Consider the following 71,790-nt stretch of genomic DNA (forward strand, 5'->3'; position numbering starts at 1 on the left):
CATTTCATGCATTCATGCAGACAGCTTACCTTCTCTTTTGGGGCGGTAGGTTGACATTTGTAATGTCGCATTGGTAGTTTTGATAATTCAGATGGCTTTGCAACACATTCTCTTTTGGACTTCCATTCTGCAGCATTAATTAGTATACGCCCACCAAGATACAGAAGTTTTGTGTACTATGGCACCGGTTTGAACACCATGCCCATGAATAAGACTCCGGCTGGGTGTCAGGGACAGAATTGCTAAGTTACTGACTCTGCACAGTGGGTGACCACAGTGTAAATAACCTTTATTTATCGAGCAGTCACTCGGGAATCTTTGCACTTGGGATGCAGAAAAAATTTGTACACAAAAAAATTTCTCCCACAGGTAGCAGACGTGAAAAATAATGCAAATTTCTTGATGAAACCGATACAGATGAAATGTGCCACATAACAAATTTTGAAAGCTTTCATGAACACTTACACTTCGCTGTCTGAAAAAAAAAAAAAAATGCCCATGTGCAAATTTCTACTTGAACATTTCTAAAGTTCGAGGAGCATCGGGTGTCGCAGACCAGGTAAGCAAGTTTTGTACAACAGACTGTTGGTTGCATGCTTCACGAGCTTACATTAGTAGCATGCATTCATCTAAGCTTTCTGCAAGAGCTGGCCATAACAACCAATGAAATTGCCAGTAAAAGTGGTCATTTTTTTAATCACCTATGTCTTCCTCCCTGGGTAGCTTTGAGCAGAGATACCAGTTCCCAAGTTCTATTGTAGCTGTCATAGTTCAGCTGACTCGCAAAACTGCACGGTTATCAGCATACAAGAACTTGAAAGCACTATTCTCAAGATTTGCAAGAGCTCGCTGCTTCGCGCTTGCAGACATAATACAGCAACTGTGTAGCCAGTTTGAAAGTACGAAGGTTTAGTCACTACTGATCTTTTCAGTACTTTAATGCTAAAGCATGCATAGCAATTAGAATAGGTGCTCTCTGTGAAAACTTGTTTGAAAAGTGCAGCTGACATGACACGACCTAAGTAATCATAGGCAAGACCATTTGCATGATGGTATGCTGCTGCCACTCCCACATGTGAGCAATCTTGAGACTTTGGTCCCTCATTATCCGGCACTAGCTGCTGCCTCTGCAATGCTTCCCTTTCTCGAGGAGTGCTATGCAGGTGGCTGAACGACAGGCTAGGCGCAGTGCACCTGCAACAATGTCGGGAATTAAACTGGGGTACTGTCAATACCAAACTAAGCATAAAATACATGCTGCTCACACATGCACACAGTTTTGGTGTTTACAGGTTATGTATGCCACAAACCAGACCAGTAAAGCATTTGATTGCCTTAAAGAGAGTAAGAACAAAGCAAAGTTTGCCTGTACGGATTGTTCACCACACTCTAAAGACAAAGCTGTTTTGACAAATAAAAGTTTCATAAGCTTGAGGCCAGAAAATAAAATGCTGGCATAGCCACCATGGGCTGTTTTCGTAAGCAAACTACGATGTCAAAATCTTTTAACTGTGGATCTCGGAAGCCACAGTGCACTACCACCTGCTTCCTGTCAGCCATCACGGAGTCTGAAAAGCTCTCAATTTCATTAACATTGCAAGTTGAGTGGCAGAAAAAAAGCATCCCATTTTTAACTAAAAATAAGGTCATACTACTTGTTGCTGAACAAACATCAGCAGAGTCACAAAAACCAAAAAAAATTAATTTTGCTAAGAACGAAAAGCAGAGCTTTCCTTGGACCTTTTAGAGGTCTAGTTTGAAGTAACCATTACAACCATGCATGCAAACTACACAAATCCCAGCCTATCTGCTGCCATGCAGCAGGCAATAGTTAACAAAACCATAAATGCTAAAATTTAACTGCATCCAGACTTGGCAGTACAAAGAGAAGTTTTTAGAGCAAGAACTCTGCACACTAAACTGAGTAATACACATAGCCTTACAGGAGCATTAATGACTGAAGCAGAGCAAGTACTGAGCGTCAACACTGCCCTAATTGTCTTGCTTTAGGAACTATTACAGTCATGCTCTGTGAGTGCTAAGAAAACTAAAAAAGCTCAGTCAATCTGAAGATTCCCCACACACACACACACACACAAAAAAAGAAAAAACTTTGGAGATTCAAAACTTATTTCTAGTGGCATCACTTTTTCGAGGTGGGTGAAACAACAACTAGTCCTTCCAAAAAAGGGCTTCTGCTCTTTACAGTGGTCAAGAATTTCGAAAATTTTGCAGAGCTTGTTGAATTCGTGCCTTTCCTTCCCTACACCGGAGTCTGTGTTTTTGGTCACTGGACATTAAATGAAACAAAGGCAAGTGCGCGCAAACTACTCTGATGCACCATTTCTCTCGGTCGGCAACATAATCTCCAGACTTGCATGACTCGAGCATTGTGGTTTTTTCCACAAACATTCAGAAGCCATGATTCCATGAGCGATGTGAAATACAAGTGGAATTGGGAGAAAAGAGAATCATGGAAAAATGCAACACCAAAAACCACTGTTTCCAGTGTATAGTTGCACATATCACAAGGCAAGCCACAACCACAGCTTTGATGTTAAAACTCTGAGCAGTAATGGTTAGCTTCACTTTCAGCTGGGCCATGCTAAGTACCAAAGATAAACCCGTAAAGCATGCAGAAGCCATTACTATGTCATGACAGCATCCATCGGCGTAACTTGCCAACACTGGTGATGACACAACCAAGCGAACAACAAATGTGGATAACCACATGGAAGGCGAAAGAGGAAAACCAAGTGGCAAGCTTTCCAATCAGTACTACGTTCTCAGTTTTTCCTCACAGTCTTTTGCAATTACTCATTCTACATTTAGCTGAGCTATAGTTTATTTTTCTCCCAACGTCGTTGCGAGTCTGCCAGGTAACGGCTGCTTTCTAACCATCGGAGTTCACGTCCAAGTATAAAGACACACTCCATAAGCAAGAATTAGTACGAGGTGCAACTCTACTCTGGCATAAAGTGACGGTATCGCAAACACAAATGGCTCGCAGCTATATTGTATACCGGCGACATACGGTGGCAAGAATGACAACTGCCTGCTGGCAACTGCAGTGTCTTGTATCACTCTGACATTTAATACAAAGCGCTGAATTAGTTTTCGAAACGTGTGAATGCCTAGAAAAAACATGCCTAGTGCTAAGCCTTGCCGCCAGTCGCAGAGCGGGAAATGTGTATATTATATACAAGGTGGCAATACTGCATAATGTACCTCCACCAGCGGGCCTCATATTATGCATCATCTGCTCATTCTAGCAGAGTTTCTCTTCTTACGTTGTCACTTCGCGCCACTGGCACACATTTCAGTAAATCTCTAAATTCCCGTGAGAGAGTATTTCGATTACAGGGACAGTTTGCCACATCACAGTCATGTTCTCACCGCGTGCAGCCTGGCTTGCTATGCAAGCACAGCTGCAGCAAGAAGCCCACGGGAACAAATTCGTTGTTTAAATAGACCCTGCACTAGATCAGTACGACGCAAACGTTGCTACGGATCAGAGAACTCTATCAAAGGAACATCGTCGTCGTCTTCTGGAGTCTCGACAAGAATCTCGCCTCCGTTCTTGCGTGAAGCTTCAACAAGAGTGCGGAAGTGGCCCTTCCCGGCGCGAAGGAGCTCTTCTGGGGTTCCGGACTCGACAACTTTGCCGTGAGCCATGACTAGCACTTGATCGCAGTCTAGAACAGTTTCAACCCTGCGGAAAAAACAGAAACGAACATGACAGAAGAAAGAAATGAAAATCAATAATTTCGCAAGGGAGCCGAGAATGACAAAAAAAAAAAACTTCCAATGTAAGGCGAATCTCAGTGACTGCTTTCGGCTGTGTCTCTAAAGTGGGACTGCCTATTAGAAACCATCTCTGAAATTCAAGCTGCACTGTGGCTTTTTCTTACCAAACAATACACCATCACTGGTGCAGCTGCTTCCTCTTTACACTTAAATACAAAGCACTTTGCACATGCAAAAGATAAGGCAGCTGATTTATAGTTAATTACAGTTAATTACCACTTAACTACAAAGCGCTTCATGCATACAAAAAAATGGGAGCAACCTTTTCAAGTGGACTCCCCATATCACAAATATGGGGAGCCTTATCCCTCAAAGGAAGCACCAAGTTTATTTACTTCTAACACTGCTCTTAAACACTGTTCTTGAGATTTTTGTACTGAAGTGGAATTCAGACAGATAATGACATAGCAATGTATGTCTACTACATAGGTACATGAGAAGCTTAACAATGCCAAGAGTGTAACCTGTAAAGTAGAGGCCAGGGGATCGTTCTCTAGCACCGTCACAAGTTCATTTTGAATCCAGGAAATACCGACAAGCACTCGTAATGCAGTGCTCTTGTTAATTCAAACTTTCCTAATTCGAACCGCCGATTTAATCAAACCAACTCTTTCGTACTGTTAGCATCAAGTGCATTAAAAATGGCTCCCGTTTATTCAACCTCCTACTAATTTGAAAAAAATTTTCCATCCTCTCAGAGTTTGAATTATCGAATGTCAGCCATTCCAATAGAGCCAAATGAGATAAACTGAAAAACAAGAAAAAAGTGATGTTTTATCCTTGCCTGTGAGCTATAACCAGGATTGTGGTTCCTTGGAATGTCCTCCGAATCGTCTCTTGTATGGCACGATCAGTCTCTGCATCTACTCCCGCAGTTGCCTCATCAAGGCAGAGAACCTACAAAAAACAAGAGGCTTATTACATGATCAACAATCTTTCCTCAAGGTAAGCAGACTTGACTCCAGCAGGCAATGTGGCATCACCACCAGCAAAGATTGCACAAAAGAAGGACCATATGTAGGAACTTCTGGCAACGCGTCCAGTCTTGATTTTCTATCCCGTACATATTCACGGTGGGCTCATCCAGTTGTATGTCTCACGGGCATCATCATTTTTTCCTTGTAGCAACTCGGGGAATCTTTCCATGTCTTCTAAAGTGAACAGACCAATCTAACTCATTTGAGCGTGCGCTTCTGATGGTGGTTTCAAGTTTAGAGACCAAATGGAGTGCACCAGTTTAGAGGCAAAATCTGGTTCAGTTCCAGGTGAGACTAATGGCGCATAGCACATTTTTCATTCTTTCTTATTACCCGTCGACTAATGACAAACTGCTGTAGAGTGCAAGGTCCTTCAAGATGCCGTGAACTCTCCGAGAACTCAGAGCTGCAATGTGCCTGATTCTGCCCGCAAGAACTCCATTCACAAAACGCTGGTGCATTTCATCATGCGTAGGTACCAAATGTCTCCTGTAGCAAGCAGCACTGTACTGACTAGCTTCCCGTCGACAAATTAGCCTATTCCCCCCAATCTGCAGTGACCTACCATCAACCAAGAGCGTGCTTTCTCCTGCAGCTCTTATCTGCAGGTAAGTCAACCAAAAGTTCAGGTTGCCCCCTGACTGGAGGCTCCGCTGCAGTCACTCTCTATTCTTTAACAGAAAAAAATCTTAATATGGCATCTCCTCCGAGATGAGCACCCAAATCTTGGTGCTAGCCTTCTGGAGGCACATTAGAAACTCGCAATGACCTAAAGATGACAGGTGGCAGATTTAGGGGGCAGTCGGAGGAGTTAATTTGCCTGGTCCTGCTCTACCATTGTACCGGGGACCTACTGTGATCACAGTTGTAGGCTGACCTCATCTCGTCTTACTCACCCTCAAGCCTTGGGACACTTCTGAGAAAAAAAAAAATTTGCCCACAGTAAACCTACAAAATGATGGGTGCAACTGCTGTAAAAATGCATTCCTACCGATCGCACGTGCAGTTGCAGGTGACATTTGAATGCACCTTTCTTGTGTTCCTCTTCTTATGGAAGCTCCTACAGAAGACCACGTATTCTAACTCAGGCCTTTTTCTTGTCTGCCTGCTATACTTCTTCCTGTTCTATATATTAGTGGCTGCCGTGGGGGTTTTGGTTTGGTTTTATAGTGTTTAACAAACCAAAGCAACCTTAGCTATGAGGGACGGCGTAGCAGAGGACTCCGGGCGAATTCAACCACCTGGGGTTCTTTAAAGTGCACTGACATCGCACAGAACACGGGCTTCTAGCATTTCACCTACACTGAAATGTGACCACTGGAAGCCGTTGCAGTGGCTCGGTGGTTATGCTCCTTGGCTGCTAACCCAAAAGACTCAGGCTCGATCCTGGCCGCGGCAGACGCATTTCGATGGAGGTGAGATGCTAGAAGCCCATGTACTATGCGATGTCAGTGCGCATTAGAGAACCCCAGGCGGTTGACAAGAACCGCACAAGAACAGCAAGACAAGAACCAGGTGCAGTGAGACAGCGCCACTACCCACCCGTGCCTTGTAGAGAAGCGCCCTGGCCAGGGCAAGCAGCTGACGCTGCCCCGCACTCAGCAGAGAACCACGCGGCCCCAGGCTCGCCTCAAGGGCCGAGCCCGCATTATTCCCTCTGCCGAGCGACCGGACAGTGCGCCCCAGCTGGCACCGGTCCAACGCTTGCCAGATCTGGGCATCCGAGTGCAATTCCCGCGGGTCCACATTGTCGCGGACCGAGCCAGAGAACACAAACGGGTCCTGCGGGATGGCTGCCAGCCGAGACCTGCAGTGATCGCAAAAGACGCAGAGAAGGGAGTTGGAGAGATGCACACATGAGCGTGGTGCTAGCAGCAGCTTTATCTGAGCCAATGGCCCTCAACCACGGATTTACTGGGGATCAGCTAAGCACTAGTGATTGCGACCGAGGAGCCACAAGGAACGAGAGTAGAAGTCACCAGATGACAAAAGTCTTACGATCATGGATCATGAAAAGGTAACACACTGTTTTTCACCATATCCTTGAACCACCAACCAGCCCAGGCACATGCTTCAGTTTTGCAAGTAGTATATGCAAAACGGCAATTTAACAAATTAATTTTGCTAGTTTGTTTATGTGTAGTGTTCTTCAATTGCAGCACTGCATGCGCTTTTGAAGAACTGCCTATCACGCAGACAAGTTCATGAGGCAAAACTGAATTCACACTATGTACCCAATTTGCTGGTGTGAACAGGCTCATGAGCCCCATGTCCATGGTTATTATTGAATATCAAAGAAATGCTGGAGGCTCCACTACAAAGCAAGTGCTTCACAAACACCAAAAGACATGCGAAGTGCCAATCAAGAAGGGATGTTGCTTTTAAATCTGCAAAATGGCCAAAAAAATTGATTTTTTCATAGCTGTTGTATTGTTGTTGTGATTGTTGTAATGTGTAATGGTCGTTGAAATGTGAGAAATGGTCAAAATATAGATATTGACTAGACGCTCACCTTGTGAAACAGGTTTCTTCATGACTATTTAATCTTTTTTTTGACCCCGTTTGTTTCGCGTTCCTTGGGCCATACTGCAGGTCAAGACATTTTTTGTTTTTCAAATTAGTGAATTTTAAATGTCTTGTATGAAATTTTCCTATCACTAGATCTAGATATGTGAACGGACACTGAATCACAAAAATTCAAAAGAAAAATTTGTACTTTGCAAAAAAAAAAATTCCAAGAATGTTTTGACCTGTAGTATGCCAAGTAGGAAAGCAATGAATATTGAACCAGTCTTCTGCCACATTTTCTTAACACTGCAGCCTTTTTACAAGATTCAGAGGAAAAATATGTAGTAGAAACAAATTTTCTGGAGATATATAACAGGAAAATTTTGTGAGAGTAGTCATAATATTATTTCTAATTTTCCGACAAAATTTCTTGTAAATATATCTACAAATAAAATTTTTGGTGAAAGCCACGTCTCCACTGTTCCAAGCCACTCTACACTACTGCACCAGGATGCATGGTACACCTCACCACTTTCTCATTCCTGAGAAGAAGGCTGAGGCTTTTTATATGATCACTTCGTAGACTTAGGATCCTTGCCCAGCCAAGGATAGCCGCTGAGGCTACCTTACCTTCTCTGCTGCTTTTACCATTAGCTATTTCCAGATTTCTTCTCTGTTTTTTTACCAGGCAGTTCAAAATTTTTAGGCTAGCTACACCATCGACGATTTTTCATATTCCTAAACATTCTACAGAAAGCCATTTATATACCTTGAGCTTGGCGCATGATGGCCTTAGCTGCCTATGCGCCATAAAACACAACACAACACAACTACTGCACCAGGGTGAAATTCAAATGAGTACCACACCTCACTTCCTTGGGATGCATGCGGAGCACATCAACGCCATCGATGAAGATGTGCCCACTCTCGACGGGGGTGAGCCGGAACAGGGCCTGGAGGAGGGTGGACTTGCCGGCACCCGTGCGGCCAACAATGCCCACCTTGGAGCCCTTGGCCGCCTCAAAGCTGACATCCTTCAGTGCCGCGGGCAGCCCAGGGCGGTAGCGAAGCGTCACCCCGCTGAACTTGATGGAGCCACAAAACGGCCAGCCAAACGGAGGCTGCGAAACGAGCAGGAAAAGAAAATGCACGGCACTGCGAAACAATGTGTGGCATCATGCTAGTCTTGACAGTCGACACCAATGTCCGGTTGTTCTGAGCCCGTGCTTTTTTTCCCACTTTTGTTTGCACTGCTTGTTTATGCTGTTGTACAATGTGCACATGGGCTGCCTTAATGGTCAGTACTAATACCTGAGCTATTAATATCTGCACTGTTTCTTTACACCTCTTGTTTATGCTGTTGGGAGATGCATATATATATAACAAGATAAAGACTCTGCAAATAATCCCAAGGGCACTCAAGCATCACAAAAGGTGCTATGATACCAGCCTCCATTCAGAAAAAAAATCCGCTTTATTCTAGTACCCTTAAGGTATAGTCTGCGAGACATCTTCCCCCTCATCTAGATGAAGTGCCTGAATAGGGTTGGCTCAGTTGCTTGACATCAAACTGTGAGACAGGCCGAAGAACCGTTCAGTGCTAAATTTGATGCCAACTAAAAATGATTCCATCTCTCAAGACTACCTAGAGGGAAAAGAGGCATAGCAGTTCCTCCGCCACTGCAGGAAGGCTGGGAAGTGTGACTTTTATATTTGGCTTGACTAATAATAGCCTAAACCTTAATATCAGTTGTAAAAGCATTAGACAAAACTCTGTAATGAAAAAGCACGAATTTTAGGCAGCGCATTTAAAACGCTGACGTGCTATATTCTGCACAATGGGAGAGAAATTGCGGGCCAAACATGTGGAAGAGTGCAAAAATTATTAAATTAACGAAGAATATAAGCAAAAAATGTGATAAAACACAGTCCTGGAAATTGGATACAGACATTTCAAGTGCTGATCTGAGAGCGTTCAAAGCTTTTCTGAGAGGCTAATGTCTTGGAGATGCTAATTGCTAGACGGTTTGCTAATTTCTGTGTGCACCTATTAATGCTATTATCAAACATTTACTCGCAATAAATTTATTTCAGTACTGGGAATGAGCTTTATTCTGTGCACAGTGGGGAGCGTCATGATGCAACTAATGTTTTACACGCCAAGACCATGTTTTCGGCCAGAGAATGGCCGAGCCAAGTATGTACAAAGCCTATACTTTCCGGCATTTCCCTGGAAAATGAAGTGCTCTTTAAAAAACTAGCATAGACAGTGGCGTTTCCTTTAACTGTATCAGCAGTTAACAGCACAGTTGAACGGTTCTGCGGTGTCTGTCTGCAGAGTAACGCAATGGAGTGCGAGAAGGAATGAGAGGAGAAAATGGCACTGGGCTGATTGACACAACCTAGGACTTGCGCCGTTCATCACGGCGTGGATTTGATTACTGCTCTTTGCGCACAGCATCGCAAACTAATACGTGCACGGTTTGTACAAGGCGCAGGCCAAGTGGTTGCGCTTATGGTCCGACCACAATCGACATAATGCAATCGTCTACAGCCAATAAAGTAAAATAAAACCGGCCGACAGTGGCACTTATGTCAGTTCTGCTCTTGCTGTACGACATAGAAGCCCAGAAATTGCATGCTGTTGCAAAATGTTGCGCTACACACCATGGTAGCCGTCAGTGAGCTTTTTTTCTGAGGATAATTTTGAGACTTTCTATAAGCTGGCAAAGCCAGCCACAACTTACCAGGATGCCGCCGTCCAGATGCTCTTCCTCGAGTCCCTTAATGTACTGGTCAGCTCGCTCCACACTGACCATTTCTTTCTCTGTGTCCGTGAACGACGTCACCAGGCTGCTGAGCAGCGATGTCACCGAAAGTGCGTAAGACAATGCCAGGCCCACAAAACCTGCAGTTGAGCAGATATCGGAGAACAGCTCCACTGACATAAATGAACAAAGATTACACCGACTGTACAGCACTCAACAAATGTACCGAATGCAGTCCATGGTGACACGAACCAGCACAGCGCTTGCAAACGCCTCAAGCACTCACAGCCTACCAAATTGCTCCTGCTTGCAAATTTTCCGAGAGATGCAACTGCAAAACGTTAACTGCAAATGCAGTAAAAATGCATTCTCACTGGTGCGCTTGTGCCTGGTAATGGATTACCACACCTTTCCTCAGCTCTTATGGGGAATAGAGAATAAGGAGATAGGGATCTTCCATACAAGCTCGTGTATTCTGTTGAGGGTATATACCGTCTTGGCAGACAACAAAATGAGCTAGAGAAATGAAAATGATCGGGGTAACGTTAACAAAGCAGAGTTCATCAGGGAACAAGCACGAGTTGATATCCTAATTCACGAGTTTTCAATCCTTTTAGTTTTCGAAAGATGCTGAGGAAGCTCGCATGTCTTCGCTTCCATCCCTTCCTGCCTTATATTCATGCAAAAAGGAGCATGCACACATATGGCTCCTCAAGAAATGCACCAGTTCAATTAATAACGAATGGGTCTATACAGCAACAGTCTGCAATGAACAATTGCAGTTTGGGTTCATTTTATGGGGGTTTAACGTCGCAAAGCGACTCACGCTATGAGGGATGTTCTAGTGGAGAGCTCCTGATAATTTCAACCTCCTAGGCCCCTGGGATTCATCGCAGAGTACACAGGCCTCTAGCATTTTTCCCCCATTGAAATGCGAATGCTGGGGTCAGGATCGAACCTGCGCTTTTCAGATCAGCAGCCGAGCACCATAACCACTCAGCCACCATGGCGGCTTAAGAACTGCAGTGTGATCAGTCCGAAAATAAAGTGGACAATGGAAAGGTGGTGGCTAGGATACGCATGTATTTATGAGCTCAGGGAACCCCCAAAAGCATTCCACAGAACCCCAGGGTTCTGCCGAACCCAGTTTGAGAACCCGTGTTTTAGCTGAGATTAAGAAGAACAAATGGATATGGGCAGGGCATGTAATAAGAAGAATGGATCACAGATATGGTCACTTAGGGTATTGGAGTGCAATCCAAGAACAGGTAAGCATAATGGGGGACATCGAGAGTCAGGTGTGCATATGAGATTAGGAAGCTTGCAGGGATAAGGTGGCTGCAGCTGGCACAGGGCTAGGACTGCTTGGATACCAATGGGAGAGGCAGTAATTGTTAACCCTAAAATAAACAGGAAATTAAGTGTGCAGTGTTATACAGGTGATCATCAAAAAAAAGTGCAACAACTTTAATTATTCAATCACACTGGTATTTCTCAACTCTTACCAGCACTGACCCCCCGGACTTGATGCTGCACAACGGCCAGGAAGGCGACGCCCGAGGTAAGCAGCACACCCATGAGCTGCAGCCGCAGGTTGAGCCACTGGGCGGCCGCCTGCGAGGCAAACACTGCCTGTTGGTTGACGGCCAGCTTGTGCAGGTTCTCCTGGCAGAACCTGCGATGACAAACGCAAGGCACCTGCACTCAACATGCAGTGTTACACCCAAGTGAACCAGGCCACACAGGAAAAATATACAAGCTTTTTGCTTTCTGCTGTCTGAAGTAGTGGGCTTGTGCTTATGTGACGCAGACAGGGGACAGGGCACAAACAAAAGGACAGGTGCGCTATTGTCCTTTCATTCATGCCTCTGTCATCGTCACATGACTACGAGCCTATTTCAGTCATGAACCAGCTAGTCCACCAAAAAGCGCTTGACCCTGCAGCACAGTAGTATCACTGAAAACCAAGAACTACCTGCATAAGCTTGTTTTTAAATATTTTCGGTGATATGTTCTATCAGCATGCAAAATTTTTCTAGTTTTTTGACGTCAGCTGGTGAGAGTGCAAGCTTGTTAACGCAGTTCTAACAAGAAACCTCGACAAATTAGGTTTGAGTTACAGCGCTCGTAAACTTTATAAAAAACGGACACATCGGCGCTGGCTAAACGCTGGCTCACACTGGATGTGCACCAGCCCGCAGTCTTAGTCCCAGACTAACGACCAAACTGCATGCCCAGAACAACTTCCTCAGCGCACACCTTACCTTGAAACTGCCTTGAAGCTGTGAATGACCGAAAGGCCAGTGACGGTCTCCGTGAAGTGGGAGTAGACCGGCGAGAGCGTGATGCTCCCCAGACGTCTGAGTTCCCGTGATGTCCACCGATAGTATTGCTGTAAAGTAGGAAGAAAAGAATAATGACGAAAACTTGAAAGCCGCCTTAACTACAGGCCCAGTATGGCAACTTTAGTGGCAATGTGTGCGTGCATGCTTGCATGTGTGTGTGTCACGTGTGCACAGGTTGCCTAACAGCTAAGCTTCTAATTAAAGCCACAGTGACCAACAAAAAATCCACAAATAAACCAACTAATCACATCTGCTCTGCCCACTGCCTTATTACAAGGTAAATACAAACACTACAACACAAATGAACATTTCTCATAACCAGCCATATTAACGCCGACATACTAATGACCGCATTCAGAACAGCTTGGCCCAATTTGCCAGTCCTAGGCAGAGCAATGTATTAAGTTCATATGTAAAAATCGGTTGTAACGGCGCTGTTCAACAGGAAAAGACATGATTATCATTGAGGAAGTCGAATTTAAAATGGAACATTTTTTCTTCCCCACCACTCAACGTATATTCGTGATACCAATGACAAAGAGAACTGCGGAAGCAACTGTTCTGACGTCACTGCGATTTGCCTTTAAAAGGCTGATTGATTTATTGATCAATCAATAAATAAATCAACCAATCAATGAAAACAAAAACAATCAATCAATCAACATTAGTATCCAATCATAAACAATTGATCAATCAAAATCAATTGATAGAGGCCAACATCACTTTGTTTTCAGTGTCTCTTTGATGAACAGAGCAGAGAGGCAATGAACTACGTAGATTAAAATCTATCAAGAAGTCTCACCTGAAGTGAGTTGTAGGCGAATCCCAGGGGAATGAGCAAGAGAAGTACCCAGGGTAGACCGTACGATGTGACTACAAGAGTGCCCATCAGGGCTACCCCTTGGGCCAGCACTATGTTGAGCATGAATGGCAACGTGTCGTCGATCGACCAGATGTCGGTCGAGAAGCGGTTCAGCACCCTGCCCACTGGAGTTGCCTCAAGGAAGGACAGCGGAGCCTGTGCGGTGGAAAAAGCACTCCTGTAGAGCTGAAAACTGTGTTTGGACACCCAGAGCAGAAATAAAAAGCAATAAAATGTCTCAGCCTGTACCGTGAAATATAACGGGCTACTCCTGTGGAACAAATGCTATGGTAAGGCCCCAAGAATAAAAACAATAGCACCTCAGCCCAAACCACTACTCTTGTGGAACAACCACTACATTGGAACCTTATGACAGGAGAAATGAAAATGTGATATGCACTTTTTTTTTAAACGGATCAAAATCTAATGTCTCAAACTACAGGCTAATTTCGCTTACTCCAGACTGTTGCAAAATCCTTGAACTGATATTATTTTCAGAACTTCTTTATTCTATTTACCACAATCAAAAGGGAATCTCATCGTTTTCACATCTTCATCTGCCACATTATCTGTCTTCTCGAAAAGGTCACAGCTTGCAAAAGGCATCTTTATGCCTCCTACACAAATCTTTTCAAAAACTTTTTTTGTTCAAACCACTGTAGACTGGAATACATAGTTTAACTGTGGATGTGAGTGTCGCAACTCTGTGGATGGTTTTTACGAAACTGTTTGCCCTCCCGCACTCATGTCCCTGGTGCTGCGGGTTATTTTTGCATAAAGAGGCTTTCTAAAATAGCATAAAATTTCAGTAACACACAAATGCATAAATAATTTCAAATCAACAATCAATGGAAATTTGTTGCAAAAGAAACATCCATATGCAAGCACCTGCCAAAAAAACACCTAAGTATATCCAGAATTAAAGGACATTGCAGATGACAATACGAGATAACTTTGTGTTTAATGCCTGTGTTTTGAGAAAACTATAAAGATAAGATCGTGATTTCAATTCTGTTCAACAGGTACTATTGGCACAAAAGGCTAATCAGTCAGCATTAACGACTGCAAGCTGCATGCACCCACCTTGAGCACCTTGTCAAGGAGCAAGTCGTGCACCTTGACTGCAGCCACGATGCCACCGTAGGCGAACAGGAACGCTCGGGCCAAGGTCAAAACACCATTGGCCACTGCTAGGCCTCCGTAGATGGGCAGGAAGACGTTCACAACATCACTGTTTGAGTCCCTGAAATTTTCATTTTTGTCCTTATTGCTGTGGTCCTTTCTATTTTACATATGAAGCATACAAATAGACAATTAAAAGTAGTAATCTGGGCTTTCTTCACATGTGCGTGTGAAGAAAGCCAACAGCGCTACTCATTATATGTATATAATGAGGGGCTCGTTTGATGCACATGTGAAGAAAGCCAACAGCCACCGAAACCAAGGTGCACCACAGGGGGGGGACTGTTTCTACTTTTTTAAATTTGTGAAGTTGATCAATGGGAGACTAATATACTTCGATTAATCTGTCGCTTGGGGAAAAAACAACCATGCCGCCGGTGGGATCCGTACTCACAACCACTGAATTGGAATATACATACATATATATTCCAAGTGAAATATTAGATGATCAAAATCTCTTTAAATGGGGGCTGACCTGATGAGACGACGGTGCAGCATGTTGTCGGTAGTATTGGCCCACGACACCCACACAGCAAGCCACCAGTCAGTGGATGTACGAGACACTGCAGCAAAGGGCCAGTTACAGGGAGCATTCCGATGTATGGACACTTACCAAAAGGTTCAGGAGCAATTTGTTCACAGTCAAAGGAAACAAGAAAAAAAAATTTTGAAGCACCACATTTATTACCTGCAAAAATCCAGTTGTGTCCTCACTTTCAGTAAGCTCTCCATAGTATCTGTTAATGATAATCAGTTAATGACAGGCTAGAAGGAAAACGGAAAACTGACTTGAGGAGGACGTGTAACATGAAAAACACTTGATCGACTGTCTGTCAGTGTAAGAGAATGAATTCGAAAGAAAGAAAAATGTAGCTGATGGCGTCGGAGAGTCAGTCGGATCAAAATGACCAGAAAATTTGCAGAATTAGGGTGGCTATATTTAGCACAACACACTCGGAGAGGTCCTCGTCTCGAGTGCTTGTGAACGGTCCACCACTGCAACCAAAGCCACTGATGATGACACTAGTTATGTGGTGCTCTGTCACAAATGGACGACTGCTGGACAAGAGGCTTCATAATTCAGTCACAATCAGCTGGGATGCCCATTGTGTAATGGCTGTTACTGTTCGGAAGGCCAAAGATACGACACCCACCTTGCATGAGGACCACAGACAGGAGAACTGCAGTGGAGAGCCAAGTGCCGACTGCATCCCAGTAAGAGCGCACCGTGCTCAAGCGCACAGCGCCATATTCACGCTCCTCGTCTTCCACGAGCATCCTACTCGGTTCTTCGAGTGTCGCCGATACTGCATCATGGCTGGTCCTTGACTTGGATGACGACGCAGTCTGTGATGAGGACTGCTCTTCAGCCGCTGGCTTTGGCAGTGCCTCGATGACCGACGATTTCAGTACCGTTGACGGAGGACCTGGGCAGCAGTGGGATCAATTTGCACCGTTCAGCACTACAGTGTACTAGTAATTTCACACTGTACCAGACTGCACTGCAATTCATTGTGTAGCATGGTATCATATTATATGTATCATATTGCATTAGAATTGTATTAGATTCTTGTTGCTGCATTGACCACATTACATTGTACCCCTTCAATTATCAAGGAATATAATGCAACAAATCACATGATAATCCATCAAGCCAATGTCGTGCTACGCTTTCTGCAAGCAGGGAATTTATTCCCAAGAAACACTTTTGAGAAAACTGACACTGAAATTGCATATGCAGCCACTTTTTTGCTACCTACTGGGGAGAAAATTTTTTAGGATGTGATTAAAAGGTCCTTATAGATACCAAACCTCATGCTTTCCATAACTTTGTTTTTTTCTTTTCAAGATTTTTGCGATTTGAAAGCTGCACCTCCCCACCAGGGGTAAGCTACATTGTGATGATGATGATGACAACAATTAGATGAAAACTCCAGATGAGAATGAACAGAGGACTATAGAGGGATTTCACTGCACTGTGGACTACATGTTAGCCCCTGAAAAATATTTAACCGCCTTCTCTCAGTCTTGCACAACCAGTGATTTTAATGACCCGAGTTGTCACCATGCCACACACCTACTCTCATCAGAGACATCTGCTCTCTTTAGAAACCTAAAAACACGTGACAAATCAACAAGTGCATCTTCACCTAAAAGCAACACTGGTTGTAAAGGAATGTGTTCATTGTAAAATGGAGCAAAATATCTTCTTCCTTCGTGCTTCAAGTTTTGTGCACGAGAATGAGTGTGGTTTTTTTCTGAGAGTTCATCTCCATATTTTTGCCTTCTATCTATAAAGCAGGAACTGCGCCTACGTGTAATAGTCGCCAATTAATACTTTCAATGATCAGAATATGTACCTTCCTTTCATAAAGCAATGCCCTTCCTGTAGTTTCCCTTGTAGGTGCAGCTCCGGTATGCACTATAAATGCTGAGCTTTCGGAACGCCTTTGGGGCAGGATAAAGTGACAGCCAGTTTCTTTGTGCACAGAGTCGATCACACTTGTCTAGAGCGCTCGAGAGACACCGTCCGGGGGAAATAAGGCGAAATTCTAAAGTAAGTATTGACTTTCACTGATAATGCTTGCGCTGGAGAGCAGCAGAATAGACACGTGAACCGCACAGGCATCAGCGCCTTAACGCTAGCAAAGCAGCTGCGAAAAGATTTCACTTCATTTGCTCCGCAGCACACCTCTCAAGCGCTCTAGACAAGTGTGATCGACTTTGTACATGCATAAAACAAGGTCCGTTAATAGCGACCATTGAGTACATAACGTATCCTTCGTCGCCACACAGATTGGTTCCCCTCTTCCCCAGGGCCCCGTAATCACCAATGCTGAAGTGCAGCTGGACACATCGCCGTCTGAAAATTACACAGTAAGAGCAACATGCAGAGAGCTGCCAACCTGCCGCTATAACCTTGCCGTCACGCAACACGATCACGTGGTCTGCCTGTGCCAGGAAGCCCACTTGATGCGTGCAGAGCAGGCGTGCCTTCCCCTTCATGGCTCCCATGATGCAGCGCTCAAAGACGTGCTGAGCCACATGAGCATCCAGCGCTGATAGCGGGTCATCCAGCAGGTACACATCGCTGTCCTGGCAGAAGCAACGTGCAGTGGGAGAAGGGAAAAGAAAGGAAATGTGGAAAGTTCTTTCTTCAAATCAAATATAGTACATGTTCAGAACATGCCCCGAATAAGCCGCAGAATAAGATCTAAAAAGAACGGCTTCAAAGTGCCTGCGGCTTTTACACAGCCACAAGAAGAATGAACAAGAAAAAAATTTGCAGCCTTTCTTTTCTTTCCTCCTTTCATTCCTTCGTGTTACGCCGCCAACGCCGCAGAGCCGAGACACGTGCTCTTAACAGCCGCCGCAGTAAAAAAAAAAATAGATGGCACAGATGTAGCATGTGCACAAGCATGCAGTTTAAGCAAACAGTGTCAAACAATGGGTGGCAAATATAATAATGAGAATAGTATCAGAACGATGCACACACGACGAGATATGGGAGAAACTAAGAAACGTTCACGAAACATAGTTTGAAATCGCATGAAATGTAGAGCAAACCTCCATTCCTCATTTAACCCTCAGTGCGTGCTAACCTGCTGGCACCACAACAGTGCTCAAGGCTGGGTCTCAAACAAGTGTACACAATCAGGAACGTTGGAGCCATGTGCTGCACGTTAAACTATACTGCCCAACAGATTGAGAGTTAAGGCATGCACATGCAAACACACAAAGCTAACTTCCAGCAATGTTTCAGTGCAGGGGACTAGCTGCCCCACTGCAGCATATTGTTACTATGCAATGGAACAATGCATGCAAACACACATATAGGTGTGAAGCCAAGAATGATTTTAATTTACAGGGGGTGGCGTTATTCCCCCCTCACCAGTGAAAGCATCTAACTCTCTAAGTGAAAGCATCTAAGTGAATCTAAGTGAAAGCAGGTAACTTATGTACAAGGAAAGAAAACAAAACAAAAAGTGAAAAAATGGATAAGCTGGACTGTGCAAGTTCATGCTAGTTGGGAAGCAGAGAAAATCAGGGTCACATGTGCGATGAGGCAATTACAGGTCAAAAAGCAATGTGATGACCACATCACAATGTGTCTAGGCTTAGGCGACCACCGCGCTCGGTCGCGATAACGCCAAAGCGGATGCAGGCGTGTGAGAATTGCTCGGGCTGGACTCGGCTCTGTAATTAAAAGCCATTCTTGGCTTCACAACTCTGTGTCTGCCAACATGGTTCGGTTGGACTGTGACAATAACTACAGCTGCGCAGCAGAGTTGAATGCATTAGGAAGCAATAGCGCCAGATGACATGTGAAATATCATTGACGCAATAAGGTTTGGTTTGGTTTTTATGGGGTTTAACGTCCCATACCAACTCCGGCTATGAGGCATGCCATAGGAACTCTCTTTTTTATATATTATACGTTGCTGAAAGTAAATACAATGTGCCCTTGCATGCATGCTAGTATTAACCTTTAGTGCACATCTGTTTTGCGCTACGATTTTATGTTAACTATGGTGACACTGAATCTTTACAAGTCACTTGAGTCATAAAAACCCAGGAGTCATAAGCCAGAGCATGACTCCTGGAATCGTCTGGCCTAAGCTTAGCTGTGGACGCACTGCACTACTCCTGTAGTTCTCAGGCAGCACAATCAAGCAGTTAGGTAACACTTAACACGGCTTCCTTGATACCTAAACGTCCAGCACGTGGGGTACTCTTTCTGCGTGCAAGTTTCCCCATGTAACTCAAGCCAGGCATTCCAACATATTTTAGTTAGCAAATATCAAACTACAGCATAGTGTTCTTGACTTCTGCCTTGCAATATAATTACTTGCTTCTTCAAATTAAAAAAAAAAATTTTAACCTTTTTACAAAAAGATTTAACTAAAACACTACACTTCAAACAGATTGGGCTGGCATACAACACTGCCACCACTAGCTGCTCTTTGATCCATGTGGCTGTAAGCAGCCTCTATGGATTCCTCATGTGAAACATACTGCTCTGCAGAAGAACCGACAACTGAGCTAGTTGGTGCATCTTTAAGCCGTGGTAAATAAATACTGCTCTGCATGTTTATACAATGGCTAATTCACTAATGCCCTGGCAGTCTAAGGCACAAATGAACTAGTTATATACAATGAACCAATAAATAAATGAGCCTACACACTAATAAACCAATGCTGTATTGGACAAACATCATTTAATAAACTACCAGCATACTAATTTTTTTATGTTCGAATTATCTCTAGGTTGCTGAGTAAACAAGAGTGTTAATAATCATTGACAGTCAACCAAAAGCAAGAACCGAACCTGGTACAAGGCACGAGCCAGAGCCACACGCCGCTTCTGGCCGCCGCTGAGCGTCTGGCCTTCCTCACCAACTTCCGTCAAATCACCGGCGGGCAATGACTGCAAAAATAATAAAGAGAGGACAAAAATGTTTCCGTTGCATAATGGTAGAATGTATCCAAAGGTTACCTTCAAATTATACACACATATTTCTTTCCTCACATATCCCCTTTCAGGCGTAAATTATTATCCCAACAGAGGAAAATGTTAAAATTTTCAGATTTTATTGAGCAGCATGCCAAGCTTGCACAGAAAATGTTTCCATCACCACTGATTTGCTCAGTAAAATGGCCAAAGTTGCCCATAAATAACAGCTTAGCACAAGTAATCAAAGACAGCCAAATCAGTTTCCCTCAAATTCAAGCAGCACCTATTACGTTTTGTTAAAGATGAGAGCTAATGCCTGTCTTTAAAATATTATCACGCATCACTTCTATAATGCCCCTCACGAAGGCTTCAGGCAAACATCACAGAACGCCACTCCCTTTTCGCACACATGCTGGTGGTGGTAGTGGTGGTAAAACTTTAATTATGAAAATCAGAGGAATGTTTCTTGAGGCTTGTGGGTGGGGTCCTCATTCCAGGACTCCGCTGCCTTGAGCTGTCAGACAGACCTGTTTTATGAGGGCTCATTGGTCCTCGATATGATCGCTGCTCAGCATTGCCTCCCACCGCTCAAATGACGCGCACTGCATCTGCAAGGGGTTCGGTTTCGCCCCACATCCCCACAAAATGTGAAAGAGTGTTGGGCGGGCCTGGCAACATGGGCATGTGTCAGGGTACAGTGTTGGGTGTATGAATTGAAGTTTGTGGAGACGAGGGAAAGTGTTCGTTTGGATCTGAAGCCAGGAGATAGCGTCCTGGGTGTCTAATTTTTTTGTGAGGAGGAGGGTATTTTCGGCACTGGAGACACATGCTGCCTCACAGCCACTGCCATCAAACGTTCTGTTGGCGCAAACGTTATGCACCTTGAGATCGTCCAGGAGGGCGCAGCACTCGAGCACTGCCTGGTAGCGCCCCGCATCGAAGGGCCGTCCGAAGAGCACGTTGGCACGCAGTGTGCCCCGCTGGAGCCAGGGCTGCTGGGGAACAAGACCCAGGGCCAAGTCCAGCCGCTGGAGCACCACCGAGCCCTGGGCACAGCGGGTCTCACCCAAGATGGCCGCCAGCAGCGTGCTCTTGCCGCTCCCTACTCTACCCACCACACCAATTAGCTGACCCTGCATGGGAAGACGAACAATTAATATGAAGAGACACTCCAAAAGGCTGCAGTCCTCACTTGCTCCTAGTTGCACTCGATACTTTAAATGCTATTGCATGTAATAAGTACTACTAGCATCAAGTGAAACACAAACAAGGCAACAGAAATTCAAAGAGCAAGACAAGAGGAGTTGGTTTAAATGTATACTGAACACCAGCACACTTCAATAGGTCTTCACTTCACTTCAAGGACATAAAGAGTGCACTTGGGAAGTGTTAACGGACTCCACCTGCATTTCTTCTAATGTGCGGTTTTGTTTTTGCATCCGCGTTTCAGTTGTCCAGTTTGCGTTTCATTTGATGCTGGTGGTTGTGCATACAACACGAATGCTTGCAGGTGCATACAATGCAAACAAATATCAACGTTGCGAATATCAACAAATTATGGGCTAGTTCAGGAGTTCCCAATCTAGGTTCTGCAGAAACCCTTCGAGTGCTTTTCATGTTCCTCGTCTCACTCTTGATTTACCCACTCCATTTTGGGACTGACCATACTATAGGCAGGCTGTTTCACCATACAGTCAGTTATTATTAACTGAATTGGAGCATTTTTCTGAGAATCCATGCATCTTAAGCATGTTAGGAAGGAAAAACGGAAGCGAAGACACGCTGTGTTCCTCAGTACTTTCTGAAGGACATTAGGGATCCCCTAATGCTAAAACGATTGAGGACCCCTTGGTACCCACTCTCATGCTAGCACTTACTTCACTACCACTTCACATTCTCACAGCTGCATGGCGCCACTGCTAGTTTTTGGTCACTGCTACACTGTTTCAGGTTAGCTTACCCATGACTGTACACACAACAGATATGACAATTCCAACAACAATAAAACTAGGCTTGAGTGAATATTCGATAATTCTGAATATTCAGTGCAACAGTAAAGTATATGATATTCGATTTGATCTGAATGTTTGGTATTCGGAATTTTGAAGCATTCGTCTCAAGCAAATAATGTTTTTGAAATGCTTAATCTATGCGGCTTTGGTTCAACGTACTTCTTGCGGAAGAGCATTGTGACGCATGCACAGCTGCTAGCAACAGCCGCATGATACAGTGGAAGTTGAGACCAGCAGTTGGAGGCATGTGGTGATCGAAGGAGATAAAACGGCACAACTTCCAAGCTGTCTCGGAACTAAACTGCCGACGATGCTGTAGTTTTGGATCTTGGTATGTCACACGCTCTGGTGGTTACCAAAAGTTTGCTCCCTCACTACCTACCACCACTATGGGAAATTACCGCCAACGCGAATAAGCCAGGTGTATGGTGTGCAGTTTGGACTTTCACTAGTGAAACCAATATGTACATAAATTGGTGATTTATTTATTTTATTTTTACTCATGGAGCTCGAAAAATCGGGGTGAGAATGAGCACAAGGTGCGTAGTACCCGTGGCTCGCCAAACCCACCTTAGATCTCACACATAATTAGGTCAGCTCAGCATGTAGGTAGACTCCCTAAATATAAAATGACATTTCTTGCAAAAGGTCGATGCAACTTCAAAGCACTGTATTTTTAATTTTTTATGCAATGGCCTCGTGCGTTAGAAAGGCTTTTTGAAAGCACTTTATTGTGCCATTCATCAACCTCTTTTATGTGCCAAAAGTATTAGAAATATTTGCTTCAAATTTGCTTTGAACAAGCCGAACCAAAACCTATTTAAACACATCCCCTTTGCATTTTGTCCAACAATACAAACCTTGCGCAAGGATAAGTTGACAGGTCCCAGCACGAAGCCTGGGCCCCTCGGTCCGGTGATGGCTGCTGGGAGGGTCACGTCACCTGTCATGCTGCCCCAGTGGAAAACACCACTGCTGACCCGCACCAGCTCATCCACTGCACAGGGGATGCGCACACTTCAAATCACACTCCCGAACAACAGGGTGCGCCAAAGAATCAGCATCCGCTAGACTAGAAGTCAGCCCAGTGGCTTTGCAGCTATTCGACACTCAACGACAACTTTTCTTGGAAATGAAAAAAAAAAACTGCAGAGGTCCATGACTGTGTCATTCCCCCAAATAGTATGGCTGCTGAATAGTGCACCTGGCAGCATGGTGCGTTAATTGCCATGCGGTCGCTTCACTTTGTTGCTGGTGCAGGTGGCGCCATCTACAGAAGCTTCTTGTAAATGGACGTACCCCAAGAGGTCCCCTGTAAACAAAGAAACCGTTCTTGCTACTGCTATCTAACATTTCAAATTTGCAGTTATGTTAGAAATATTATGCTTTAAATCACGAGTACTACCAATATACTACGTCTTAAGAGGAAACTATAAACAGTAGTCGAGGGCTATATTCTGCTGCACAGGGACAGAAAGGCAGTGTTTCAGCTCTGTAGTTTTTGCTCCACTGCCAAGAAAAGTTGTTGCAGAGTGCAACTGCCTGCACAGCACAGCCAAGAAGGATCCACACATGACAAGAACAGCATTTGGGCAAGTGTATATTTTCGAAATCCCGAAGAATATATAAAGCGAAGAACGGATCAAGAATGCTCTGCAAGGAAAGAGTGGAAACCGAAGGAATTAGAGAGGCAAATGCAACAGAGGGAGATGGAGTGTGATCAGGTCAGGAAAAGAGATTAGCAAAGTTCCAGGTGCTGAGCGGTCACAACTGGCACAGGATAGAATGAAACGGAGGTCGATGGGAGAGGCCTATGCCCTGCAGAAGATGTAAGCAGGCTGCTAATGATGATGATAAGGTTTTAAATAAAAAAAATGCTGGAATTTCGTTGTTTTTTTTTTGCCAGTATCAAATGCTATGCAGTCAGTGCCTAGGAGTCTTGACCTATGTGAAGAAACACATCTGTTTTAGCTAACATCACAAGCGTATCTCCTATAGTCGGATACAACTTAAGTCTGCAGTGAAGCTCCGCCCACATTCACGACCGCCGCACAGATTTCCTCCGCGACAAAAAAGTAGACCATTGTTAGAACTTTTCTTGTTACCTGAGTAAAAAACTAATCACAAGAAAAAATTTACAGGGACTAGAATTTTGATTCCTGGCTTGTTTATTATAGTCAAAGATTAAAAAGTTGATTTCGTTTACTATTACGGTGGGCCAGCGGAGTAATACAATACGCCGCGGACCATGGCCCAGTGTTAGCAACTGCTGTTTTTTTAAGTTGTATCCTACTATAGTAGAGCATGCACAAACCTTCTATTCTTTCGCTCCATCTAACATGCCAATTTAAGCTGCCTGATCAGGGAGAAAAAAAAAATCAGAAATGTAGGAAGTTAGAAAATAAAACTGTACCTGAAAGCACAAACATCTCAATCAGTTCGCAAATGGCTCCAAATGACTTTCTAGCACATCCAGTGGTTCCTAATATTTTTTTACTAGATTTTACTGAATTTTGCAATCATTCCTTGGTGCAACCACGATGGCACCATTGACGGGGCTGACCTTGAGTTTCTCTGAGAACTGAACATCTTAAAAGGACCATATACATCTGATCTTAGTTGCCTGTTTCTTCTTTCATTAGGATTCACCACACAGTGCCTATGGAGACTAAATAATTTAGTTAAATTTCTTCTTGGTGCAGGTTCGATCTCTGTCTCATCAACTGAACAATGGTCGTGACTTGTGAAGATTGTTTAGGTCACGTGAGGCACGAAAAAATAAACTGGGATATAATTGCTGATACGTAGTTTTAACTTGTTTCAAGAGTAGAAATCATAACAATTGATGTATCAGCGGTTATATTTTCATTCCTGACGTAACCTAAACACGCCATCATTTTGTTGATGAAGCATCAAGAAGGAATTAAATAATATATTAGTATTTAGCGGCCACACGCAAATACCACATGACGAACCATGTATTCTAGTGTCAAATACATCATTTGAAAGAAGAAAACAGGCAACTAAAATTAAAACTCTCAGGTCCTTACAACATCTTTATAACAGTTTTAAAACATCTGCAGCCCAAAATGTGTGGAATGCTGCCACAGAGTTTTGCAAGCATTGCAGACCGTGAGCAACCACAAAATCGGGTTGATGTTGTGATGAACTGTGCTCTGCCAAGCCAACTGTCAAAGTGGGCAAGCTACATCTCTTTCTCAACATGCCCTTAATATGAGTCCCACTTGAAGAACTTGAGATTGCATGGTATTAGCACATGCCGAAGTAAAACGGGCAATGAAACTCCTCACCCTCGGTCGAGGTAGTGTAGTAACTAGCAGGAGCAAAGTTTTGGAGGTCGAGGAAACACTGGGTGCGTTTCAACGACACCCATGCCTCCATGCAGCCATTGATCACCCAGGGAAAGGCATTGAGAGGCACTTTGAGCAGGTTGAACAGAGCAAGGCATGTGAAGACCTGCGCAGGAAGACAAAGAAATCAAATTCGTGCTATGTCTTCCATTTTAACCTTTCCTCATTCAGAAGTACTAAAAATAATGTAACAGAATCACCTTTGATAGAACGTTTAACGGAACTTGGGTAATGTTTGTGTTGCCGGAAATTATTTTATGAAAGAGCACAAATCGAGAAGTGAACAAGTTAAAAAAAATTGCAACTGTTCGCTTCCAGCTCATTTTACGCTGAATTTAGCCCTGCATACACGCACAAAGTTACCAGGTCACCTCGCTGTTCACGACAGAAAAAAAAATTTCGGCCTGTCTCAGTGGTATATGCACTAGGGGTTCGGTTTGATAATTTCGAATATTTTACTGAATGATAAAGTATTCGATATTTGATTCGATCCTAATGTTTGGTATCTGAAATCTCGAAGTATCCGACTCGAGTGAACAACATTTTGGTTTGAGGTTTTGGTTCGTGTCTACCTCCTCCAATATGGCACCGCAGCGCGTGTGCAACCAAACGCTGACTCTAGGACGCCTGCCCTGCGGAGTATGCGCCGCATGCCTGTGCGCCCATGAGTATGCAGGGCCAGCCTGTACATGTGTGTGTCAGCAGATGCGAGAAGGCACAAGCGCAGCACCCAGGCAAGCAGCTGCCAGGTGTCTGCTTCCGCATTACCCGGGGTGTGCATGCACTGGAACTACAACAGCGGCGTGCATCGACTGGAGGGTGCACACCTCCCTTGACTTCCGCGGGACAAGTCTGAGCTGACTGCAGCTGCTGCAGCCGCTCTTCTTCATGTGAAATTCACTAATCAAGTGTGATGGCGTGAGCACAAAGAGGAGTCAGCACGTGACACATGAAGATAGGTGCTTCTCTACAATGCACATAAATAACACCGTGACATACGGGGCAATAAGGAAGAGACACAAACACGAGCACTGAATAGCAAATGAAAGAAATTTTACTGCAGCGAAGCAATTTATACCCCAGGGTATAAACCCCAAATAACCCGGCTAATTCCAATCTTGGTTCCTCTAGAACACCTGAAACGGGGTGGCGCCGGGTGCGTTATGTCTAGCAGCTGTCCATGGAGTCACAGCTTAAAAACAACAGTTTCACAACGAAGCAATCGCACTTAAGAGCAGCAGTCGGAGGTTCCACAAATAAGTCTCACACCCCACAAATAAGTCGGCATCGCATGTAAGTTGAGCCCCCCAATCTCCGATAGCCATTTTAGCAAAAAGGTCGACACAGCTCCAATGAGTTTGACGGAGCTTCAATGCACTGTTTCTTTTTCATGCAATGATCTTGTGCATTAGGAAAATATGTAAACTTTGAAAATGCTTATTGCTTTCAACCTTTTTTTTTTTGTGTGTGCCATAAGTATCCTAAACATTCACTTCGAAACTATTCGAGGAAATTAATATTAGCTTCGAACCAAAAAAACACTATTTGCACACCCCTAGTTTGCATCCTTTTCAGAAGCCACACAAAACGACATAGCCACAGCAAATGTTTCCTGTTGCCCCGTAGCCCACCAGACAAAAAAAAAAAAAAATTTCTTCAGAGCCTGTGAAAGCCACACTGCAGCTCTCTTCCTCTGTGTGCTTTCAGATATAAAAAAAAAATCAAGTGTAAGCTGTCTTATTTACATACGAGTGTGTGTAGTAGATTTCAGAAACAGCAATGGCTATAAATAAACATTAATTGCTCAACAATCTGGAACAAAAGAAGGGGAGGCTGTTTCCTGGTCCAACAATTCCCAAAGCGTAAAGCAGTGAGGTTTATTCATAACAGATAAAAAAAAACGCACTCAATAACACAACCAGCCGTAATCTCCGGGCTCGAAACACTATCAACAAGGGCAAAGCACACGCGACTAAAATTCTTTTATCAGCTTCTTAATAAGATCGATTCATCAAAGTACATTTCACTGTCACAAAAACGTGCATTAAGAAACCAGCACGCGTACACGCTAACCGAATATCCTTATCACAGTGGCACTTAACAAAGATTCTTTTTTCCTGCTAGTAACAAAAGAATGGAACCGTCTAGATGCATCCATAACTAACGCTGATTCATTTTCAAATTTTTGTGCCGAACTAGAAGATGCGCTTTAAAACTAGAGTAGTGGTTAGAAAGCTTTTTCTTCATTTTTGTCTATTTCAAGGAGTACACGATGTGTTGTGCCCATGCTAATGTTTTTGAACTAGCATGCTTTTTTTTTCAATTACTTGTGCAAATCTGTCAACTTCTTTTCAGTTTTCTGTGCTATGAATTGTCTAGTTCATAGTTGTCTTTTGCAGAGCCGCTTTTAGAAATGTTATCCTTTACTATGATACATGTAATGCCCACCTGCTAAGGTCTCAACCAGAGACTGGCAGTATTCCAAATAAAATAAAATTATAACAAATAAAAGCTCTTCATCCCCATACCTCTCCTTTTTTGGTTCTCAATATTTCTTTCACAATTCATGCTTTCAAAATGGCCTTCAAGACTAGTGAATATTTTACGTGCTTGAAAAACTTTGAAGAGCCTCTGTAAACGCAGCTCAAAGACGAATAAAAATTACATTTGTGCCCTACATGTCTCCCTCACTTGCCTCGCAACTGCGTCAGCAAGACATAAACATTGCCCAAAGAAAAATGCCCAGCTGTACCAGAGCAAAAAAAAAAAAAAATGAGGCCACTGGAGGGTATGCTAATTTAGTGCACATGAATAAGCCTTGAAACCGGTATTGCAGACTGAGTTTTGAAGCAGAGCTTGAATGATGATGGCGCTAATGACTCCTGAGAGAGTTTGAAACTCAAAAGCACAACAGTTGTATGTACCTTCGCAGCGGTGAGTCGGTTCCCGAGCAGCACATAGGTGATGAACGACAGCACAGACATGAGCACGGGTGTGACAACCCAGAAGAAGACGCACAGGGCATCCAGGTACTTGCGCTGCCGCAGGTGGGCTACCTCCTTTTTACGAATGTCCGTGACACGGGCCTGAAACAGGGACTCCCAGGCGTGCATCTTGATCATCCGCATGCCCCACAGGACCTCGGACATGAGCTGCAACCAGAACCCACGTTCAGCCATGAAAGATGCATGTGGATGAGGTGAGGAAACTGATCACAATGAAGAGAAACCAATTTGGCACACTGTGTAAGGCACTGGCTATGCCAGTGCTAGGCCCATGCTTGTTCCGTGGTCGGCCTGTGATCAATGCAATGTGTGACCCAAATTACATTAGCGCCATCCCCCAACGTCACCAGCTGAATTATGCTGCTAAGCAACAAAGGCTTTCCACTGTGGTCTCCAATTTCCCACCATGAGCTAACAGCGCCAGCTATGTAGCGAATTTCCCAGCCTAATCATTTCTTCTGGCCCTTTGCTCATGACTGTGTCATATTCTACTTTGTAATAAGGGAGTAATTACTCGTTAGCACCCACCCAAGCATAGCCATGCAGCAACAAGGGAAAGCTTTACAGTTTTTACAAAAACTTCAATATTAAAAGAAAAATTCCTCCTGGTGCGGGGTGCTTCATAAGTGAACACCTGGTTGGAGTAACCAGTGGTCTATTAGGACAACAAAGTGGTCACTACTTCCCAAATGAACTTCCCATCAAGACATCAGTTTTAAACGTGACATAGCCATGGAGTTTTTAGAACACAACCTTTGTGAGCATAATACAGACTGCAGGAGATGTCATCATAATTATATCACGGCACTTAACAATGCAAAAACAGTCCCTGACTTAACAAGGAAATTCTTGAGAAAGGCATTCCATTTTCTAGGTCAAGGCCCCATTAAAAAGAAATACATTTACTCCAACCTTATGAAAAAACAAAAGTCAACTTCACTTGTTTCAGCTGCTGTAACTAAGTTTGAGCTGAATCTCGGGGAACAAATTACAAACAAACAAGTTCTCACGAGGCCGAATACAAGGACAATCTCCCATGGACATGAACAACAGTAGAATAAAGCCAGTTTGCCGTTCAGCCATGTCTTTCATTGTAAGAAAAATGCCGTAAACCACCCGCTGAAGTAATTAACAACCACGCACTTAATCACAAGGCTGTCCCTCCGTTACACATAAATAAACGTACTGTACAGGTGCTAGGCCTTGTTAGCAACTCGTTCTGAAACTGAACACGGCGAAAAGAAGTAGAAACATGAAAGAAACAGCCTGTAGTGCAAACTAGTTTGCAGGATGGAGTAATAAGTACAAATATTCTAAAAACAACCGAAAAAATTAAAACGTGTGGCTCATCAGTTGCATCCCTTCAGAATTAAGGCAAAAAATATAAACAATGAGGCAGCGTTCTTAAATTCTTTTGGAAGCCAAAGAACACAGGCCATTCCATACTGAATGAGCAGCAACTCCTTTTTTTTTCCCCTCCAAAAGATTACTGCACTGTCCCAGAAAAAAAAAAAAAAATACTGCACGCTGCACACCATAACTGCATTGTGGCAATGCTCTCTGAACCACGTCTTTTTTTTTTTTTTTGTCTTCCCAGTACACAGACGCCTTGTCTTCTATGGAACAGTACCTTGATTCGCTCGTCCTTGAACGCCATCATCCCGGCGGTCAGCCGTCCGATGCTGAGTGTGATAGACCGATTGACCGGGATCAGCAAGACAGCTAGCACGAGACCAGCCAAGAAAGCAGCGCCCACTTGCTGCCACAGCAAGAACATGGCCACAGCTAACTGCGCCAGGAATTTCGGAAGGCAGGAAGGAAGGATCAGAACAGCACCACACAAGCTCGTGAGGGGTCTCTAACTGCACACCGATTAAAATAATACAGCAACAGTTGGCACATGTTGGAAGGCAAGAACAGAAGTTGTTCTTTTTAGAGCGTGCAAATTGCAACTAACCTAGCCTTTGAAAGTTTACACAGAAATATTGTAATAACTATGCTCTTCCCCATCAACTTCCCGATTTCTAGCTTCGGAGCATTGCATTTTTCAACTTACCACCTTGATCACTTAGCATTATAATCTTGTAGCAAGACCTTGTGTGCATGCATGCATAAGTGAACATGTTAAACTTGCCCTCAGAGTTCCAATTGTTGGAAGATTCTATTGAAATGCACTCATTTAAGAAGGTTATCATTTCAGCAAGTAGTAACGCTGAGCGAGTACAAGCACTGCATAGTGTCAGTCTTTTGGACAGGCAGATAACACCGTGCACCGTTACAAGTTTATTCACGGTTTTGCACATATGCATTCAGCTAACATCGAACACAACATACTTTCAGTGTCAAATGAAATGCAACAGGAAAACAAGGTCTTCATTGAGGTAGTTGACTTTATAGTGCAGCATGATTTCCAATCTGATAGTATGAAGACCATTCTTTGAAAGCGCTAATGGGCCCTGGAGGTAAATTTTCTTTCCGTGCTTAATTTTGTTTTTTGATCATTTTTGTGTTTTCAGTTGTCCTGTTGGCATTCCACTTGACTCTAAGCTTGACAATATTGGCACCAATCTGGCTAGTCCCTACCCACCATTCCACACATGTTCAAGGCTGAAAGCGTGTGGAACGGTGGGTAGGGAGTGGCAGAATAGGCGCCATTAGTGTCAAGTGGAATGCCAGCACGACAACTGAAACAAGAAAACGAGCAACCCCATGCATCGAAATTATAATGTTCTCAGTCTTGTGTGCTTGTATACTTAGGTGTATTAAAACAGTCTCAGGTATGTCATAACTAGCCTGTTGATTGCACCTTTACTAGTTCTTCCTTACATTGCACTGTACACTACCCACAACACCCCATCACCATCCCCAAGTAATACCCTCAAAAAAGGGCCTTCAGGGGTATCTTGAATAAATAAATAGGCTGCTCAGAGACATTCACCTGAAGGGGCAAGCTCCATGCCTCGTGTAAGCTGGGGCAAAGATTGACAATGCGATCCGTGTCAGTTGTCACCAAGTTGAGGGCCTCCGAAGAACTCCTACGCAGCTCTGTGGGGTCGGCACGAAGCGTCTTCTGGTAGACGAGTGCCACGACAATTGCCCTCACCTTGAGGCCCACACGTGACACCAGGTAGCTGTAGTGAGTCGACAAGAACGCACCAAGAAGGCAGGCCAGCGCAAGTCCCGATGCATATGCGTACCCGGACCACGTCGGACTCCGGCCCGGTCCTTCTTCAAGGAACATGACAAGCCTGTTCAGCAGGACGGGACTCGCAAACGACAGGACATCAGCGATGAACTTCAGAAGTCCGACAGAGTAGTATTGGCGGCCAACGCACCTATGGAACAGCACGAGAAGACTCGGAAGCAATCCACTGGCGTCAATCTTCCGGTAAAGTCCACGGACGACTTCTTCTGGTCTCAGGCTGATTGGCAGGTCATGCAGGTCATCAGGTTCGTGAATGTGACCCCTGTAGCCACGGCGCATCAATCGTCCAACCCACCAGAATGTGACCAGCGAGATAAAGTTCGTGTCCTCCGCTGTTCCAAGCTGCCGGCTGTCATCATCCGCTTCAAGAAGACGAACATAGCTCTGCACGGATGCCGGTGACTCTTGACCTGGGGTTCGAGGTGGTGTCTCGCCAGCTGTGCTAGAACAGTGTACCGCGGCCGTGAGGTAGAAGGCACAGGCAATTGCACTCGCAATGTTTGAGTACAGGTCAGCATTGAATGAGAGCTTGGAGCCCCGATCTGACTCATTTAACGACAGCAGCGCAGAAACCCGAAAGGTCGCACACAACCCAGCAGCAGTCACGGCAAATATCGTGGGTATCTCACCGACTGACCGCCGGTGGCGCGGCAATGGATTTGTAAGGGTCTGCAGGTAGAAGAAGTGTACTGTCCAAGTGAAGATGACGACGCCAACGCAGAGGATCGTTGATGGCACCATGACTTCGCTGAGTATGAGTTGAGACATGACAAGGTGAATGACAGGACGAAGCAGGAGAAGAGAGCAGCACAGCTTGCGCAGGTGAGTCCGCCATGTCGCCGGAAGCAAGTGCACCAGTTGGTGGTCGCGGCGAAGAGTGACCTGGCGGATGCCGGCGTAGTAGACACTAATGATGGCAACGAGGGCATGCACACCGCTGGCGAGGAGATCCAGGAAGCAGTCGCTGAGGTGGTTCTCCTCCCAGACAACCAGTGTTCCATCCTTCGTTGCACATATGGTGTCCCAAAGGTTCATTGCTTCATTTGGTCACAACTTCCTTGCTTCTGCAAGCAAAAGAACATTTAGATAAGCTTGTGAAGATATCTGCAAGTTTGTGGGCTTCGAAAAGTTATACTCCTCGTCAAGTCGCACACTGCAGACACATGGAAATCTGTATGTGCATATTCAAAAAAAAAAAGAAACTATGTGCACTCTTGACCCTTTTGGAAAAAGTTTCTTAGGACAAAACCCACATCAAAATGCATAAGTGTTGTTGTTCTGCCAGGCTATTTATGTTATGGGCATAAGGTCACCAAATAGAATTGTCATGTAATCGGCGGTGCCTGTGTAAGAAATTTAAGATGTTGTGGCTGAAATATATACACCTGGTGTACGGGCAGAAACATGAACTGTCACATGAAGAAAGCGATAGCTTGTTAATGAGTAATGGTATTTAAACAAGTAATCTTCAAAGGGACTTTGAAAGTTAAAAACTGCGTCAAGCTACATATTGACTCCACAGATACCACCAAGCAAGCGCCTCTGTTTCTGCATCTGATATGATAGTGGGTTGGGTTCAAAGAGTGCAAAGCATCTGGTTGAGGAGACAAAGCAGCTGGTAAAAATAACACCAAAGCTAACGGCTATCGTGAGAATTGTGGCAACTACAGAAGTGTATGTCGAGTTGAAATGCATATGTAAAAAAAAAAAGGAACAGAGCTCACTGCATTAGCATCAGTTGAAGAGCAAGACGAATGAGAAATATAGCAAATGTCCTAAAACACAAGAATATGTGTTCAGTATTCAGGCCACACAAGCCTCAATGCCAAAAAATGCATAATGTGAGGATGACAGAGCAGTCGTCAAATTACAACCAACCGCAAAAATACGCTTGATCAATTATAAGTAGGCGCAATCGGCCAAGTAAACCTCGGCAGCTTGCATGCACATACAGGTTGTTCAGACTGTTCTCCCTGCAATTAATTAAGAACCGAAACCGGAGAACCGGAAAGCGGTCGACTACACGAAAGTGAATGATATCCTGCGCGGTGGAAAGCGCGCGCCTCACGTGACTTGCACACCCCTTGACGTAACATTCATGAAACCACCGCACCCTCAATCCCACGTGAGCGTGGCGGACGCAGGTCCTCAACTGTGCGCAAACAGGCAGAGCTCAGACAAGAAAAGCGCGCTATTCATAGGCTTGCGCGCACTATGCGTCGTGACACAAGTCGCGACATTACGTCGTGCGTAGAACAACGTGTGCATAACTTACCACACAATCTCTGTAAACAACCCCGCGCTTTTCAGCTCATGTCGCCTTCGGAGCAGGTCACGTCTGCGTTTTCGTGAGCTCCATTGTCCCCTTTGAAGCAGCTCGTAAAATCGAAAAACTGGATGCGAATTTGGTACTACGACCTAATGAGGTTGAAATACACGCTACAGGGCACAGCGTCTGCTGTCGCTCAATCATCTGGGTTTCGGACACACCACGTTTGCAGGGCAGGAAGTTTAAAGCTAGCGTTGCTTTCGTATGTAAACAATATTTTCAAAACCTAAAGTGTATCAAAAAGTGCACTTATATTAAAATTTAGAATTTGTGGCATTGTTAAGCAAAATTGGTTATATTTTATTTTTATATGGGTTGTATAATACGGTAGTGCGTCTTTTCTTAATCGACATATTCAGCTCATGGCGGCTGTGTTGCGGCTTTTAAACGAGCGTGGCATTATCGTGGCGTAGTTATTTCTTTCCTAATTAAAGGCCGGGAATCATGCCACCCTCTGTTGAGCACGTTGATAAATGGGACGCTGTCTTCGACCTGATATTGTTCCGGCAGCTCAAAGAAGACGTGGATGATACGCTAGTTCAGAAACTCGTCAGCTTTCTCGATGCAAGCGTGCAGAACAATGCAGGTACGATTTCGTTCTGCGAGCATTGTCACCTTTCTTTACGTTCTCAACTCAGTGCAGGCTGCTCAAGTGGCGTGAGCTATGTGCCCTGTGATTGTTTGATTAGTCTTAGTAGAAAGGATTAACCCACCGCGAATGGCATTCTGTTGCTGATCACGAGTAGGTGGTTTCGATTCCAGTAGTGACAACGGCGTTTCAGTGGAGGCGAAGTGCCTCATAACTATTCAGTCGCTTTGACACGCTAAAAGTTCGTTAGTTATAGCAGAAATAGTAATCGCTTCATTTTCAGTTATTTCATGCATGTGCACGGTCTGTTAGTGGAATGGGTGAGCGCGTATTTGCCATCACTCTGCCGTGTTCTTCTTAACATGCCAGGTCCTGAGTGTTAAAATTGAGTAGCAGGTTAAATTATCGGTGTTTAGCGCATATTAAATGAGCAAATTATATGCTTCGATGACCCTGCAGATATTCAACGCCTACTTCAGTTCAAATGAAACAAAAGTCGCAGATCGCTCACGCGAATTCTTTTGAGTCCGCTTCGCGAATCGACTTTTGATCCCTACGACTTTTATTTTTGTTGTATCGTAGTAATGATAATTAGCAATGAAACAGTACACGTAGCATACGGTCGAGCCGATCTGTATTCCCGTAGTAATGATAATTAGCAATGAAACAGTACACGTAGCATACGGTCGAGCCGATCTGTATTCTCCTACTTCGTCGTCTTCTCCCCCCATGCGCGCGAGTGCGTGCAGCGCACTTGCCACACTTCATCTTTATCACAATTTTCTGCCTTTTTTTTTCTACGTACGACCGCCTAATGGGGATGATACACTGTTTATGCTGTTTCCTGCCTGCTCTCTGTCCCTTTGAAATGTCTTAACTGGGAGTCTAATTGAAAATTTGCAGATTTCGGCACGCAACTGTGGAAGGCCTGTAGCATCCTGCCCAAGCTGGAGAAAGCAGTGGCAGTGCCAAGAACGTCCGAGTCTCTCTGCTTTGCCCTTCACCTCATTGCAGCCTTTGGAAAGCTCGAACCGCTGTTTGTATCTTTACGCGACGACTCGCGTGTGCTGAAGGCCCTGAACAGGCTCATCAACAATGCGAATGCCAGCGAACGAGCTGCCTATCTGGGTGCTGTGATCTCGTTCCTCCGTCACCGTTCTGGGCGTAGCTGGTGTGTGAAAAATGGTCAGTCTTTTTTTTTTTTTACATTATAGCCTATGTGCAATAGTTATGCAGTACACAATCTTGGCAAAAATTCGAATAGCATAACAACTCAACAAAGTGGCGTTTCTCCGTCAAAGGACCCCTGTCCAGCCAATGGCATTGGCAGATCCCTATGAACCTGCTAGCAAGACAATGCGGGGAGGGGACTATCTCCTTCTATCTGCCACTCCCTGCATTGTTACGCTAGCAGGCTCATGAGAATTGGCCGACGCCACTGGCTGGAAGGGGGTCCTTTGACGGGGAAAAGCCACTGCGTTCTTGAGTTGTGTCCAACTATAGTTTGTGTCTGTAAGGGGTTCGGAGTGGTTCACAAGTGGTTGCGCTAGTGATTTGCCTTAAGTGGTGTGGCAGTTAAATTGTTTTGTGGAGGCATGGATCCAGGACCTTCTACCATGCATACCAGATGCAAAGCAACAGCCAAAGAAAGCATAGAGAAGCAAAGGGGCGATAATGCTAACGCATTGTCATCTCATATTGTGAATTGCGCTACCCAGTGATTTTAATTTTTATTTTTTTTCTTGTGGGCCATCAGTTTTTTATCACAGAGCTGTGTTAAGTGCGCATGTAACCACCACTGAGTTGCATGCACTTTATGTGTCCCTTGCACGTTCCAGGAGTTTCCTCAAAGTTACTTCAGTGTCTCCAGGATGCCAGCGTCTTCGTGCAGGGAAAAGCAGAGGCATTTTTTGTTGCCTTTCTTGAGTCGGACCTTAATGAAAGTGATGGCAGCCAAGTCACAGCCTTCCTAAACAGGACTTTGACCGAGGAGATGCCACCGAGACAGCGAAAAAAGTAAGCAGTTTCTGCTTTCTTTAATGATCTGATACTAGGTGAGAATGCATGTGGGCCCACCTGATTACGACCAAATGACTTCAACCAAAAACATTGTCAAACTCTCTTGTGTGCTGCTTGGCTTCTTTGAAGGGGCACTGACGACAACTCTATTCAATTATTTATATCAGTAAAAATCTGATTATTGGTCTCGTTCTGGATGTCTTGACATTTGTCCGTCAAAAGACAGATTTATTGCTGAGAAAATTGGATTTAAAAATCTTCGTGCCAATAGATTCAAACTCGTGGCATCCTTACTGAAAAGGACGTGTGGCCACCATTTTGAAGTTAATGGAGATGTAGCATAGCCCGTGGGATCTTCGTCAAAAAATTGGTGTCGACGCATGCATTTTATTTGCAAAATCGGTCGGTAATAATAATACGTGTATTTAGTTTCGGGGTCTTTTCTTGTTCATCTTGTAAAATGGGTACTGTGCTAACAAACAACGACAACAGAAGAATACTGGATACGTTGTTCTCCTTGTTGTCCATGATTAAAGAATTAAGTTGGGCTAGTTGGTGCTTTTGATCCAGTCTACGACATTTTACTAGTGTTGAAATGCACACAAAGAACAGAGAGCAGAGACACACAGGACAGACGCTAGTTAAGTTGGGCTAGTTGGTGCTTTTGATCCACAGACTGCGACATTTTACTAGCGTTGAAATACACGCTAGTAAAATTATTTCAATGCTGGTAAAATGTCTCAGTCCGTTGTCCGTGTTGTTGTTCTGTTTTCCTTGTTTTTAGTATTGTACCAATTTTACAAGATGAGCATCCACCAAATAACCCAACTTGCCACTCTACTACAGTAGGTCTTTTCTTGCTTATAATAACTTCATTTTCACTGAGAGTAGTCTATGATGAGAATGCAGTGCCCTGTTGATACAAGTTTGATGTGTTCTCAGTGTTCCTTTAGAGAGACGCTGACAAGATTAAAGTTGGCCTGTATCTATAGATTCCCCGCATTGTAATGACAAAGGCGCCACTTTCGCTGAAAACGAAGTTTTCATAAGCTAGAAAAAGGCCAAAAAATTAAATATATCATCGGCTGACATTGCAAGGGACCAATTTTTGAGTGCAGATCCCAGAGGTTAGGCTACTACTCTGCCATTCACTTTTAAACGATGATCACGGAGCCCTTTCCAAACTGCACACAGATCATGAGTTTTGATAGAGTGGTGGAAAAATTTTTGAAAGCAGTTTTCTCGGCAGTAGAATTACTGGGGCACTTGCAGGCGAGTACTGCGGAAGCATTTCAATTCAGTTCTGATTCTGTTTCAATTATATTTCGATACTATTCCAGTTGTATCCTATATCTATTCTATTCCTTTATTGCTGCTGCAGTTGTAAGTAGTATTACTGGGCAACATTTCATATTTTCCCGCATTTGATGATGTCACGTTTTGACCATTATAACGCTGCCACTTTTTGGGTGACGCTGGGTTTTCGAGTCGATGGGCCATTTAATGCTTTTGCACTCTTAGTTTCATGTTGTAGATCTGCATTTTGCTCATGTTCTTAATTACATCACATAACCATGATGCCCTCTATATCTACAAAGCTATCGCGTCATGCCCTTAAGGCGGAGCTAAGTGTCCCCTGAATTTGTACACATATTCTTACCTATTTTGGTTTTGTTTTATAGGAAGCGTTAGTATCATCATTTGTCTTAGTTGAAACTGTATGTCACTTTGCACTTTTGCTCCTTTTAGGCTGGCTTTGTGGTGGAGAACTTTTTCAAGCGAGCATGAGCAATCTTTTGCAGGTGCTTGCACATTGTTCGGTCCCTGCTTGGGAAAGATTTGGAGCTTAGCAGCAGACTTTGCTCAGACTTTGACCTTCATCGACGCCTTCTCGACTCCTGTGTTACCTGGCTGTCATCATCAACGGATGTGGCAACGGCAGCTGCGGATGTCCTTGCCAAGCTTTTGGCTTCAGTAGAGTATGGAGAACAATCTTTATAATCTTTCATTTTGATGTACAGGCTAACTGTGTTAGATATCCTCACTAGCCATCCTCACTAGATATCCTCTGCATTTTGTAGATAGCTGCAAAAAGCAAAGCAGGCTAATTGAGCGAATAATAATCTGTGGAAACTTATTTTTCACCAACTGTCATAAAAATAAAATTGCTCAAAAAGCATGTTGTGGTTCAGCCACTTACTCGTATCTGAAATTTCATTGACTTGGTGCTGAAAAATTACCTTCAAATCTTGGAATGCAAAGGCTTCCTGTGAGATGTCTTCGTTGATGCGACACAAAGTTGAGCACAGAAAGGTGTCAAGACATGATGGTCAAGGTAATGTAGAACTCCAGATCTTTAATCATAATTTTGACGCTGTGCCCTAGGTGTGTGGCTGACATGTACAAAAAAAACATGCCACCTCGGCATGCTTGTGATAAAACAGTCGTCTTGTAAATCTTTGTGCAGCGTCTTTTTTCCAGTATTTCACATAAGTTCCAAAGAGTCGTCACTTTTGTGCTGCTTGTTTTTTCCACTTTGCTTCCTGTAGTGACGAGAGCCTTTTCCATGAGGCACTGGCTTCACTCAGTGGGAGCAAGTTGGTGTGCATCAAGTTTGCGGCAAGCTTTATTCAGGAAAGGCAAGTCTTATTCAAACCTTGGTTATAGTATTTAACAGTGTTCTGCAAAGAAATATAAGTATTTTGTGAAAAATTTAAGCACTAGCAAACAACGACACAAAGGGGGTGATACAGGGCAACATACACATGAGTATATGTTGCCCTGGTAGCCTTTGTCTTTCGGAATTGCTTTGGCTGTGTGCCGTTATGTCAAGAATGAGCAAAAGTGAAGGGTTCCAATTTTGACTGCAGTACAGACATGGTCACACTGTCTAGAGTGCTCGAGCGGTGTGCTGCGGAGCGAATGAACTGAAATCTTTTGGCAGCTGCCTTGCTAGGCACGAGGAGGTGCTGCTGTCTTTGGCGTTCTCGTCTCCATTTGGTTGTGCTCGAGCGCAGGTATTATTAGTGAAATTCTATATCTGCTTTGGAATTTTGCTTTATTTCCACTGCACAGCACTACTCGAGCTCTCTAAGCAAATATCGTCGGGTCTGTACATGTCACAGTGCTGTGACTTTACAGTCTGTGTCGAATGCTAGCATTGAAGTATCATTCTTCCATGCTTATATACATGTGCCAGTTTCACTGCTCAAATTTTGCTCATCATGAATTTTCCAGCAAGGAATAAGTTTTTGCCACTGAACAGAAATTAACAGAGCTGCAAGAAGCAAAACAATTTCAATTTTACTAAAGATAAAATTTGAATGCAATTGTCCTCAGTGTTTTTTAAAGACGGCACGTGTTACTGTGAGTGTACTCACCTGGGTTTTCTGCTTCATTCATCACCAGTGCTCCTTCACACCCCAGCAAGGAACTCGAGGAGAAGATTGCAGAGATCATAACAGGCCCCATACCCATAGTTGCCAGTGAACCTGAGTCTGGAGACAAGTCGAAAGAAAGGGCATTGCAGTCTGCAGCGATCTGTGAGCTGAAGAGAGCAGTACCTCGCTTCTTGCACTCGGTATGTACAATTCGGACGCCTTTCTCAGAATCCATCGTTAAGTCTTTGTCAATGCAACTTCCGTCCAGGCGAGCCATGAAATGGTGGCCGACAAGGTGGCGCAGTTTCTGCTGTATTCTCCTGCAGCCAAGGTGACACGAATCCTTTCAGTTGCCCTCGAGTGCTTCGCGTCGATCATCAGAAAGATGGGTGGGCATTATTTTCGTTCTTCTTGGCTTTCAGAATTTTTTGCTTTGCAAGTATCGGCACACTCATTGCCACCAATTAAGTGCGTTGTGCCCTTCTGTGATCCGTTATTACCTGAAATACTTACTTTGCCACAATACATTTCACAGTAGTGTTTTGAGAAGGGGTCAGCAAAATACAGTGTAATTGCTTCTGCGTCCTAAAAGAACTCTTGGTCAGACTTCTAAGTTCCCTCTCAAAGCTCGGGCAGTGGTCAGGAAACTTGCACTTACTTTTGTAGGAATTAACGTGCATTCAAAACAAGTGATGAGAGAAACCAGTGTGAAAACTTGTTCTTGTTGCCTGAATGAGAGCAAGTTCCCACTAAAGCAAAGCTCCCAAATGACCCACGGATATTCTCTGGACATATGTACTGCACATTCCAGTTATCTGCGGGATATTTTTTTAATTTTCATTACACATCTCTTGAACAACTGTAGGAGATCCGGATGTAATTTTATTGGTTACTATGAAATAGCACGTAAAAGAAGGCAGTGGAGGGAAGAAAAAGACGCACTGTGAGCGCTTGGTGTGTACATCTTTTCGTGATGCCCTTATCCTTGTTCACAAATAAAAATATTTTAATATCCTAGGCACCCATTTTGTATTGGGAAGTGGATGTTGTGGACATCCATTACAGATATCTGCACAGGAGGACGTTTAGATTTGTGTTGTACCTTTCATGAGCATCCACGGCTAGTTGAGCCCCTTTATAGCTACAACGCATGCTTTCAGGATACTCTCAGGATGCTTTCAGGAGCAGGATACTCACCAGACATGTTATATTCTCAACATTTTTTTCTTGTTTTGAATGCTGTACTGGCAGATCTTGCGCAGACTGACCCGGTCAAACTGAAGAACTATCTGGATACTCTGGCTCCTTTTCTTCGAGATGCAAATGTTTCAGCTCATGTGAGTTAGCAACAGCTTTTTTGTCACTATGATTTAATGAGACCACAAAGAACATGTGTTTTTATTGGTAGTGCAGCAGGATATGATTGTGTTTCTTGTCCATTGTTTTTTACTACCATTTTTAATTAATTATCATCTATGTGCTTCAAGAGAGGAGATGCACTGCAAATTGCAGTGCTAATTTCGGTTATCTTTTGGAGTGACTAGACTGATGGCCTCCCTTATGGTTCGTTCATCTCTGCTACCTGACTTTACTTATCAGCATTCACTGGCTAATAAGAGGCTGACTGGAATTACTACCTGCTCTTTTATTTTTATTAATTTTACTGCAGTTATCAGAGACACATTGACAAAACTACGTCTCGGTTCAAATTTTACAGCAAAGCTGTTAGTTGCTTACCTGTGTGAATGGTATCGGTGTAGCACATACATGACCATCTTATGGTCATATGATTGCGATGTCACTGTCACATGACTGGTGACTTCACCAGCAGAAAGGAACTGTATAAGTGCACTCTGCAGAGGTATTGGTGTTATCAAAAGCACAAAGAATGGCATAGCAAAAGAATGGAAAAATACACTGCTGTGCTGGTCAAGTATATTAATGAGAAAGCATAATCATAGAGGCATTTTTGCCACATTTTGTTGTCTTGGTTTAGGAAGTGTGCATATTACAAGTGCTCATGTACATAATGAGTGCACTGCATATGAGGAAAAGGTCTATTATGTGGGCCATGAGATTGCTGAGGAGGCAGTGAACTCCTGTGAATGATCTATATTTTTGTCTGAGTAATTAATGTAAATTAAGCTGCACATGCATTCACTTATATGCAGGCACTGAAGCAAGCCCTCACAATATCTGTGACGCTGTCATGCGCCGCATTCTCAACTGCGAGCGAGAATTTCGACTGGCGGGCATGCGGCGCCCTCTGCTTCTTTGGCGAATCACTCCAGCGTCATCTGGTGTCAACAGAGCCGCAGTTTGTGGAAGCTGCGCTGGATGCTTTCAGTGGAATCAAAGATGACGTAGGTGCGTAATTTTATGTAGGTATGTAATTTTGGTAGTAGTCAGGGTTAAAGGCAACTTTGCATTATTGTCAAGTTTCGGAGAAACCTGTTGACTCACTCGCACCCATTGACTCACATTAGCTCACTTGCACTGACTCAGTCATTCTCACATTCGAGAGGGTAGGACCTTGCGGTCAAGGGAACATTAAATAAGTAGAACCTTATGATACATTTTTTTCTAATTGTGAGGGAAAAAAAACGGATTCTGTGAAAAAAAAAATAACACGAGGCCCAAGCTGCCTGATTTTGAAAAATGTAGCTATTGGCAATTTCACTTTATAAAAATATCGATTAGGATTGCCTGGCACAATGTTTGAACAGTTGTTTTTTTGTAATGCTTGCCAAATGCAATCAACTTTTTCGTTGTCCTCAGCATAGAAGAAATTTCGCAACACACCCGATCTGTCAACGATTAGGCCATAAGTAGCTGGAATTTCTGCCTCATTGTTTTCGGCTGCTCATCCCCTTGCACCAGTGCATTCTCTAGCCGTTGACTGTCGTGGCGTCCTTGCTCTTACGTTGCCTTCCCCAGACCTATCCCGCTCGTAATTGAGCACATCGTTGTAGTTCCCAGATGTTTCACCTCCTTGCCCTTGCGTGCTGTGAAGAAGCCTCTGTGCTTCTGCTCCTCTTGTAGCGTCGTCTTAGGAACGGCCTACTCATATGCAGCACATGCCATTGGGCTATTTGGTTATTTTCCATGCCTACAAGAACCAGTGTTCAAAAAGAGGCGGAGCGCAAAATCAAGGCGGACGACAGGACAAACTGCTCCATCCTCTCGTCTTTCTTGTTCTTGTCTCTTTGTGCACGGCCTGCTCGTATGTTAGCACACAGCTTTTATTATTTTTTCGTGCTTTGCCCTTTCGCTCTGAGGCACTGCAGAAAAGCCACCATAGCGGGTGACCACAACTGCATTTCAGCATTTCATGTCACGTGCCCCAAAGTTCAGCCAACTTGTATGATTACACATGTGCACTCGACCACTAAATGCATTATACAGCAATAATTGTCAAAATTTTTAATCTGGTAGTCTGAAAATTGTTATTCGGGAACATATTAACTGGAAGAAAAATAGTGTAACCTCGTGGTTCATTTTACTGCCTGAAATTTTGAGTAGATGAACTGGAAATGTATCAACAAGGTTGTACTGTACATTGAAAACAGAATAAAAACAAAGCTAAAATACAATTGCCATCAAGTTATAATTTGAGTTTTAGCATCAAACGAGAATATATCTTTGCCTAAACCTGTATTCTCGTGAGAAGTAAAAGCATTAAAGTGCATACAGGAGGCTGGTTGTTATATATTTGACTTTTATATCGTGATGAAACTTGGAAGATTGTTGGGGAGTTGACGAGTTCTCGTGAGATATTGCTGTCATCATCGGGCTGACTATGCCCTTTGCAGGGCAAAGGCTTCTCCCATATCTCACCAATTGACCCTGTCTTGTGCCAGCTGCGACCACCATATCCCTGCAAACTTCTCAATGTCATCCGCCCACCTGACTCTCTGCCGCCTCCTGCTCAATTGCTTTCATTTGGAATTCATTCCGTTGCCCTTACCGACCATTGGTTATGTTCCCTTCACATTACATGCCCTGCCATGTCTGTTTCTTCGTCTTGATTTCGACTATAGTATGTCATTAACGCGCGTTTGTTCCCTGACACACTCTGCTTTCTTACTGCACCTTAACATTACACCTGATCATTTTTCTTTCCGCTTGTTGCATTTTCCTCAGTTAAGTTCAACTCTTTTCGTTAGCCTCCACGTTCTTGCCCTATACGTTTGTAACTGTTAGGTACAGCTGTTGTATATTTCCTTAGTGAGGGATATTGCTGAGCTGCCATTAAGGACCTAAGAGTGCCTACCAAATGTACTCCGCCACATTCTCATTCCCTTAGAAATGACAAGCTCCCCTAAAAATGAAGTCGGAGTGGATTCGGTTGGTCCATCTAGGACCAGAACACCCATGGTGTTGCTGATGACGACTTTTTATGCACTCATTTCACAAAGTATCCACTCTTGCTTTCTGCCTTGTGCGCAGTCTCCGAGCAAAAAAAAAAAAATGGTTTTCTCTTCTGTGTGGACATATGTACACGTATTTCTACTCTGTATTGTCATACGGCTTTGAAAGAGGGCTCAGCAGCTTGCAAACATTATTGGGATGTCATCATATATCACACGCTATACTGCCAAAAAAAAGTTTCTCACTTTTACATGCCTTTTTTCGTAAATTTTATCTGGAGTTCAAATGTCAGGCCATATTGATAAAGGACTTTCTATGGAGCAATGCAGTACTGATTTGACAAGATCGCTGTTGCATCTATAAACATGCATACTGGATTGAATCTTATCAAGTTTCCCATTTCTCCCAGAGGGATTGAAATTTGGAAAAGGCTCCCCAGGATTGGCTTGTCTTGTGGATTGGCTCCAGCATTATGGATTGGCTCGGTTTGTGTGGGACAACCTGCGTAACAACGACGGTGGGGTACGAGCGTCTGCCATTTCTGCAGTCGGAAAGCTGTTTGTGCAAGACTGGCTGTGGGAGCACTTTTCTAGCCGTCTCTCACTTACTGAGGTGAGTGCGTGTGACTTCTCTAACGCTTGGCTGGGTATGAACCTGTTGCAGCCAGGTCTGCTTAACCATACCATTTGTGATGATCATCATGGGCCCTTTAGTGCAAGAGGCAGCACGCTTATTGGCCCAGAATTTGGACATCTACATCCTTATTTGTTTTAATGCATGAAACTCTGCGGACATGGCAGACATAGGGTATATTCAAGCAGGGGAGTGATGGTGCATGAATACATCAGTGCATCGATGTGAAGCATGTAAATTTATTGTCATATCAGCCATTACATCAATATATCAGTGACAATGTGCACGAAAAATAAAATGCACAGATACAGTATGACTAGTGATGAGCAAAGAAAGAAAAAGTAATGCTATCCAGCAGGTTAGTCAAACGGAAGTTAAAAAAAATGAATTTTTAGGTAGCCCCTGGTCTCTAGGAAAAAATTGAAACATGGCAAGATGGCGAGTTGAGCGAGTTTTTTGTTATTCATCCCAAAAGGGAAGCACTTGTGTTGTCATCTTCTTTTTCTTTCTGTGGTTGTCTGGTTCCTGCTTCCCTTTTAAGATAAATTAATAAAACTTATATAATTTAGTTTTTCAAAGATGTATAGAAACAGGTGCAGTATAATTAAGAGGTACAATTTTGCAGCTATGTTTATGACTCCTTTTCATGCTTGTTTACACTGCAATATTATTGCAGCAGATGCAAAACCTCCAACAAATGGAAGAGAATTATCTGAGGCGTATTTTGCAGTGTGTGAGCTTGATCTATGCCATGAAGCTTTGACTGTTTCATGTATTAAAAGCTAGTGCACAGGAATTATTTCCAATAAGCACATAATGTTTCATGAAGGACACACTTCTTCTACTGCTCTTTCAGGAAGAGGTAATCAGGGATGTAACATCAATGGCTGTGGAAGATGTGGATGTGTTTGCCCGAAGATCCGCAGCATCCACCCTTTGTGTCTGGCTTGACCAGGATTACCTTGGGCTGCGCTCGAAACAGCCAAATGCCCTGCGGGACAGTGCATCGAAAATGCTGAGCCAGGACTTGGATGCCGAAGTTCAGCTGGCCGGACTCTCCTTGTGGAAGGCGATCCTTATAGAAAGTCTCAACACAATGAGCATTCATACCGACGCTTCTGTGAGGGACGTGCTTAGAGAGGCTGATCGTGCGGGCTTTGGTACATCTGTGAAGAAAGCAATGGCTGCGGATGCGGACGAGCAAGTTCGTGTGGCTGCAAGCGCATTTCTACATCACCTTTCTGTGAAGCTGCACAATCAGTTTTCGTTTTCCGCTGTCCCTTCAGAAACAGGATGTGGCGACAGCAAAGTTTGTGCCATGAGTCATGAAGGTAAGACAGCTCTTGGCTTCATAATTGCATATGTGTGGGTGGTTTTCTTTTGTGTACACAATATTCCGGTCACAACTTCAAGGTCTGGCAGTGTTTTGCAAATGCGTTCACCTGGAATATGTTGGGTTAATTGTAGGCTCCCATGATTCATGAAGAAAACATTAGGATAGACTAACAACGCACTCCGCTTGGAGCAGGATGAAATACTGACTGTTGAAAGGCGCAGCACAGCTTAGCAGGGGTTTGATGTCTATTCTACCGGTCAGAAATGGTAACGTTGCGTTTGAGGGCTTAGTTCTACTACTGAAGCTTCATATATTATAATTCATAGCCATAAAAACATGGTTGTGTTCAGCTGATGGATCTTTAACGTGGTGGTTATTGCCATGAAATGCAATGTTAGGTGAAGTGATGTGTGAAATTTTTTCTCTGCATGCAGTCCGATAAGAAGTTCTCGGTATTAAGGTTATGTTTGTCAGTATAAGTGTCTCAAAGCAGCACATGGCTTTTGAGAGGCACCATAGTGAAGAGTTCCAGATTGATTGTAACCATCTGGGGTTCTTTAACGTGTACTGGCACCATGCCGCACATGGACATTTTTGTATTTTGCATCTACCAAAATGCACCAGCTGCTGGTGGTATTCAGTACCACGGTGGTCATATGTACCACCGGGTCGACCGAGGGCAACCTAGCTAGCATTTAGTGTACTGCCAATGTGTTTTGCGGGAGCCTGATGCACACGTCAGCCTCGCCAACATGCACCCGTTTTTTTTCCGTAATTTGCGTCAGCTTCAGCGCCTAGAAAAGAGCTATTGGAGATATGATGTCGTGAATTACAGGGCAAGAGCTATTGAGAAAATTTGTGCCTATTCAGGACATATAGGTGCTGAAGCCTACGCTGGCTACTGTGAAAGCAGGCACATGGCAGCGGTTTATGCGCGACTCGCAAGCACCTGGTTTGATTGGCTTCCCCGCATGACGCACGAGCCCGGTAGCAAGAGCACTTCACTGCATGGTGTGCCAGAATGAGGGCTAACGAAAAACTATTTGAAAAACGCTCTCACATGTTTCGTAGACGAGGAATCTCAGCTTATTTCTGTATAGTTTTTCACACTACGGACGGGGGTGTCAATGATTGCATTTTTCTTTTGTTGTCGAAGGCTGTAGGCACCGTGCTGAGAGCTGCTACGCATCGTTCGCATAGTGACGCTTCACGAAAATTGTCTTGCTTCTTTGCTCTCCATGGCTGTCACTAATCTTTGCCTTGTGAAAGCAGCGAGACGCCAATAACCTCATGGGCGCCGAACGCACTGCCAAGCAGTCAAACTATGTGACCACGCTGCGAAAACGGCATGAAAAATGGAAACTGTACTGCACAAGGCATTTTGGAGGCGCAGCGAGGTTAGAGGAAGGGGGCAGCGGTACCGCGCGCCCTATTTTCATCGAAGGCAGGCGTCAAGGCTTCTCCAACTGCGCCACGTCGCGCGGAAGACTACGCCGGCAAATAGTCCGGGGAAAAGGCTTCATACGGGCTATGCTAGGGACTTTGGAACAGTTTTACGCGAGTGTAAGGGCCCCATGTCGCAGAAAAGCCAGTGCCGGCATTGCCATTGGCGTGACCGAAAAGTTCGAATGAAACGATTACGAGAGGCTCCCATGGATGGCATCGGAAAACCCCTGACCCTCAGGCCCTCATGTTGCGAGTCCGACACGCAACAGCTGTGCCACGCAGACGCGTTCGCACGGCTTCGTTACAGTGGGGCTTTATATGTATGTTTTGTGGTCTTTCGCATAATGGTTGTGAAAGAGGGAACAGTATACATGTCTGTGTGGGCAAGTGGAGCACTGTCTCCTCATACCTTTAAAAGCGGAGCATAGGTGTCCCCCAGTCATTCCACACGTTTTGCGCTGTCCGCGACATAGCAGGCAATATCGGGTCATTCTTTTTTCGTGTCGACTGGGAACGAAAGTGTTGAGCGTCGTTACAAATCGATATGCACAGTGTGAGGTGGGGGAGGAGGTTCGTTATGTCCCTAGAGATGCGAAACACATCGGCTTTTATGGGGGCTTCCACACAAAAGCTGTTCATTTGTTGCATCAATTATTTTGTTATAAACCGTTTCGTTAAGCTAGGTTTGACTGCAGATTCCAGTTTGTTCTAGTTGGACTGGAAGCTCATTGGTGAGAGCTCTCGGCTGCTGAGCCTCATGACCTATGTTCAGTTCCGGCCACTGCAGCTGTGTTTCAGTGGAGGCGAAACGCAAAGTTGTCAGCGTGCTGTGCGATGCCAGTGTGCATTAGAGAACCCCAGAGTGAGGTGGTCGGCTATAATCTGGAGCCCTTCAATACAGAGCCCTCTTTTCATGTTTCATTCAATCTTTCATTCCTTCCTTCATGGGGCGGTTGAGGTGTCTGCTGAGAAGTGAGACAGTTGCTGCGCCTTTCCCTTTCTTCAAGATCTGTTTTAATTTGTTATAGTACAGTGGGTTATGGTCCACGGCTTCCTGTGTTACTCCGCTATAACTTTGCTTACCAATCAGTGAACAAAATCGGCTTTCTAATGTCTGTTTGGCATAACAAGCCAGTGGCATAAAAATTCTATGAGCATATCATTTTGTCTCGTGACTAGCTTCTTTTTAGGTAACAAGAGAAGCTTCCACAGGGGTTTACTTTTTGTCACAAAGGAAATCTGTTCGATGGTCCTGAATGTGGGCGGAGCTTCACTGCAGACTTGAGTTGTATCCGACTGTAGTGACATTCATACTCCAATTTTTGACATTTATTTTACGCTCTCCTGATTATGTTACGGACTTTTGTAAGGAAGCGCTTCTTAGTGAGCCTGTACTGTCGCATCACCAGGAAATCCGGCCCAGCACACCGAAGCTGCAGCCAGCATGGATTGCAGCGATGCTACTGTGGACACGGATCGTGAGGCGGCCATGGAGGAAGTGCTCGACTTGGCCGTTTCAGAATGCCTTCAACGGAAGTTGAAGCTTCCCGAAGACGTTCAAAAGGCAACAGTGCCCATAACTATGGGGAACTCCACTACAAGCACTGCAGACATCCTGGCAACTCTCTCATCGCTAAGCGCATCGAAGGACTGTGACATGGAGCACGGCTCATGTGATTTTCAAACGTGTGCTTCTCTGATCGAGGATCTTTTGGCTGCTGCAGCCTCCGAACATTGCGACAGGGACTGTTACTGAAAACCTGGCAAAGTCGCTGCCATTGTAAGCCTTTAATAAAACTTCTATTTTATACTTTTTTATAGCAATGTTGACATCCGCAGATATCTGTAGAACATTCACACTGTTGTGCAATCGCTTTATTGCCTTTGCCACCAATTCTGCCTTTGTGTTACCATAGCTATTTCAAGGCTGAAGTTTTTCTTGGCAGCAGCTCACGACTATTGTGCAATTTCGCAACAAAAAATGCCTCTATAGAATTCAGCTAAAAATAGGGACAGAACCAATACACAAGTATAAGCATAATGACACCTCTGTCAAAAAAACTCGTTCTGCAATTACGATATTCATTAATGTACAGCACAGTAGTTTTGCGTAATTTCTGCTTTTAAACTAGATGCCAGAAGGAACTGAAGTGCCCGGCAGATTTTCACCATAGTCTCCCCTTAGCGCCGCAGTTTCTACAGAGAAGATCCGAGAGGAGTTTCAAAGCCTTTGGCGACTTATTAAGACAGTGCGCCTCACCTGAAGACAACGAAGGTTGCGCGTTGCATTGCGAGGCACGGCGTGCATGCGCGGAGTGATCGTCCGATTGTGAGGAAGAGCTACGATCGAGTGAGCGGTCATGTGTGATCAGTGCGGAGAGGTCATGTGATCTTTCGGCAAGCTAGGTCGCCTCCTTTTTCCAGCATCCCATCGGCTTGGATTCATTTTGAGATCAAAAGTGTACGCTTGATCTTCATGGCCCGCATCGGCGGCATACTAGAACGTTCACTCATCTGTACACACTTTTCTGGCACAAAGGACATACAGCCAAAAATATATAGCCCCAATGGGTTTGCTTCCAAGCCATGTAACAGGGCTGTTATGCATATTTGACAGTCTCAACCGTGTCGGGGCAAAATTTTCACAGCAGTCTTGTAAAACCTGCTCTCGCAGTATTATTTCCATTCAACAAACACATTGATAAACCTTGTTTCAAGACAATATATTTATAGTCCGAGTGTCATCATTCCATTCATTTGCAAATATGGCTAAGAATTCTTTGTTTTTATTGTATTGGCAACATATTGGATTTAAGTCAATAAATGTGGCACTTTACTCCTGAAGCCTGCACTGAATTGTATTTTTTTTGTTCACTGCATGCATAAACCGTTCACCCCCCTTCCCTTGAAATAAGCCTCGTCAGGAGGGAGCTTACTCTAGCTATCATCCTTCTTAATTCAGTCGTGCGCGGTCATCATTGCACACATGCACAGGTATTCTGTGTCCGGTACGAAATGCACATAGCGCTGATTCGGTGAAAACATGAAAGAAAGAGCAACGTCGTACACTAACATCTGATTGCAAGATGACATATCCTGAAACATCGTCGGAAAGTGTATATTTTGTGCACTTTCACATTCCTGCACTTTCTGCACATTCAGATAACTCACGCGTCTGATACATCAAGGAAACAAAGGAAAATATGTCAAAAAATGCGTAAAAACATTGAAATCACGTTCTGTGTAATAAACAGCAGGCAACTGCCTCGGGCGCTAGCGGGGCGCTCTAGTGACATCACCAACGTCCATGTCGTCATCGTCTTTCGCTTCCGTAGGCGCCATCTCGTCAATGGCGGCACTGGTTTTGCTAAAAGCGTCTTCGACGGGCAGAAATTCTAGTGAGTCCATTTCACCGGCATCTTCTTGTGTGCTGCCGTCGTCCATCGCCAGCTCCTGCGAGGCCGAAATGTGGTTTAGACTGCCGTTGATTTAACCGCGACAGCTATTAATGCCACTTTTCTCTTTTACATGGCATTTGTGTCGGCGTAACACATAAGGTGCAACGCGTCACGGTGGTTGGTAATGATTGAGTGACGTCGCGCATGCCGTCACGGCAACGCATCAGGCTGATTGGACAGAATGGGTTTGGATCCCACCGGTGGCGTGTGGTTTTTTCTTCTACTTTATCTCTAAGTTGTAAAATATTTACACTATTAATTTCAAATTGATTATATTCACAAATTTAAAAATAGAAGACAATCTTCAATGCTTTCTTTGGTTGCGGTAACTGTTGGCTTCCTTCATATGTATGTCAAATCGAGCCCCTATTTCTCTAACCTTCCGATCAGTAAATTTCTTCATGTTAACTGGTCTATTCTAGTTTTTGACAGAGGCACTGAGAACGGGAAAGGTTTGGATGCAAATTGTGCAAAGACCCTATCTATACCTGGTGCCCTGCCATACCATTTTCGTTTAAATAACCAACATGGGCACACTTTTGATGGACCTAAAGGGGGAGAAGCGTAGATGCATCATATTCTTCATTGTGTGTTTAATTTTTGGAATGGTGCTTAATACATTACTAAACGCATGAGCATGGCCGGCTACTTCCTCTGCGCATGCGGGTGGTGCCATCCGGCGGCAGCGCTTCACGAATAGCAGCTACGCGTTGCTTCAAATATGAATTCTGCATAGAGCGCGCACTCTGGTGCGACGCTCTTGGCCATATTGTGACAACAGCTGGTGCCAGCTTATCAGGTAGAACTCGGAGCTGCCTGTGCATCCAAGGGGTTTATGAGTAGGCGGGTAGGCTACACCAGCATTCACGGTAGCTGTGGCTACGCCAAAGTTTACGCGCGAGCAGAATTGGCGGCTTAAGATTAGTTGGCCCCGCTGTAGCCTCCATAACGCTACACTGTCCAAGAGAATTGTAGCGTGAAAAGAAATAGTTTCCTTACCACCTTGGGAGCATTCCTGCAAAGTGACGGGAATAACACGGTGAGTGTTGCTGTGTCACTAAAGTGCCTCGTTTAAAATTGATACTATTGGAGAAGTTTGACATACATAAGTGACAAACGGAATGCTGCCAGCATCGCAGCAGCCCAGGCGAATGAAATTCAAGCAAACAGCACTTCAGAAAACACAGCCATGGCATATTTTTCAGTCTGTTGGTGCATCTGTGATAAGTTCATCCATTTGGATTACTGATATATGGATGGTTGAGGTCGATTCAGCAGCATCCCTTTCGCTTCCTCTTATTTCATATAATGCCCAATAGGTGCTCTGCAAAGAGGGCAGTCTTTTTGTTTGCGGGAGGTAGTCAACAGTAGACATGGCTTGGCGGAAAGCCGCAGGGATAGCTGTCCAAACATGCCACTCGGGTGGCCTACTGGTCGAAGCAATGCCCTTCACAGCTTCACATTACAGTGTGCCAGAATTATGCGCAAAGACAAAGTTGCCTACCATGGGAAATGCAGATGGCACAGAATTTGGCGGTTATCGGGGTTTCTGTTGGGGCCTGGTCACCACGGTCGTTGGCGTTCGTTGGGGGATTTACATCAAACCCCTCAGCACGGATAGGTCCGTGCTGCACTAAGGATATCTGGCCTTGCATTTCACCAAAGGCTGAGCCATCCCCATTGCAACAGCCGGGTAGAGAGCTCTTATTTGAGGCACCGGGCAGTGCTTTGCACACTGGAGGATGGGACATAGAGGTGACTTTGTCGGTATTCAAACTTTTTGTGATTGGTGCTTCCAAGGTCAAACCTGGCACATCCTTGAGAGGGTGAGCTCCCTCTACAACAAGCCTTCCGATTCCCACTAATGAAAGGCATCGCAAATTAATAGATAAGCCATGCTAACCCACTTAGTGACCAATTCGTTAGACAGAAACAGTATCGAGCTGTTAGGCCAGAGATCAGGTGTAAATTCGTTGTCTTCTGTGCCGCTTTAGAATGTACTTACTTTTTTCTTTCACCTCTATTCGGGCCTTCTGATGTGGTATTAGAGTGTCGTCTTGCAAAAACCGCCCTGTTTCTCCGTAAAGAAATTCCCTGATTGGTTTTCAATTGGGATATGACATCATCAGGGTCACGTGAACCTTGAGGAACCAATCAGAGAGCACCGCCAAATTTGAAAATTCTGAAGGACTCGCAAAATTTGGTAGCTGGCAGAGAGATCCACAGTTAAAATGAAAATTCCAAAAGAAATTTAACAGAGTATACTGAGGGGCCAGTCGGTCAGACATATTATAAACAAAAACGTAGCATATGGACGGGACGAAGAAGGGCGAAGACAGGACGGTTGCTACACTTACAACTGAAATGAATGAAATGCGACAGTAAACCACACCCCATCCCAAAGCAACAACACGCATGCGCATAACATAAAACAAGGTAAAAACTAACTGATAATCTTAAAACGTGTGGAAAAAGAGAAAAAAAGGAGAAAAGAGAAAGAGCGATAGATAATAAAAGGTGCTAAGAAAACTCAAGTGCGTTTTAAAAACTTCAATTCCTTCTCCATCAGATACACAGATGGGGTACTAATGCACGTGCCTTCACTACATTTCGAAATTTCCTGGGCTTCCAAGATTTCCCTAGCCAATTGGGTTTTACCACGCCCTACAATCTTAGTACGATTAAGCAGGGGAAAACAACCATTGCACTTCTTGCAATGCACCGGTACGTGTTCCCCAGTTTGTTGGCGAAGTGAAGAGGCATGTTCACCCAGCCTCACGTTTAGACACCTGCCCGTCTGCCCAACGTACACAGACCCACAACAGAGAGGGAACTGATAAACAATATCTGTTGCGCATGAGACGTATGATTTTCTATGTTTTGTGCCACAACCTGGTTCTCTTTCCCTCTCTCGATCTGCTAAAGCACATAGCATTGCCAGCTTGAGGGGCGTAGAAAACACGACGTCAACCCCAAATTTCGCTGCCACTCTCTTCAAGTGGTGGGAGAGCCTATGTACATATGTCATAACCTCAAACTTCCTATTCTTTTGGTCACCTGGTGTGATGTGTCATAACAGGAGCTCTTGTTTTTCTTTTAGCAGTTTCTTTCTGAGAGCCTCTGCAACTGCCACAAGAACATCGGCAGGGAAGCCTGCTTCCTTAAGTCTCTCGACCTGAATGTCAAAACTTTTTCCCATTCTGTGAGGGCATGACTTTAGAAGCGCTGACCTAAAACATGTAGCTGCTATGCCTCGTTTTATGAGCTTCGAATGGGAAGAGTCGTAAGGCAGAAGCGCTTTTTTGGATCGAGGTTCGTAAGACCAGCAAATTTTCCCACCAGTATTAAAATACAGGTGAATATGGAATGGAATCATCCCGTCCATATGCTTTGTCCCATCCATATGCTACGTTTTTGTTTATAATAAATTCCAAAAGACCCCCAAAATTTGGCATTTGGCCCATTGCAGAAAAATTTGCTAATTGGTCCAGCCACAAAATTTGCCACTTGGACTATCCCACAGTTGGCAATTTTCCCACCCCAAAAGTTTGGCAGTTGGCCCACCTTCAAAATTTGGAGTTGGCCCACCTTCAAAATTTGGAGTTGGCCCGCCTCCAAAACATTTTCCACTTGGCCCACCCTCAGAATTTGGGAGCTGGCCTATCCTTAGCCCCGCCGCGGTGGGTCAGTGGTTTGGGCGCTCGACTACTGATCCGGAGTTCCCGGGTTCGAACCCGACAGCGGCGGCTGCGTTTTTATGGAGAAAAAACGCTAGGCGCCCGTGTGCTGTGCGATGTCAGTGCACGTTAAAGATCCCCAGGTGGTCGAAATTATTCCGGAGCCCTCCACTACGGCACCTATTCTTCCTTTCTTCTTTCACTCCCTCCTATATCCCTTCCCTTACGGCGCGGTTCAGGTGTCCAAAGATATATGAGACAGATACTGCGCCATTTCCTTTCCCCAAAAAAACCAATTATTATTATCCTTAAAAATTTGCATTTTCACCTGCTACTTCGCTGTGCCGCGTTCGCCGACGCTTGTGATATGCTCGCGGCCTGCAGGGCGCTGGGCATACTTCCAGACTCTCTCAAGACACTATTGTGGCCGCAGGGCAGTGCGCGCCCCCCATGAGCGAACGTTGGTTAGCCTCTGTGCATTTCTCTAACAGACGGGCTTGACGTCCAGTCTGTTTTGCTCCCGGTAGTGTCGCGCAGTGACCGAACGCTCCGAGTGTGCTACCTCGGACGATTAACAGCTGGTCGCCCCACCCCAAGTGTTGTTGTGTGCAGAGTGTAGTGCGCGAGTTTGTCCTTTCTTTTATTAAATCTGCACGCGCGCAACTTGTACAAATGTATTGTTATGTAAATAGTGTATCACCTATCCCTCTATCCTTTCTTACTGTCCCCTCACCTCTTTCATTTCACTTCCTTCAAACTGCCTGCTATCCTTTATTTCCGCTGCCCCAGCTCAGGTGCCGCCGCCGTAGTGATGGCAGATGCCGGAGTCGGCAAAAATCTTGACCTTCTTGTTTTTTATTTTACATTAAAATTGTTTTTTTTAGGAAAGGAAATGGCGCAGTATCTGTCTCATATATCGGTGGACACCCGAACGGCGCGCCGTAAGGGAAGCGATGAAGGAGGGAGTGAGAAGAAAGGAAGAGGTGCCGTAGTGGAGGGCTCCGGAATAATTTCGACCACCTGGGAATCTTTAACCTGCACTGACATCGCACAGCACACGGGCGCCTTTGCGTTTCGCCTCCATCGAAACGCAGCCGCCGCGGTCGGGTTTGAACCAGGGAACTCCGGATCAGTAGCCGAGTGCCCTAATCACTGTAGGCCCGAAGTTGGCGGTTGGCCCACCCGCGAAGGGGCAGTTGGCCCACCTGAGATGGGTTAAGTTGGCATAGTGGGTGGGTTCTCACCTTTGGGCACCCGCCGCGGTGGCTCAGTGGTGAGGGCGCTCGGCTACTGATCCGGAGTTCCCGGGTTCGAACCCGACCGCGGCGGCTGCGTTTCCATGGAGGCGAAACGCTAAGGCGCCTGTGTGCTGTGCGATGTCAGTGCACGTTAAAGATACGCAGGCGGTCTAAATTATTCCGGAGCCCTCCACTACGGCACCTCTTCCTTCTTTCACTCCCTCCTTTATCCCTTCCCTTACGGCGCGGTTCAGATGTCCGCCGATATTTGAGACAGATACTGCGCCATTTCCTTTCTCCAATAAAACCAACCAACCAGTTCGGGCGGGAAAAGGTGGCGTGATGTGAAAATAGCGGGGGAAATTTGGTTTCAAGCGTTCCTGGTGGGAAACGATGTTATAGGTGCTGCGGTGGGACGACGGGCGTCCGTCTGCCAGGAACTCGCGGATAGGGAGGCCGCATGTCGGTGTCTCTCTGAAGAGGATCTTTGTATTTGTGTCTACGTGAAATAGTGGTGGCGAATGGTACACAATTTAATCGCAGCTGAAATTGGAATTACAACGTAGACGGCAAAACTGATAACCTAAATGCTATAGCATTGCCTTCGTTAAGGAGTGTTAAGAAGGCCCCCTGTTTTTTAATATGGAGAGCAAAAAGGAGACTTTTTTTCCATGTGTTAGCAAAAATAGTTTTAAGATGGCGTGCGGAAAAGCGAAGCGTTACTTACGTCTCTGTAACGGTTAATAATATACGTTAGTACACGTCACCAACAATAGCTAATAGCATGCACAACGTGAGCAGGAACTTTTAACTACAACCTGTGCCGTTTGTTGCGACGCGTTTGCGCTTACTGGGCTGTTTCCGCATTTAACATCCTTTGATCATGCAAGCACGAATTCAGACACCCTTATGCTTACACCTCGTTAAAGGGACACTGAAAACAAATTTGATTCGGCCCGTATCGATGGGCAACTGCATTTTAACGATAAACATGCCATTTTTACTGAAAACTAAGCTTTTGCAAGCTAAAACAAGTCAAAAAATGAAATATAGTTTTCGTCATCGGCCGATTTTGCTAGTGTTCCTGTATATGCTCCTGCAGGGAGCAGAGTTGCGCGACTGTTTTCCTCGCGCCGCTCTTGACGCCATTCGCCAAGCGGCCGTCACGTGATTCTGCAGACGACGTTTGTTCCATTTTGAAGTGGAAGAGCCGACTTTCCAGGCGCAACGCCGGTTCCTCGCCAGCCCCAGTACCCTCTCGGCTGCCGTCGTGATCGGACGCGTCCGGTGCGGTGTGTTCCCGCCTTTTCCGTGCGCTCCAGTTGTATATATCTTGATAGTGTGCAGTGACGGTAGCCTCCAACTATGACGTGGTGCAGTGCGCCAAACTGCAAGAACCGTACCGAAAGCGGCAAAGCTTTTTGCGCAGTGCCGTCCGGACGGTCAGTCGTACGTCAGCGATTGCGCTGGCTTTTGCGTATGGGACGCGTGAAAGCGGTTCCGAAAGGAACTCGAATATGCGAGGTAAGAGAATAAACAGCACCACTTTACCGTATTTGCATGACTCACTTAGCCACATAACCTCCATTGTCTCATACCTCCCTCCGGTGTTGCAACCATCATTTGGCTATGTGCCTAGTCTGATAAAAATTACAGTTCAATATAAATTATAAATTGTTCAGCAGGCACGCTCAAACTCCATGCGGCGACTCATGTTTGCCATCAACAAATTATCTTCGTTTTTCCTGCAACGCTACAAGTTCCAAATGAAGATGTGAACAAAGGCTCCGTTCCTAACCTGGCTGCACGTGACAGAGCATTTCTCATGTGCAGCCGCTGCCAGCCCGTCTGCTTATTCTGCTGCCACTTCCAACATTTTGAAGAAATGGTTTGTTTTGTGAAATAAAGAATGTTTGACAAGCAAACTGTATGTGAAATTTTGTTCTAGTCCCAGTTTACTACACAGAAGTGGGAGGCCAGTCTGAGAACAACCTTTGTCTAGGCTATTTAACTATTATATTTGTTAAGAATACCCTTAAGGTTCCACTGACAAGGATGTTAACACTGGAGGAGAGGAGAACAAAATTAGCATGAACTACATGAAAAAGCAAAATTGGATATTCAGATAATTATTTTTCCTTGAGTAAAAGCATAGAGCAGTCCAAAACAAAGATATTTCAGAATGCAGTGAAGGTACATATAATTCAAGTAGGTCAAGAGAAAATGCAATAGTGCTTAGGGAAAAACGAGCAATTAAATAACAGCACCAGAAAGAGAGGTCACTTTTCGAGATCCTTGGAAACTCGTATACCACAATTCAGCTGCAGTCACTTAAGGCAGGCTTCTCTAACTTTGGGATATTAAAGAAGTGCGGCACGTGATGTGTTTGGCTTGAAAAGATGACCATGGCATAGGAAAAATGCAACCGAGGGCTCGAAGTCAGAGCGACAAATGATACGTATATTTTGTGAAATATAAGCGCGCGAGTTTGCGATATCTGTGCCTTTGGTTGGTAAGATTTACTTGCGTGCAAAATGCATAGCTTTAGACTGCCCGCATTCACATCGTATGCAGCGTGGTTTCACAAGCTTCGTACCACATCGGCGGTCGCAACCCTGTAGAATAATGTATTTCAATGTGGTTCTGCAGGGAGATGCATTACCGCACTTCTCTTCATCGCACAACTCACGCAGCTTTTTCATTTCCAAGCATTTCTGCGCTATTATTGTCCGTACTGCGAGCTATCGCTGTCATTCCGCGATCTTTCTGTCATGCTGTATGATATTTTCGGCAAATCAGATTATTCTTCGACGTTTTTTTCAACGAAGTATGATGGGCTTAGCATCGATCCCTGAGCACTGAGACAGTAAAAGGAAAAAAGGATGCCCGCAATCGAGCGCCGTTTGTAAGCTTTTCAAAAAAAAAAGCGAACTGCTCTACAACGCCAGCCCCGTCATAATCCCAGCGCCTGTGCGCTCGAGGAGCTGCTTTCCCGTATAGCTTGGAACAAAATGGCGGACCTTCGCGCAACTCTGCTCCCTGCGGGAGCGTATACAGGAACACTAGATTTTGCAAGTGCATCTAAACAGTTCTTCCCTCCTGGATATCAGAGGCTACGCTACGCCGCCGTTCCCTTCGCAACGGTGATCACGGAGTCCTTTTCAGTGTAGACGTCACGAGTGTGAATCGAATGGCGGGAAAAATTTTAAATGCAATTTTCTCAGCAATGAATTCGTCCTTTGCTGCCGGAAAAACAACATACCAAGAAAGGCTGAGAATCGATTTTTACTGAGATCGAAACTAGGATGGAGTGCTGGTGCATTGTTGGGGAGACTAGAAGGGGGTGAAAAAAATTATGGAGGCGGCTTAAGTCATCTCAAGGATGGAATGCGATAGCGTTAGATTTCACGAGAGCAAGCTGCCGGGCTAGTTGGTGATGCATATTGTAAACTTGGAAGCGCAAAAAACCGGACGACGGACAGAGTAAGGGAACACAAAAAACAGGTTCACGAGCGCATTTCACATTTGTCGCAGCTTCGGCTGCAACTTGCGTGTGTGTTTCCGTCAGTTTCTTGCGGTTTCGGTCTATCTAGCGCCATACTCTGACTGTAGCAGCTAGCACGGTCACGTGACCTTTCTCAACCAATCATTAATTGGAGCCTGCCACAGTGAGCAGGTGGTTTACAGTTCGGTGGACGGGTTGTCACCTGCCACGGTGGGAAGGAAGGTTGTGATCACGTCACAAGGTCACGTGATCTCTCTTGACCAATGAGGGTGGCGGGCAAATATGACGACGTCACAAGGTCTTGCAACCTCTCACGACCAACAGCGAATTTTTAGTGTTATCGCATTAAAAACATGAGAGGAAATTCACCAAACGCTAAATGTTGCGTCTTGAATGCTTCGGGCTCCGGTTGCGCGTTCAGGGAAAAAAAAAGAGATTCGGGAACATCACTCAGCTCGCGATTGGCAGAAAACGTGGGTCGGGGTCCTTGGAAGGCGTTAAATGGAGCATATATGACGCACCGTTTCCTGCCTCAGGCGTCGCCACCACTCCCGGATTAGTAGGAGGAACATCGGGCGTCGCTGTAGAGAGAAAACAGTATTAACGGGAAATTACGTCTCGAAAGCAATCGGCGCATGCCCAGCAAATTCAGTCCGCGTCAGCCGCAGGGTCTTGTGAACGCATATCCGATAATATGCGTACGCCGTTTATCCTAGCTTTCGAGATTCCAGTCTGTTTCGTGGAGTTGGTTCGAGTCCTTCGATTTGGTCGTTCACGCAGCTCGAACCAGCGTCACTAAGTAGCAAAATGCCAATTGTTGCTAATTAGCGACCGCGGCGGCTGCGTTTTGATGAAGGAAAAACGCTAAGGCGTCCGTGTGCTGTGCGATGTCAGTGCACGTTAAAGATCCCCAGGTGGTCGAAATTATTCCGGAGCCCTCCACTACGGCGCCACACTCTTCCTTTCTTCTTTCACTTCCTGCTTTATCCCTTCCCTTCCGGCGTGGTTCAGGTGTCCAACGATATATGAGACAGATATTGCGCCATTTCCTTTCCCCCCCAAAACAATTATTATTATTATTGTTATTGCTAATTAGCGAGGTACCGCTTTCTCAGGTTTCGGCGCCCCTTACAAATTTTTGACAATGGCTTTTGAATCTGGGTACATTAGCTAGCATAATTAGGAGACGACGTTTTTTCCTTTGATATTTGGGCACTAAAGGATTAAGTTACCGAAATGACTTTACTGATACAGATTTGGTGTTTGTCTTTCTGCCTTTGGAAGCGAAGGGCCCCCTTGTACATGCACGGCTTCTGGAGAAGCACGGCGCCATATATACTTTAAAATATCTTTTTTTATCATCGATCCCATACACAACTAGGTAAAGCTGATTCTGACATGTGAGAAATATCGTTAAAATCTGTTATGAACGAGAGATATCTAAAAAAGACACACTTAAGGAACACCCAGAGTAAGAACTAACTTATCAGAACAAATGTTTGCAGTCACCTAATACATGCAATCTATTACTTAAATTACTCGTCAGCTGTACATCTACAGCAGTATGTCACTCTCCACAAAAGAATGATTTTTGCAAAATGATGAAGTGCAGCACACAGCGAGAGTCTAAAACTGTCATACTGTACATGCGCGGCAGAGAGTACTTTCGATAATTGTTCGTTGACAGATGGTTATGCCGGTCCTTCAGATCTACTTCAATAGAGGGTGTTATGGCGTTAAAGTCGCAAAAATATATACTTCTAGCCTTGAGTAAAATGTATACTTCTAGCCTATATACTTCTAGCCTTCCAGCACTTTAGGTATTACTGACAAAAAAAGCCAGCCTTCTTGATTAGGCTCAAAATTTAATTGGAATTGCTTTGACGGGGTTACACCCTGCGGATATTTTTCTCGCTGTTCTATAGTTAATGCGCCTACTTCATGTTTGGTCACTGGCCACTAATAAAATAGAATTCGGTCGATGCAAATGACTAATTACTCGCTTATTAGAATTAGGTAAGCAGCTGACGGTATGACAATGGGCGGAATTTGACCTCTGTGCATTGTAGAACTATCCACGCTGATAGCGAAACTGTTCGCTACACATGCCATTTCGATACCATGGATATAATGCTCAGCTCTTGGCTGGCAATGCGCCTTTTTCACAAGGCCGCTCTGCGCACGCGCGCCACTTCTGCTCCAGCTCCACTGGTTGAAAACCGCCAGCTCCTACTGCGCATGCGCAGTTTACGTTAGTGGCAGGCGCATGCAACAGATGGCAGCAGCTGTCACTTCGCAGGCGCAGCTAGCTTCTTGTGGAAACAGACAGCGCCCGCCTCTTCCACCTGCGTTTGTTTTGAAGCGAAAGCTTCACTACGCTAGGTAGAGCCGCGCTTCGCGTGGCACTAAATTTGACCTTCACCGAGTTAGAGGTCATGCATGGCTATGAGTCGCACCACAGCTAAGCCATTTAGCCTAACCTTGTGGACCATCTTGGTGTCGCACCACATGATCATGACCTCTGACCTTGAATATTTGACCTTGAAATTTGATCTTACGATGACATTTGACCTTTGGGTGACCTTTCAGTCTTGTGTTAAGGAAAGGAGGAGGGGGTCATGTGATTAGTCGCGTGGACGATGTCACGGAACCATTGCTGTGAAGCTTTCGCTTTCGCATGTTTAACTATGCTAAACATCTGCCAATTTTTAACCAAGTTTCTAACCAGTAATAATGATAATAATTGGTTTTGGGGGAAAGGAAATGGCGCAGTATGTCTCATATATCGTTGGACACCTGAACCGCGCCGTAAGGGAAGGGTAAAGGAGGGAGTGAAAGAAGAAAGGAAGATAGGTGCCGTAGTGGAGGGCTCCGGAATAATTTCGACCACCTGGGGATCTTTAACGTGCACTGACATCGCACAGCACACGGGCGCCTTAGCGTTTTTCCTCCATAAAAACGCAGCCGCCGCGGTCGGGTTCGAACCCGGGAACTTCGGATCAGTAGTCGAGCGCCCTAACCACTGAGCCACCGCGGCGGGGCTTTAACCAGTAGCAGACTGAATTTCTTTGCTCCCCAGAGGGCGCCACCTGTTGTGAAAAAAGGCGGATTGAATGAAGGGCGGCTGCCTTTGCTTACTGGATCCGGTGAGCACGTAGATGGCCAGCGCGGCGACCAGGGAAACCGTGAGGCAGACCGCCAGGCAGGGCTGCACGGGGAACGGCCGTGGCTCATCGTCCCGCACGACGCGTCGCTTGCTGGTCGCGGAGGGCGAAGAGACGGTCATCATCATCATCAGCCATGTTAGCTCCTCTCCGCGACAAAGACCCCTTCCTGTGATCTGCTGTTCCTGTCCGCGGCGCTGCCACCCCACAGAGTTGCTCGTACATACCTCCACAGACTATCATCACGAAAGCGGTCACGGTAAAGATCCCCAGGTGGTCTTTAACGTGCACTGACATCGTAAGGCGCCCGTGTGCTGTGCGATGTCAGTGCACGTTAAAGATCCCCAGGCGGTCGAAATTATTCCGGAGCCCTCCAGTACGGCACCTCTTCCTTTCTTCTTTCACTCCCTCCTTTATCCCTTCCCTTACGGCGTGGTTCACGTGTCCAACGATATATGAGACAGATACTGCGCCATTTACTTTCCCCAAAACCAATTATTATTATTATTAAACATTCACTCGCGGAGGAAGAAAAGACAGAAGAGACCCTTTCGAATAAAACGTCCTGGCAGAGAAGCGTGGAGGTAGTCACGTGGTTCTGGAGCCCATCTCTTCGCAACAGCCACATATTGCGCTGTAGTTGATATGGCGAACCCGACGTAAACTCCGATCACCTCTGCTCTACCATGGCTGCTCAATGGGCGCCTCCATTGAGCGGCCGTGGCTCTACTGTGGAGAGTTGGCTAGCGTCCGTTAGAGACCTCCAGCACCGACCCGCTGCGCGCAATTCACGCGAGGTACACACCAAAAAAGAAAGGAATAAAAAGGGAGTAAGTTATTCTTTTATAAAACGGTGTGTGCTAGAGGACAGTTTACTCCTCCTTTTACTCCCATATAGGTGTATTCGGGTTTAGAGTGCTTGGAACGACGAGAATAGGCGCTTGTACTCTGCAGCGGACAACCGCAGTTCAACAAGAACTTTGTGCTTCAGATACCCATAACTGGTAATGGGCAGTTTACTCCCTTTTACTGCCATATAGGTGTATTCGGGCTTAGAATGCATGGAACGACGAGAATAGGCGCTTTTACTCTGCAGCGGACAACCGCAGTTCAACAAGAACTTTGTGCTTCAGAGACCCATAACTGCTAATTAAAGGATAGTTTACTCCCTTTTACTGCCATAAAGGTGTATTCGGGCTTAGAATGCAAGGAACGACGAGAATAGGCGCTTGTACTCTGCAGCGGACAACCGCAGTTCAACAAGAACTTTGTGCTTCAGAGACCCATAACTGCTGAAGGACAGTTTACTCCCTTTGTACTGCCATATAGGTGTATTCGAGTTTAGAATGCATGGAACGACGAGAATAGGCGCTTGTACTCTGCAGCGGACAACCGCAGTTCAACAAGAACTTTGTGCTTCAGAGACCCATAACTGCTGAAGGACAGTTTACTCCCTTTGTACTGTCATATAGGTGTATTCGAGTTTAGAATGCATGGAACGACGAGAATAGGCGCTTGTACTCTGCAGCGGACAACCGCAGTTCAACAAGAACTTTGTGCTTCAGAGACCCATAACTGCTGAAGGACAGTTTACTCCCTTTGTACTGCCATATAGGTGTATTCGAGTTTAGAATGCATGGAACGACGAGAATAGGCGCTTGTACTCTGCAGCGGACAACCGCAGTTCAACAAGAAATTTGTGCTTCAGAGACCCATAACTGCTGAAGGACAGTTTACTCCCTTTGTACTGCCATATAGGTGTATTCGAGTTTAGAATGCATGGAACGACGAGAATAGGCGCTTGTACTCTGCAGCGGACAACCGCAGTTCAACAAGAAATTTGTGCTTCAGAGACCCATAACTGTTAAAGGGCAGTTTACTCGCTTTTACTGCCATACAGGTGTATTTGGGTTTAGAATGCATGGAACGACGAGACTAGGCGCTTGTACTCTGCAGCGGACAACCGCAGTCCAACAAGGACTTTGTGCTTCAGATACACATAACTGTTAAAGGGCAGTTTACTCCCTTTTACGGCCATATAGGTGTATTCGGGTTTAGAATGCATGGAACGACGAGACTAGGCGCTTGTACTCTGCAGCGGACAACCGCAGTCCAACAAGGACTTTGTGCTTCAGATACCCATAACTGTTAAAGGGCAGTTTACTCCCTTTTACTGCCATATAGGTGTATTTGGGTTTAGAATGCATGGAACGACGAGACTAGGCGCTTGTACTCTGCAGCGGACAACCGCAGTTCAACAAGAACTTTGTGCTTCAGATACCCATAACTGGTAATGGGCAGTTTACTCCCTTTTACTGCCATATAGGTGTATTCGGGCTTAGAATGCATGGAACGACGAGAATAGGCGCTTTTACTCTGCAGCGGACAACCGCAGTTCAACAAGAACTTTGTGCTTCAGAGACCCATAACTGCTAATTAAAGGATAGTGTACTCCCTTTTACTGCCATAAAGGTGTATTCGGGCTTAGAATGCAAGGAACGACGAGAATAGGCGCTTGTACTCTGCAGCGGACAACCGCAGTTCAACAAGAACTTTGTGCTTCAGAGACCCATAACTGCTGAAGGACAGTTTACTCCCTTTGTACTGCCATATAGGTGTATTCGAGTTTAGAATGCATGGAACGACGAGAATAGGCGCTTGTACTCTGCAGCGGACAACCGCAGTTCAACAAGAAATTTGTGCTTCAGAGACCCATAACTGCTGAAGGACAGTTTACTCCCTTTGTACTGCCATATAGGTGTATTCGAGTTTAGAATGCATGGAACGACGAGAATAGGCGCTTGTACTCTGCAGCGGACAACCGCAGTTCAACAAGAAATTTGTGCTTCAGAGACCCATAACTGTTAAAGGGCAGTTTACTCGCTTTTACTGCCATACAGGTGTATTTGGGTTTAGAATGCATGGAACGACGAGACTAGGCGCTTGTACTCTGCAGCGGACAACCGCAGTCCAACAAGGACTTTGTGCTTCAGATACACATAACTGTTAAAGGGCAGTTTACTCCCTTTTACGGCCATATAGGTGTATTCGGGTTTAGAATGCATGGAACGACGAGACTAGGCGCTTGTACTCTGCAGCGGACAACCGCAGTCCAACAAGGACTTTGTGCTTCAGATACCCATAACTGTTAAAGGGCAGTTTACTCCCTTTTACTGCCATATAGGTGTATTTGGGTTTAGAATGCATGGAACGACGAGACTAGGCGCTTGTACTCTGCAGCGGACAACCGCAGTTCAACAAGAACTTTGTGCTTCAGAGACCCATAACTGCTAATTAAAGGATAGTTTACTCCCTTTTTACTGCCATATAGGTGTATTCGAGTTTAGAATGCATTGAACGACGAGACTAGGCGCTTGTAATCTGCAGCGGACAACCGCAGTCCAACAAGGACTTTGTGCTTCAGGTACCCATAACTGTTAAAGGGCAGTTTACTCCCTTTCACTGCCATATAGGTGTATTCGGGTTTAGAATGCATGGAACGACGAGAATAGGCGCTTGTACTCTGCAGCGGACAACCGCAGTCCAACAAGGACTTTGTGCTTCAGATACCCATAACTGGTAAAGGGCAGTTTACTGCCATATAGGTGTATTTGGGATTAGAATGCATGGAACGACGAGACTAGGCGCTTGTACTCTGCTGCGGACAACCGCAGTCCAACAAGAACGTTGTGCTTCAGATACCCATAACTGTTAAAGGGCAGTTTACTCCCTTTTACTGCCATATAGGTGTATTCGGGATTAGAATGCATGGAACGACGAGACTAGGCGCTTGTACTCTGCAGCGGACAACCGCAGTCCAACAAGAACTTTGTGCTTCAGATACCCATAACTGGTAATGGGCAGTTTACTCCCTTTTACTGCCATATAGGTGTATTCGGGTTTAGAATGCATGGAACGACGAGAATAGGCGCTTGTACTCTGCAGCGGACAACCGCAGTCCAACAAGAACTTTGTGCTTCAGATACCCATAACTGGTAATGGGCAGTTTACTCCCTTTTACTGCCATATAGGTGTATTTGGGTTTAGAATGCATGGAACGACGAGACTAGGCGCTTGTACTCTGCAGCGGACAACCGCAGTTCAACAAGAACTTTGTGCTTCAGATACCCATAACTGTTAAAGGGCAGTTTACTCCCTTTTACTGCCATATAGGTGTATTCGGGTTTAGAATGCATGGAACGACGAGAATAGGCGCTTGTACTCGGCAGCGGACAACCGCAGTGCAACAAGGACTTAGTGCTTCAGATACCCATAACTGTTAAAGGGCAGTTTACTCCCTTTTACTGCCATATAGGTGTATTTGGGTTTAGAATGCATGGAACGACGAGACTAGGCGCTTGTACTCTGCAGCGGACAACCGCAGTCCAACAAGGACTTTGTGCTTCAGATACCCATAACTGGTAAAGGGCAGTTTACTCCCTTTTACTGCCATATAGGTGTATTTGGGTTTAGAATGCATGGAACGACGAGACTAGGCGCTTGTACTCTGCAGCGGACAACCGCAGTCCAACAATAACTTTGTGCTTCAGATACCCATAACTGGTAAAGGGCAGTTTACTCCCTTTTACTGCCATATAGGTGTATTCGGGTTTAGAATGCATGGATCGACGAGGCTAGGCGCGTGTACTCTGCAGCGGACAACCGCAGTCCAACAAGAACTTTGTGCTTCAGATACCCATAACTGTTAAAGGGCAGTTTACTCCCTTTTACTGCCATATAGGTGTATTCGGGTTTAGAATGCATGGAACGACGAGACTAGGCGCTTGTACTCTGCAGCGGACAACCGCAGTCCAACAAGGAATTTGTGCTTCAGATACCCATAACTGTTAAAGGGCAGTTTACTCGCTTTTACTGCCATACAGGTGTATTTGGGTTTAGAATGCATGGAACGACGAGACTAGGCGCTTGTACTCTGCAGCGGACAACCGCAGTCCAACAAGGACTTTGTGCTTCAGATACACATAACTGTTAAAGGGCAGTTTACTCCCTTTTACTGCCATATAGGTGTATTCGGGTTTAGAATGCATGGAACGACGAGGCTAGGCGCTTGTACTCTGCAGCGGACAACCGCAGTCCAACAAGAACTTTGTGCTTCAGATACCCATAACTGTTAAAGGGCAGTTTACTCGCTTTTACTGCCATACAGGTGTATTCGGGTTTAGAATGCATGGAACGACGAGACTAGGCGCTTGTACTCTGCAGCGGGCAACCGCAGTCCAACAAGGACTTTGTGCTTCAGATACACATAACTGTTAAAGGGCAGTTTACTCCCTTTTACTGCCATATAGGTGTATTCGGGTTTAGAATGCATGGAACGACGAGACTAGGCGCTTGTACTCTGCAGCAGACAACCGCAGTCCAACAAGGACTTTGTGCTTCAGATACACATAACTGTTAAAGGGCAGTTTACTCCCTTTTACTGCCATATAGGTGTATTCGGGTTTAGAATGCATGGAACGACGAGAATAGGCGCTTGTACTCTGCAGCAGACAACCGCAGTCCAACAAGGACTTTGTGCTTCAGATACACATAACTGTTAAAGGGCACTTTACTCCCTTTTACTGCCATATAGGTGTATTCGGGTTTAGAGTGCATGGAACGACGAGAATAGGCGCTTGTACTCTGCAGCAGACAACCGCAGTCCAACAAGGACTTTGTGCTTCAGATACACATAACTGTTAAAGGGCAGTTTACTCCCTTTTACTGCCATATAGGTGTATTCGGGTTTAGAATGCATGGAACGACGAGAATAGGCGCTTGTACTCTGCAGCAGACAACCGCAGTCCAACAATAACTTCGTGCTTCAGATACACATAACTGTTAAAGGGCAGTTTACTCCCTTTTACTGCCATATAGGTGTATTCGGGTTTAGAATGCATGGAACGACGAGACTAGGCGCTTGTACTCTGCAGCGGACAACCGCAGTCCAACAAGGACTTTGTGCTTCAGATACCCATAACTGTTAAAGGGCAGTTTACTCCCTTTTACTGCCATATAGGTGTATTTGGGTTTAGAATGCATGGAACGACGAGACTAGGCGCTTGTACTCTGCAGCGGACAACCGCAGTCCAACAAGGACTTTGTGCTTCAGATACACATAACTGTTAAAGTGCAGTTTACTCCCTTTTACTGCCATATAGGTGTATTCGGGTTTAGAATGCATGGAACGACGAGAATAGGCGCTTGTACTCTGCAGCAGACAACCGCAGTCCAACAAGAACTTTCTGCTTCAGAGACCCCTAAAGGACAGTTTGCTCCCTTTCGGCACCTTTCTGTTTATAGTGTAAGGAGGCGAAAGAAAAATAGGAGCAGTTGTTCGTGCGACGGCAGAACTATCTCGACTTCTACCTCGACAGTTGCAAAGCGCGCAAAATAGAAGAAAGTGCATAAGCACCTAACGGTCGCAGACCGAATCAAGGAATGCCTAAACGGCGACGTGAGGGCAAACACAGCCCTGAATGAAAAGAAAGGGTTCCTCAAGCCTAGTGATGTCGTAGAACTAGGATAGAAATTTCAGGAGAGCTGGAAGTCCAGGTTACCTGCAGGATCTCCTAGGCGAGCATGGTAGGTGAGGGCCAGGAAACGACAACTAGCTAGAGGAGCTTAACTCCCATTCTACTCCTATACAGGCGTATTCTTGTTTACAGTGTACTCACCGTGCGACTACGAGGGAGTCCACCCTGCCCCCGTGGTATGGGTTGCCAATAGCAAGCTGTTTGGAAAGAGAATACGAAAGGGAGCTTACAAAAGTGGAGTGCAACCTTTTTACGCATGCGCAGGCGAGAGCAATCTTTCCCGCAGCGCACGTACGTCAACAGAATGCCGAGACTACTCTTGGCGCTTCCAGTTTGTGAGGTGCGCTTCCGAAGTCAGCGCTAAGGATTATGGGAAAATCGTCTGCCAGCCACTTCCGGTTCCAATTTTCTCCTACTGTTTGCCAGTTTCATTTCATTCGCTGTGCATTTTAGTCACCAATTTTATTTGTGTTGGGACACCACTAATTGTACAGCGTTTTTGTATCGCATAATTTGGCAATCACGAAAGGTAAGCGTGTTCTGTCGGGTCTAATATGCCTTACGCAGGCTCGCTGTTCTGAGTATGCGCTGAAGTCTGTTTCACATGCGTTTGAACTAGTTTAACGCACCGATGTTTATGTATTTGTTTTTTGCACCGCACCGCGAAGTGCTGAATCCTGTATACAGTTGAGCAAACTACAGCTATGTTTTCCTAAGCCTTTAAAGGCTATCAACTGTACGCACAGTGACTCTCTACACAAAGTGCATACTCAAAGAAAGCCTCGTAAATTTTTCGTTGTTTTGATTGATTTTCACGCCACTAAGCAGATCAGAGTCGACGTCGCGTTGCTCAGATCATGTGTTCGAATCCCTGCCGCAAGCTAGACTCTTTTCACAAGCAAGTTTATGCTGCACGAAACGCGAAATCGTATGACACCATCCCGAACATACTGCGACAAACGGTTGAGCAGCAATGTTCATATGAAGATTTGTAAAGGCGTGGAATTGGAAGTACATAGGTCGAAAGTTCAAATCCTTGCCACGAGCTAGGCTCTAACTTAACTAGTAAGTTTATGCTGCACGAAACGCTGAATTGTATGACACCATCCGGAACATTCTGCGGCAAACAGTTAGCCCACAAATTTTACACGAGTTTCGGGACTAAGTGGCCCGACTTTGACGCCTGTCAGACGGGTATATACATACCGGGTATGTAAGCTTTACACCGCGTCTTTTCTATTTTGACTTCCTATCCCGTCTTACTATCTGCACGTGGTAGCGATTGTGGCTCGGTTAGAGCCAGTGGGTAGGCCTGCCTATGCACTTTTCTTTCTTCCTGTCAATAACAGACAGACAAGTCTTAGTTGTGGTGCTCAGACATCACACTTCCGTCTGTTATTACTCTATTCCAGTATGTGACCACCTCGGTTGCCATGGCAACCACTGGGATGCAATGTCGTTGCTATGGAGGCCGCCATCTTCGATTCTATCCGTGGAGTCAGCATAATTCGGAGGCTCGAAACGCAACCAGTAGAGCTAACGCTCTAAAATTGAATCCTGCCGAGGGTAGATTTTCGGATATATTGACTGTTATAGTGAAAGCTTCCAATATATGAAAAATTGCGTTCATGAGCTATTTCCCATCGAAAAATGCTTTTGTCCAGAATTGCTGGGTATGGCCCAGCCTATCAGATTGCCTGCACAGCGCTTGCGGGGCTGCTGTCGTTCCATCAACCTTTCCTTGAATGCCGCCCCCCCCCCTTTCAGAATAAACTTCTGAGACCTGATTCGGGCAGGCTACCAATTAAAGATCAGTGGCGCTGGCTTATCCACAATCGTCTCATTCCTGTTGCCAGTGCCCGTCAGATGAAGCCTTTCATGTCTTATAGCAGGATACAGCTCAAGAAGGCAGCGGCGGACGCCCCTCAATGGAGGCCCTCCAGGCAGTGACGTCGACCTGTTGTCATGGTTAATCCCATTTCACTGAGGAACATGCTAGTCATCTGCGATTTCATGCTGGGGGCTTGACCGCTACGCTATTGAAACCGGTCGACGCCATTGGCTTGAAGGCCTACATTGCAATGCCCCGGTTCTTTCGACAGCTCCAGGATCGGCAATTTTAGAAAAACGAGACAACTTTGTGAAAAAAAATTAAATTGAGTTGCTCTTGCTGCTTGCACGGTGTGTTATCCACCATGGTTGGCTGCGAATGAAGAAAACGCACTTGGAATGTATTCTGATCCCTACCGAAACGTTCCATATAAGCCGCTCGTTCGGAATTATGGGAATGTGGAGTCCATAAAATATGGACAATATATGGAAATTTATAGCTCCTCTATACGGAGTCCATAAGCAATCCACATAAATATTATACGATTTCTATACTAAGTACGTGAAGTCATATCGATTCCTCAAGATTCCATACATGCTTCCGTATGCCGAATCGACTGCATGTACTCCATACTGGCTCCATAAAACTTCTCATAGAAACGTATGGAATTCATCATATGGAAACTTTCGTGCCGCCGCGGCGGGTGAGTGGTTATGGCGCTCGGCTGCTGGCACGAAAGACGCGGGATCGATCCCGGCCGCGGCGGTCGAATTTCGATGGA

The 71,790-nt window shown here is 45.0% G+C and overlaps 2 protein-coding genes and 1 long non-coding RNA gene across 3 annotated transcripts in view; 1 reads left to right on the plus strand and 2 right to left on the minus strand.

The window, feature by feature from the left end:
• Positions 1 to 268: 268 nt before the first annotated feature.
• On the minus strand, positions 269 to 34,008 carry LOC144101151 (ATP-binding cassette sub-family C member 10-like). Its single transcript, XM_077634190.1, has 20 exons — positions 33,773 to 34,008; positions 31,231 to 32,561; positions 29,923 to 30,081; positions 28,212 to 28,439; positions 25,228 to 25,393; positions 22,777 to 22,913; positions 20,786 to 21,037; positions 19,779 to 19,877; positions 17,356 to 17,545; positions 15,604 to 15,876; positions 14,925 to 15,012; positions 14,351 to 14,510; positions 13,208 to 13,423; positions 12,325 to 12,452; positions 11,566 to 11,735; positions 10,040 to 10,200; positions 8,160 to 8,413; positions 6,327 to 6,591; positions 4,592 to 4,704; positions 269 to 3,712 (listed from the first exon to the last, which is right to left on the minus strand). Exons 2-20 carry the CDS (start codon positions 32,530 to 32,532, stop codon positions 3,505 to 3,507), a joined length of 4,569 nt encoding a protein of 1,522 aa, XP_077490316.1. The 5' UTR covers positions 32,533 to 32,561; positions 33,773 to 34,008; the 3' UTR covers positions 269 to 3,504.
• Positions 34,009 to 34,174: 166 nt separating this feature from the next.
• On the plus strand, positions 34,175 to 50,442 carry LOC144101152 (uncharacterized). The gene is made up of 12 exons (XM_077634191.1): positions 34,175 to 34,412; positions 35,319 to 35,600; positions 36,254 to 36,431; positions 38,237 to 38,413; positions 38,984 to 39,073; positions 39,843 to 40,014; positions 40,083 to 40,203; positions 41,066 to 41,151; positions 41,986 to 42,181; positions 44,595 to 44,797; positions 45,675 to 46,149; positions 49,010 to 50,442. Exons 1-12 carry the CDS (start codon positions 34,271 to 34,273, stop codon positions 49,354 to 49,356), a joined length of 2,469 nt encoding a protein of 822 aa, XP_077490317.1. The 5' UTR covers positions 34,175 to 34,270; the 3' UTR covers positions 49,357 to 50,442.
• Positions 50,443 to 69,315: 18,873 nt separating this feature from the next.
• The window catches only part of LOC144102235 (uncharacterized), a 3,488-nt gene continuing 1,013 nt past the window's right edge, over positions 69,316 to 71,790 (minus strand). Inside the window, exon 3 of the long non-coding RNA XR_013308188.1 lies at positions 69,316 to 69,375. This is a non-coding gene — a long non-coding RNA (uncharacterized LOC144102235). The remainder of the gene's footprint in view (positions 69,376 to 71,790) is intronic.

This window comes from Amblyomma americanum, chromosome 8 (assembly GCF_052857255.1).
Source record: "Amblyomma americanum isolate KBUSLIRL-KWMA chromosome 8, ASM5285725v1, whole genome shotgun sequence".
In the NCBI taxonomy this organism is placed as follows: domain Eukaryota; kingdom Metazoa; phylum Arthropoda; class Arachnida; order Ixodida; family Ixodidae; genus Amblyomma; species Amblyomma americanum.

Excerpts from the sequence above, each read along its gene's own strand:
- LOC144101151 (XM_077634190.1), bottom strand. The coding sequence starts at position 32,532 with ATGAACCTTTGGGACACCATATGTGCAACGAAGGATGGAACACTGGTT. Across the intron at positions 19,878-20,785 it reads CCCTCCTGGACGATCTCAAG|TCATTGCCCGCCGGTGATTT; the intron begins GTGCATAACGTT and ends TTATTTTTGCAG. Across the intron at positions 14,511-14,924 it reads CTGCACCGTCGTCTCATCAG|GGACTCAAACAGTGATGTTG; the intron begins GTCAGCCCCCAT and ends TGAAAATTTCAG.
- LOC144101152 (XM_077634191.1), top strand. The coding sequence starts at position 34,271 with ATGCCACCCTCTGTTGAGCACGTTGATAAATGGGACGCTGTCTTCGAC. Across the intron at positions 42,182-44,594 it reads TGGAATCAAAGATGACGTAG|AGGGATTGAAATTTGGAAAA; the intron begins GTGCGTAATTTT and ends CATTTCTCCCAG. Across the intron at positions 44,798-45,674 it reads GCCGTCTCTCACTTACTGAG|GAAGAGGTAATCAGGGATGT; the intron begins GTGAGTGCGTGT and ends CTGCTCTTTCAG.